This window comes from Bufo bufo, chromosome 11 (genome assembly GCF_905171765.1).
Source record: "Bufo bufo chromosome 11, aBufBuf1.1, whole genome shotgun sequence".
NCBI lineage: Eukaryota > Metazoa > Chordata > Amphibia > Anura > Bufonidae > Bufo > Bufo bufo.
The window spans coordinates 89,285,927-89,357,513 of record NC_053399.1 but is presented as its reverse complement, the minus strand read 5'-3'; the positions used below and the strand labels follow the sequence as shown (position 1 = coordinate 89,357,513).

The following is a 71,587-nucleotide window of genomic DNA, read 5'->3' as shown; positions in this document are numbered from 1 at the left end:
TAAAATGCATTGAATGCTTCAACAACACGGCGCCGCAGTGCACAGGACCAACAAAGGATTGTGATGTCGGCCTCTGTATGTCCGGGCTTATCTCATTCGGTATGTTGTCACCCATAGCTCCAGGATTTTGATATTCATGAGTAAGGCCTCATTGCACACTGCCATATTTTCTGACCGGTGCATGTCCTACATCTGAGACCTGCTCCTATCTCGAGAACAGACCCCCTGTCTCAAGCCACTGGGAACAAAGAGGCAGACACACTTGTACAGCTCTCTAAATTCTCTTCTATGGGACTTTCAAAAATATGCATGCTTACATAGTGATCTGACTTTCCTTATGTGGACATGTCCGTCCCAGTAATACATGTGAGGCCTGTGTGTCCAGGATGCTGCTTCCTTTACCAGTGCTCATTTTCAGACTGATTTAAGGGATCTTCTCTAACCTGTACTGAATTTTGATCTGCCATGTACAACACCCTTCTCCTCCTCCTCTCTGCTGCTATCTCTAACACTGAGAGACAGGAGGGGGAGAGCAGAGAGAGCCGTCAGGAGCAGAGCTCTGATGGATTTATGGCAGATTCGGCAGCACTAGAAACTCTGTGAAGGACTTACACGCTCTCTGATCTGCCATGTGCAACTTCTTCCCCCTCCCTGCTGCTATCTCTAACACTTAGGCCTCTTTCGCACGGGCGTTGCGGGAAAAGGTGCGGGAACATGCACGATTTTTCCGCACGAGTGCAAAACATTGTAATGCGTTTTGCACTCGCGTGAGAAAAATCGGCATGTTTGGTACCCAAACCCGAACTTCTTCACAGAAGTTCGGGTTTGGGTTAGGTGCTGGGTAGATTGTATTATTTTCCCTTATAACATGGTTATAAGGGAAAATAATAGCATTCTGAATACAGAATGCATAGTACAATAGCGCTGGAGGGGTTAATTTTTTTAAATTAAACTCGCCTTAATCCACTTGCTCGTGCAGCCGGCATCTCGTCTGTCTCCTTTTTTGCTGTGTGCAGGAAAAGGACCTGTGGTGACTTCACTCCGGTCATCACATGGTCCATCACCATGGTAAAAGATCATGTGACGGACCATGTGATGACCGGAGTGACGTCACCACAGGTCCTTTTCCTGCACACAGCAAAAAAGAAGACAGAAGAGATGCCGGCTGCGCGAACAAGTGTATTAAGGTGAGTTTAATTATTATTAATTTTTTTTTAACCCCTCCAGCGCCATTGTACTATGCATTCTGTATTCAGAATGCTATTATTTTCCCTTATAACCATGTTATAAGGGAAAATAATAATATTCGGGTCCCCATCACGATCGTTTCCTAGCAACCGTGCGTGAAAATCGCACCGCATCTGCACTTGCTTGCGATTTTCACGCAACCCTATTCATTTCTATGGGGCCTGCGTTACGTGAAAAACGCACAAAGAGGAGCATACTGCGATTTTCACGCAACGCACAAGTGATGCGTGAAAATCACCGCTGATGTGAACAGCCCCATAGAAATGAATGGGTCAGGATTCAGTGCGGGTGCAATGCGTTCACCTCCCGCATCGCATCCGCCGCGGAATACTCGCCCGTGTGAAAGGGGCCTTAGAGACGGGAGGGGGAGAGTATGGTGGAGACTCCGAGATCAGAAACAAATATGGCCGCCCGTAGTTTAAGATTCTATAATGCCTGTCGTCCCGAGAGGAGCTGTCAACTATTTCTTCTGAATCCTCAATAGCATGCCCTCTCATACTCCCAATGATGAGGGTGATTGTCCCGGCATACACCCCTGTTAAAGTTTAACCTATCCCGATAATAATCTGGTAAAGTTACATCACAATGTTATTAGATGATAGTCATGCCGACGAGAGGCTATAACAATGCTCTTAACTCCTTCATTGCAGGAATTCCAGGTCGCCAACAATGGGTACTGCCTAGTAAAGGGCTAATCCCCCTAAATGGTTATAAGAAAGTACTGACTGATATGTACAGACCATGCCCCCCACATTACCATCAAAAGGAGCCAGTAGAGTGTCCCCATAAATAATAATGCAATATGGTGCAAGAAAAAAAAAGTGTAATCCTAAAAATTCTGGCTATCTGTAGCCTCCACTAGGGGGAGCTCACTACAGATCCCACTGAAGCAGTATCAATACATATGTAGTGTGCTCCCCCTAGTGGCAGCTGTAAGCATCCTCACCTGGCAGGTGTCCCATAGGAGAACCTTACCCTCTGCCTGATACCAGAGAAGAATGGATTGCTTTGAATGTTTTATATAGATTACTTCATGATGTGTGTTGTTGTCTCGTGCAGGAGATTACACCCTATTTGGCCGATCATGCGCACCCAGCGAGTCCACGTGTGGAATATCCGGGAGTGTCACCTCTACGGGACGGGCTATGCTGTCCACGTCCTGCTGTAAAACCAATGGCTGTACGCCGGATCCGCTGAAATGTACGGATATCTCATTTTCTTTCATTATTTTCAGATATGATTAAAAAAAGAAAAATATTACGATCTGTGTACGCAGCTCCTGTGCAGACCTATATGTTTCCATGGTTACAGACTACAAACAACCCCTGTGTAGTCTGGCCCATTGCCTACATTTTCCCCACCCATGTGGCATGACCATGCCCATGCCTCCATTACCGTACGGGCGACCGCTGATTGTGGAGCATCCCTTGACTCCATTTTGCTTCTAGTGCCGCCCCTCATCGCGCTGAAGAACGGCGTGACCTGCCAGACGTGCGCTTCAACTCAAGACCAGTGTCCTATTGAATGCACGGGAGACGAGAAGAACTGCGCCAGCGTGGAGCTAACCTCGTGTAAGTCTTTGCGTAGCTAAAAAATCTCACGTCGCTGCGTGGAAACCATCGGCAAGCAGGCCAGGTGCTGTTGACAGATCTTACCAGGCGTTGGTTCTTATTATGGCCTTCAGGAAATAAAAGTCTTCCCGCTAACATGATCCGCAGGCCATTCACAATAACATTCTGCACCCGCGGTGCTAAATAGAGACGTAAGAAAGCGAGAAGATCCGTCAACAGCAGATTGCTGATGGTTTCCATTAGACAAAGCAGGGGATTTAGAAGGTTAGAAGCTTTATTATGACCAAGATGATCCTTTTAAGCTGCTTTTTATTACTTTATATCTACGTTGGCTAAATGTGGAGCCTCCCTTTAAGACGTTGCTTTTAGTGGGGAGCAAAGTATATTATTATATTACTTCATCTCTTGTACTTTGGGACCATTCAGAGATGTCTCTGCCCCCGTCTGAGGACAGTCACCGCTTGTAAGACCAAGGTCCACAGCGAGATCTGCGAGATACCAGAGGGGAAGAGAGTGCGCCGAGCACAGGAGATGGATTGTGTGTGACATCATCACATTAGTCCCATTTTTGTCGATATCATATATTTCAATAAAAAAATATCATTTTAATTTTTCTTCCAGTGAGACCCGGTCTTGGTGCTAAACTCCGAGGCTGTGCGACGGATTCAGTCTGCGCTTTTGGAAACCATACATTTGACGTAGCCGGCATGGTGATGAATCTGGGCATTGTCTGCAGCAGCGCCTCCGCTGTTGTCCTCCAGTACTGCTCCCTCTTTCCGACCTTGGGATTTGCCATATTCATGACAAAACTTTTCCTCTAAGAAGCACGTCCACATTCTGCGCGGGAACCAATCGCTGGGAATATGATCATTGTCCTGTGCCCAGATTAACCCTTTCATATTGGGGGACCTATAAGATACCTAGCACCGAGTAAATGGTGTTGGCCCCTATTAAGACAATGGAAGATTCTGAGCACTGTTGGTCACTCAGATGCTCCAGGAATGGACCATCTTCTTCCGGGTGTGCACACTGATAAGATGCACCTTTTTTTTGGATGAAATTTTAGCATTATATGTGCCCATTTTACTGATTTGTTACCCACTTCCTACGCTATCCTATATTACTGAAATTCATTTTAATAAAGATTTTGTTAGAAAAAAACACAATATTCTAATTTACTTGCCTAGGTACTACTAGGTAGTAGTATTAAAGGGGATGTCTGTTGTGCAGAACCCCTATTGTGCGAGTCAGGGTCTAGCTGATTGTGAGGGGTATCATTGAGGGGGTGATGAATATGGAAATAAAGAGGGAGGGCAGCTCTTCATAGAGAAGGGTCCTGAACAATGGGCCCCTCCATTACCATGTCCCCTGTATTGCCCCAGTAGTTACCATATAACGTCGCCCTGTATTGCCCCGGTAGTTATAACGTTACCCTGTATTGCCCCGGTAGTTACCGTATAACGTCGCCTTGTATTGCCCCGGTAGTTATAACGTTACCCTGTATTGCCCTGGTAGTTATAACGTTACCCTGTATTGCCCCGGTAGTTACCGTATAACGTTACCCTGTATTGCCCCAGTAGTTACCGTATAACGTCGCCTTGTATTGCCCCGGTAGTTACCGTATAACGTCGCCTTGTATTGCCCCAATTAGTTATAACGTCGCCCTGTATTGCCCTGGTAGTTATAACGTCGCCCTGTATTGCCCCGGTAGGGTAGTTATAACGTCACCCTGTATTGCCCCGGTAGTTATAACGTCGCCCTGTATTGCCCTGGTAGTTATAATGTCACCCTGTATTGCCCCGGTAGTTATAACGTCACCCTGTATTGCCCCGGTAGTTATAATGTCGCCCTGTTTTGCCCCGGTAGTTATAATGTCGCCCTGTTTTGCCCCGGTAGTTATAACGTCGCCCTGTATTGCCCCGGTAGTTATAACGTCGCCCTGTTTTGCCCCAGTAGTTATAACGTCGCCCTGTTTTGCCCCGGTATTTATAACGTCGCCCTGTTTTGCCCCGGTAGTTATAACGTCGCCCTGTATTGCCCCGGTAGTTATAATGTCGCCCTGTTTTGCCCCGGTAGTTATAACGTCGCCCTGTATTGCCCCGGTAGTTATAATGTCACCCTGTATTGCCCCGGTAGTTATAAAGTCGCCCTGTTTTGCCCCGGTAGTTATAATGTCGCCCTGTTTTGCCCCGGTAGTTATAACGTCGCCCTGTATTGCCCCGGTAGTTATAATGTCACCCTGTATTGCCCCGGTAGTTATAATGTCGCCCTGTTTTGCCCCGGTAGTTATAATGTCGCCCTGTATTGCCCCGGTAGTTATAACGTCGCCCTGTATTGCCCCGGTAGTTATAATGTCGCCCTGTTTTGCCTCGGTAGTTAGAAAGTCGCCCTGTTTTGCCCCGGTAGTTATAACGTCGCCCTGTATTGCCCCGGTAGTTATAACGTCGCCCTGTTTTGCCCCGGTAGTTATAACGTCGCCCTGTATTGCCCCGGTAGTTATAACGTCGCCCTGTTTTGCCCCGGTAGTTATAACGTCGCCCTGTTTTGCCCCGGTAGGTATAATGTCGCCCTGTTTTGCCCCGGTAGTTATAACGTCGCCCTGTATTGCCCCGGTAGTTATAATGTCGCCCTGTTTTGCCCTGGTAGTTATAACGTCGTCCTGTATTGCCCCGGTAGTTATAATGTCGCCCTGTTTTGCCCCGGTAGTTATAACGTCGCCCTGTATTGCCCCGGTAGTTATAACGTCACCCTGTATTGCCCCGGTAGTTATAATGTCGCCCTGTATTGCCCCGGTACTTTAACGTCGCCCTGTATTGCCCCAGTAGTTATAACGCCGCCCTGTATTGCCCCAGTAGTTATAACGTTGCCCTGTATTCCCCCAGTAGTTATAACGTCGCCCTGTTTTGCCCCGGTAGTTATAACGTCGCCCTGTATTGCCCCGGTAGTTATAACGTCGCCCTGTTTTGCCCCGGTAGTTATAACGTCGCCCTGTTTTGCCCCGGTAGGTATAATGTCGCCCTGTTTTGCCCCGGTAGTTATAACGTCGCCCTGTATTGCCCCGGTAGTTATAATGTCGCCCTGTTTTGCCCTGGTAGTTATAACGTCGTCCTGTATTGCCCCGGTAGTTATAATGTCGCCCTGTTTTGCCCCGGTAGTTATAACGTCGCCCTGTATTGCCCCGGTAGTTATAATGTCGCCCTGTTTTGCCCTGGTAGTTATAACGTCGTCCTGTATTGCCCCGGTAGTTATAATGTCGGCCTGTTTTGCCCCGGTAGTTATAACGTCGCCCTGTATTGCCCCGGTAGTTATAACATCGCCCTGTTTTTTGCCTCGGTAGCTATAACATCGCCCTGTATTGCCCCGGTAGTTATAACGTCACCCTGTATTGCCCCAGTAGTTATAATGTCGCCCTGTATTGCCCCGGTACTTTAACGTCGCCCTGTATTGCCCCAGTAGTTATAACGCCGCCCTGTATTGCCCCAGTAGTTATAACGTTGCACTGTATTCCCCCAGTAGTTATAACGCCGCCCTGTATTGCCCCAGTAGTTATAACGTTGCCCTGTATTCCCCCAGTAGTTATAACGCCGCCTTGTATTGCCCCAGTATTTATAATGTCGCCCCGTATTGCCCCAGTAGTTATAACGCCGCCCTGTATTGCCCCATTAGTTATAAATCCGCCCTGTATTACCCCGGTAGTTATAACGACGCCTTGTATTGCCCCAGGATTTATAACGCCGCCTTGTATTGCCCCAGGATTTATATGGCCGCCCCGTATTGCCCCGCGAGCCGCCGCATGGCATCACAATGATGTCATCACTTCGTGACCGCCTGTACTGCGTCATAAGCTTCCGGCCTGTGACCGGTGAGAGTGAACGGCGGGGCCCGTAACCATAGGTTCCCTTGGTCCACCGCACTGTTCAGCGGTTGTATTTGCGGTAGGACACTACTTTCAGGGCCCAGGGCAACACATCAGGGGCCTGTGCCCGGATTTTTAGGCCTAGCAATGTTCAGGGTTGTCCATCAGGCAGTCCGGGCCGTGTACTCATAAGGGGGTCGTTTACTAACCAGAAATACGATTATATTAGGCGTATTAATGGCGCAGATTGTGGCACAAAGATCCTTTGTGCCGCAATCTGCGACTTTTCTTCGCTCATGCTAGGTTTAAAAAGTGGGAGTGGCGGGGAAGGGGACAGGCTGGCAGGCCCATGTCATTTACCGTTTTCTACGCCTAAATGTAAAACAGCTTACATTTAAACCGGCACTGGATACGCCGAAGTTATGTAGAAACCAGCGCCTCTACATAACTCCTACGGATCCACCGCCAGCTATAGGGGATATTAGGACCAGCGCCTAAAACGCCAGTCTTAGTAAATGACCCCCATAATAACCCATAGGCTTAGAGCTCCAGGCTATAAGGCTGGATACCTGCAGCCGCCACAAGGGGGAGCTCACTACACACCCTTATACTCAATGCTTGCTGCATAAATCCCTAGGCAGGGCGCTCCCTCTAGTGGCGGCTCCAGGTAATACGTGTGATATCCTGTGGAGACAGATGTGGAGTCATTACCCCCGTTTCCTTCAGAGTTGCTAATGTTCGGTACATGATCCCAATGGCGGCCACAGTGGATGTAAGCTTATCACAGAACAGCTCCATGAGGCCCCGGCCTGCGCCGAGCCTTGTGAGGAGACGAGGAGCGGGACACTGCAGCATCTGCATGTGAGGGGAAAGATGGCGGCCGGACTCTGAGGAACCTGGGAGTATGAAATGTGTGCGCACCATATACTGTCTGAGGGGCTGGTGCAGTGTATAGGGGCTTATAGTGTGGGGCAGTGTATGAGGGGCTTATAGTGTGGGGGCAGTGTATGAGGGGCTTATAGTGTGGGGGGCAGTATATGAGGGGCTTATACTGTGGGGGGCAGTGTATGAGGGGCTTATACTGTGGGGGGCAGTGTATGAGGGGCTTATACTGTGGGGGGCAGTATATGAGGGGCTTATACTGTGGGGGGCAGTGTATGAGGGGCTTATACTGTGGGGGCGCAGTGTATGAGGGGCTTATACTGTGGGGGGCAGTATATGAGGGGCTTATACTGTGGGGGGCAGTGTATGAGGGGCTTATACTGTGGGGGGGAGTGTATGAGGGGCTTATACTGTGGGGGGGGGGGGGGCAGTGTATGAGGGGCTTATACTGTGGGGGGCAGTGTATGAGGGGCTTATACTGTGGGGGGCAGTGTATGGGGGGCTTATACTGTGGGGTGCAGTGTATGAGGGGCTTATACTGTGGGGGGCAGTGTATGAGGGGCTTATACTGTGGGGCGCAGTGTATGAGGGGCTTATACTGTGGGGGCGCAGTGTATGAGGGGCTTATACTGTGGGGGAGCAGTGTATGAGGGGCTTATACTGTGGGGGGTCAGTGTATGAGGGGCTTATACTGTGGGGGGCAGTGTATGAGGGGCTTATACTGTGGGGGTTCTTTGTATGAGGGGCTTATACTGTGGCGGGCAGTGTATGAGGGGCTTATACTGTGGGGGCGCAGTGTATGAGGGGCTTATACTGTGGGGGGGAGTGTATGAGGGGCTTATACTGTGGGGGGCAGTGTATGAGGGGCTTATACTGTGGGGGGCAGTGTATGAGGGGCTTATACTGTGGGGGCGCAGTGTATGAGGGGCTTATACTGTGGGGGGGAGTGTATGAGGGGCTTATACTGTGGGGGGCAGTGTATGAGGGGCTTATACTGTGGGGGGCAGTGTATGAGGGGCTTATACTGTGGGGGGCAGTGTATGAGGGGCTTATACTGTGGGGGGCAGTGTATGAGGGGCTTATACTGTGGGGGGCAGTGTATGAGGGGCTTATACTGTGGGGGGGGGAGTGTATGAGGGGCTTATACTGTGGGGGCGCAGTGTATGAGGGGCTTATACTGTGGGGGAGCAGTGTATGAGGGGCTTATACTGTGGGGGGTCAGTGTATGAGGGGCTTATACTGTGGGGGAGCAGTGTATGAGGGGCTTATACTGTGGGGGGTCAGTGTATGAGGGGCTTATACTGTGGGGGGCAGTGTATGAGGGGCTTATACTGTGGGGGTTCTTTGTATGAGGGGCTTATACTGTGGGGGGCAGTGTATGAGGGGCTTATACTGTGGGGGCGCAGTGTATGAGGGGCTTATACTGTGGGGGCGCAGTGTATGAGGGGCTTATAGTGTGGGGCGCAGTGTATGAGGGGCTTATACTGTGGGGGGTCAGTGTATGAGGGGCTTTGTCACGGATGGTGTACAGGAAACAAGATGATACAAATAACAAATGATGACTCACTGGATCCACAACTAAGGAACATAAAGGGAGACCCCTGCAATCGACCTGCCGCTCTCCCTTAATGCTCAGCCTATGCGACCACTCTAAAGGTGAATGGGCGCATATCCACGTACCTCGGCTATCTTAACCTGAAGGCCCTACAATAGTGAGGGGACACGACCACCGGCTCCCTACACAGACACGGAGGGAGTCAGGGTCACCTGGATCCAGACAACAGAAAATCATAAATACAAAACAGCACTTATCTGAAGACGACTGTGAACTGAGAACTGGGAGCTGGGAGCTGGGAGCTGAAGTCAGCATGCACACTCATTCCAGGAAGTAGTATCAGCCACACCCAACTACCTTATGGGGGAGAATATAAAGGGAGGTAATGAGTCTGACTGCATGACAGCTGAGATAGCCTAACGAGGTGAGGAACAGAAACCAAAACAAAGAAACTCAAGGGGGAGGATCTGAACGGCTCCTGTCAGAGCTTCTCAGCTGTCTGCTTGTGACAGTACCCCTCCCTCTAGGAGTGGACTCCGGACACTCAGGGCCCACCTTCTCAGGATGGGACCTATGGAAAGCCCTGATGAGGCGAGAGGCCTTAATGTCCGTCACTGGGAGCCACATCCTCTCCTCAGGACCATAACCCTCCCAATGAACGAGGTACTGGAGGGAACCGCGGACAAGACGAGAATCCACAATCCTAGAGACCTGAAATTCAAGATTCCCATCAACCATAATCGGAGGAGGAGGCAAAGGAGAAGGTACAATAGGTTGAACATAAGGTTTCAATAAGGACTTATGGAAAACATTATGGATCTTCCAAGTCTGAGGAAGATCAAGACGGTAGGCAACAGGATTGATGACAGACAGGATCTTGTAAGGCCCAATAAACCTAGGACCCAACTTCCAGGAGGGAACCTTCAATTTGATATTCTTGGTAGACAGCCACACCAAATCACCAACATTCAGGTCCGGACCAGGCATACGTCTCTTATCCGCCACACGCTTATATCTCTCACTCATATTCTTTAGATTATCCTGAATATTTTGCCAAATTGATGACAAAGACGAGGAGAATCTGTCCTCATCAGGCAAACCAGAAGAGCCCTCTCCAGAGAACGTCCCAAACTGCGGATGAAACCCATATGCACCAAAAAATGGTGACTTATCAGAGGACTCCTGACGACGGTTATTTAAAGCAAACTCAGCAAGGGACAAAAACGAACACCAATCCTCCTGATTCTCCGCCACAAAACAGCGCAGATATGTCTCCAGATTCTGATTGACACGCTCTGTCTGGCCATTCGACTGCGGATGGAAAGCAGAAGAGAATGACAAGCGAACCCCCAAGCGAGAACAGAAAGCCTTCCAGAATCTGGAAACAAACTGCGTGCCCCTATCAGAGACTATGTCAGAAGGAATCCCATGCAATTTGACAATGTGGTCAACAAATGCCTGCGCCAGCGTCTTAGCATTGGGCAAACCGGGAAAAGGGATAAAGTGCACCATTTTGCTAAAACGGTCCACCACCACCAGAATCACAGACTTCCCCGAGGAACGAGGCAAGTCCGTTATGAAGTCCATGGACAGATGTGTCCAAGGACGGGAAGGAATGGGCAAAGGAAGGAGAGGACCTGATGGCCGTGAGTGAGGGACCTTGGCACGAGCGCAAGTCTCGCAAGCTGCCACAAAACCCTCAACTGACTTACGAAGCGCAGGCCACCAGAATCTCCGAGCAATGAGATCCAGTGTGGCTCTTGTCCCCGGGTGCCCAGCAAGGACCGTATCATGGTGTTCTTTAAAAATCTTGTGTCTCAAAGCGAGAGGCACAAACAACCTCCCAGGAGGACAAAGATCAGGAGCTTCTGACTGGGCTGCCTGCACCTCTGCCTCCAATTCAGGAAAAAGAGCAGAGACCACCACACCTTCAGCTAAAATGGGACCCGGGTCTTCAAAATTCCCACCTCCCGGGAAACAACGTGACAGGGCATCTGCCTTCACATTCTTAACCCCAGGGCGGAACGTAACAACAAAATTAAACCTTGAAAAGAACAAAGACCATCTGGCCTGTCTCGGGTTCAGACGCTTGGCTGACTCCAAGTAGGCCAGATTTTTATGGTCAGTAAACACGGTAATAGGGTGTCTGGCTCCCTCTAGCCAATGGCGCCATTCCTCAAAAGCCAACTTGATGGCCAACAATTCCCTATCTCCCACATCATAATTTCTCTCTGCGGAGGAGAGCTTCTTTGAGAAAAAGGCACACGGTTGCCATTTGGCAGGAGAGGAACCCTGAGACAAGACCGCCCCCACCCCCACCTCAGAAGCATCAACCTCAACTATGAAGGGTAAGGAAACATCAGGTTGTACTAGGATGGGAGCGGAAGCAAAACTCTCCTTGATATCAGAAAAGGCCTTACGCGCCTCTACCGACCAGGAAGAAAAATCTACCCCCTTTCTGGTCATATCCGTGAGTGGTTTAACAACAGAGGAATAATTCAAAATAAATTTCCTGTAATAATTAGCAAAGCCCAAAAAACGCATCAGCGCCTTCTGATTCTCAGGAAGCTCCCACTCAAGCACAGCGCGGACCTTCTCGGGGTCCATGCGAAAACCAGAAGCGGAGACAAGAAACCCCAGAAATTGGATCTCTGGAACCGCAAACACACATTTTTCCAGTTTCGCGTATAATTTATTCTCCCGCAGGATGAGTAAGACCTGACATAAGTGTTCCTTATGAGTTTTGAAATCAGGAGAAAAAATCAAAATGTCATCCAAATACACTAATACAAATTTTCCCATTAAATGATAAAAAATGCTGTTGACGAAATGCTGAAAAACGGCTGGGGCATTCATCAAACCAAAAGGCATAACTAAATTCTCAAAATGGCCCTCAGGGGTATTGAAAGCCGTCTTCCATTCGTCTCCTTCTCTGACCCTAACCAGGTTGTATGCCCCTCTTAGGTCTAATTTGGAAAAGACTTTCGCCCCAACAACCTGGTTAAACAAATCTGGGATTAAAGGAAGCGGATACGGATCACGAATAGTGATACTGTTCAGCTCCCTGAAATCCAGACAAGGTCTTAAAGAACCATCTTTTTTCTTAACAAAGAAAAAACCAGCGGCAACAGGTGACTTTGAGGGTCGTATGTGTCCTTTTCTCAGACTCTCAGAGATATAAGCACGCATCGCGACCCTCTCAGGTTGGGAAAGATTGTATAAACGAGATTTAGGCAGCTTGGCACCTGGGATGAGATCAATAGGGCAATCATACTCCCTGTGCGGAGGCAAATCCTGAACTCCACTCTCAGAGAAAACATCCAAAAATTCAGAGAGGAAAGGTGGTACAGTTTTAGTAGAAACCTCAGAAATAGATGTTATGAGGCAATTCTCTCTGCAAAAGTCACTCCAACCATTTATTTGCCTCGCTGGCCAATCAATGGTGGGGTTATGTTTAGAGAGCCAGGGTAGCCCCAACACTAGAGGAGTAGGCAAACCGCTAAGGACGAAACATGACACATCCTCAACATGAGTATCATTCACAATTAAACGGATATTGTGAACTATGCCCTTTAATGATTTCTGAGAAAGTGGAGCTGAATCAATAGAAAAAACAGGAATATTTTTTCGCAAAGTGCAAACCTGGAAACCATGAGTTATTGCAAATTGGTTATCAATGAGGTTGACAGCTGCTCCACTATCCACAAAAATCTCACAAAAAATGCTCTTGCTCTCTAGCGCCACCCTAGCAGGCAGGACAAAACGGGAACTACAAGCAAAAGACAATTCTTCAATTTCCGCCTCAACCCTGCCAATAGTAACAGACGGAATATTCTTAAAAGATTTCCTCCTTTTTGTCTCTTTATTACTTCCAGAAAACTGCCTGAATCTCCTAGAGGGACAAACATTTGCCAGATGATTTATACCTCCACAACAAAAGCAAACCCTCCCCTGCGGGCTGAATCCTCTATTGTCAGAGGCAATCAACCCCAGCTGCATGGGCTCCTGCTCAGAAGGGGCTGACAGCGACTGAGACCCCTGTGCACAGAATGACACCGGTGCACTGTCCCGGGACTGAGCATGACAAGAAGGAGAAATCTCTCCTCTTTCTCTAAGACGCCTGTCAATACGAACAGCCTGAGACATAGCAGAATTCAAGGAGGTAGGTCTTTCATGAAAGGCAAATGCATCTTTCAATCCCTCAGAAAGACCATAGCAAAATTGACTTCGGAGTGCAGCATCATTCCAACCCGTATCTGCTGCCCATCTCCGAAATTCTGAGCAGTATATCTCTGCGGATTGTTTACCCTGGCATAACAGACGTAGTCTAGACTCAGCCAGAGCAATACGATCCGGATCATCATATATCTGACCCAGGGCTAAAAAGAATTCATCCACTGAACGGAGGGGTTGTGCCCCCTCCGGCAGGGAAAAGGCCCAGGACTGAGCATTACCCCTGAGCAGCGATATAATGATCCCCACCCTCCGTTCTTCATCACCGGAAGAATGGGGAAGAAGGCGAAAATGGAGTTTGCAAGCCTCTCTAAAACGTACAAAATTCTCACTACCCCCGGAAAACGTATCCGGGAGCGAAATCTTAGGCTCAGCACAAACTCCATGAACGCAAGCTGAACCGGTCACTTGAAACTGAGAAAAAGTCTTACGGAGATCAGCTACCTCCAATGAAAGACCCTGGAAGCGTTCAGCCAAAAGTGAAACCGGATCCATGCTTGAGACGGTTTTGGTGGCTGATAATGTCACGGATGGTGTACAGGAAACAAGATGATACAAATAACAAATGATGACTCACTGGATCCACAACTAAGGAACATAAAGGGAGACCCCTGCAATCGACCTGCCGCTCTCCCTTAATGCTCAGCCTATGCGACCACTCTAAAGGTGAATGGGCGCATATCCACGTACCTCGGCTATCTTAACCTGAAGGCCCTACAATAGTGAGGGGACACGACCACCGGCTCCCTACACAGACACGGAGGGAGTCAGGGTCACCTGGATCCAGACAACAGAAAATCATAAATACAAAACAGCACTTATCTGAAGACGACTGTGAACTGAGAACTGGGAGCTGGGAGCTGGGAGCTGAAGTCAGCATGCACACTCATTCCAGGAAGTAGTATCAGCCACACCCAACTACCTTATGGGGGAGAATATAAAGGGAGGTAATGAGTCTGACTGCATGACAGCTGAGATAGCCTAACGAGGTGAGGAACAGAAACCAAAACAAAGAAACTCAAGGGGGAGGATCTGAACGGCTCCTGTCAGAGCTTCTCAGCTGTCTGCTTGTGACAGGCTTATACTGTGGGGGGCAGTGTATAAGGGGCTTATACTGTGGGGGCGCAGTGTATGAGGGGCTTATACTGTGGGGGGCAGTGTATGAGGGGCTTATACTGTGGGGGGCAGTGTATGGGGGGCTTATACTGTGGGGTGCAGTGTATGAGGGGCTTATACTGTGGGGGAGCAGTGTATGAGGGGCTTATACTGTGGGGGGCAGTGTATGAGGGGCTTATACTGTGGGGGCAGTGTATGAGGGGCTTATACTGTGGGGGCGCAGTGTATGAGGGGCTTATACTGTGGGGGAGCAGTGTATGAGGGGCTTATACTGTGGGGGTCAGTGTATGAGGGGCTTATACTGTGGGGGAGCAGTGTATGAGGGGCTTATACTGTGGGGGGCAGTGTATGAGGGGCTTATACTGTGGGGGCAGTGTATGAGGGGCTTATACTGTGGGGGGCAGTGTATGAGGGGCTTATAGTGTGGGGGGCAGTGTATGAGGGGCTTATACTGTGGGGGCGCAGTGTATGAGGGGCTTATACTGTGGGGGTTCTTTGTATGAGGGGCTTATACTGTGGGGGGCAGTGTATGAGGGGCTTATACTGTGGGGGCGCAGTGTATGAGGGGCTTATACTGTGGGGGGTCAGTGTATGAGGGGCTTATACTGTGGGGGTCAGTGTATGAGGGGCTTATACTGTGGGGGCGCAGTGTATGAGGGGCTTATACTGTGGGGGGTCAGTGTATGAGGGGCTTATACTGTGGGGGTCAGTGTATGAGGGGCTTATACTGTGGGGGCGCAGTGTATGAGGGGCTTATACTGTGGGGGGCAGTGTATGAGGGGCTTATACTGTGGGGGGCAGTGTATGAGGGGCTTATACTGTGGGGGCGCAGTGTATGAGGGGCTTATACTGTGGGGGTGCAGTGTATGAGGGGCTTATACTGTGGGGCGCAGTGTATGAGGGGCTTATACTGTGGGGTCAGTGTATGAGGGGCTTATACTGTGGGGGCGCAGTGTATGAGGGGCTTATACTGTGGGGGCGCAGTGTATGAGGGGCTTATACTGTGGGGGTCAGTGTATGAGGGGCTTATACTGTGGGGGTGCAGTGTATAAGGGGCTTATACTGTGGGGGGCAGTGTATGAGGGGCTTATACTGTGGGGGTCAGTGTATGAGGGGCTTATACTGTGGGGGCGCAGTGTATGAGGGGCTTATACTGTGGGGGTGCAGTGTATGAGGGGCTTATACTGTGGGGGTCAGTGTATGAGGGGCTTATACTGTGGGGGCGCAGTGTATGAGGGGCTTATACTGTGGGGGTGCAGTGTATGAGGGGCTTATACTGTGGGGTGCAGTGTATGAGGGGCTTATACTGTGGGGGTGCAGTGTATGAGGGGCTTATACTGTGGGGGTGCAGTGTATGAGGGGCTTATACTGTGGGGGCAGTGTATGAGGGGCTTATACTGTGGGGGGCAGTGTATGAGGGGCTTATACTGTGGGGGGAGTGTATGAGGGGCTTATACTGTGGGGGTGCGGTGTATGAGGGGCTTATACTGTGGGGGGCAGTGTATGAGGGGCTTCTACTGTGGGGGCGCAGTGTATGAGGGGCTTATACTGTGGGGGTGCAGTATATGAGGGGCTTATACTGTGGGGGTGCAGTGTATGAGGGGCTTATACTGTGGGTGCGCAGTGTATGAGGGGCTTTTACTGTGGGGGCGCAGTATATGAGGGGCTTATACTGTGGGGGCGCAGTGAATGAGGGGCTTATACTGTGGGGGCGCAGTGTATGAGGGGCTTATACTGTGGGGTGCAGTGTATGAGGGGCTTATACTGTGGGGGTGCAGTATATGAGGGGCTTATACTGTGGGGGTGCAGTGTATGAGGGGCTTATACTGTGGGTGCGCAGTGTATGAGTGGCTTATACTGTGGGGGTGCAGTGTATGAGGGGCTTATACTGTGGGTGCGCAGTGTATGAGGGGCTTATACTGTGGGGGCGCAGTATATGAGGGGCTTATACTGTGGGGGCGCAGTGAATGAGGGGCTTATACTGTGGGGGCGCAGTGAATGAGGGGCTCATACTGTGGGGGCGCAGTGAATGAGGGGCTTATACTGTGGGGGCGCAGTGAATGAGGGGCTCATACTGTGGGGGCGCAGTAAATGAGGGGCTTATACTGTGGGGGCGCAGTGTATGAGGGGCTCATGCTCTGGAGACGGCTGCACCCGCTCTCTACCTGCGTGCCTTTCTCTTTGCACCTGCGGCCATAATGGGAACATATTTACCAATGCTGCTGATCAGTGTGAATAACAGAGGAGCACAAGGTTTATGAAAGATACCTTTAATAAATGAGGGAAGATTGCTGGGTCAGAGGTCACCCCGCTGGAGTGGACAGCCAGGGTTGATAAAGATGGCGGCCATACTGTCCTCTTGGTCATTAAGTGCGGTGACATCTATATATCTTCTGCCCGGCACAGCTGCTGCAGCGCTGAGCGATAACTGCCCTTGGTGTCACTCTGAAAGAGAAGTGTGTGACATCACAGCTTAGAGGGGGTGTGTCCTCTCCTGTAATAATGAGATATCGCGCAGCAGATATGTCAGGGGGTCTGTTCTGCTGGTCAGAAGGGTGGACCGGCCGATACAAGAAGATCTAACCGAACTCAAACCTGCAGCATAAACTTCCCTCTTGCAGTACCACTTTTCACCACTACTTCGCTCTATAGATAAAAGTGCAACAGCGCCCCCTCCTGGTCCAATAATGGAAATAATAGTAAAAATACATATATAAGAAAGGCCTGAGAACTTTCCATGGTAAATAAAATATTAAAAGCTTTCAATAGGGGGATTGCTCTGCTTGAAACGGCGCCACTCTTATCCGTGGGCTATGTCCAGTATTACATCCAGTTGATGGCAATACCAGACATAGCCTAGGCCCTTTAAGTTTATGTTAGTAGTCTTTCTCATGTTTGGCAGGCGAATAGTGTATGTTATAGGGGAAGTTATTTCCCACCTGCCCCTTGGCTCAAACTAGCGTACTACAGGGTACCTCCCCCCTCCCCACACATACAGAAACTAGTGTTTTTATTTTTTTAACTTTATTAAAAGTGGACTCTCCCTTTAAGATTACCTGAATGGATGAATAGAGGGATTTCCCGTATTTCCTTCTATAGGCCACTCGGATACTCAGTAAATCGACCTCACTGCGAGATACCAGGATACGTATAAGAGTGCTTTCATTAGTCCCCAGGCCCTGCAGGGGGAGATCAGCGACGTTATCTACAGCTTGTTAAAATATCGTCTAGAAACAGAAGACATTTAGATAGAGAAAGCCTGTGAGTCCTGCTACCCCATCACTTATAGAGAAAGCCTGTGAGTCCTGCTACCCCATCACTCATAGAGAACGCCTGTGAGTCCTGCTACCCCATCACTCCTAGAGAAAGCCTGGGAGTCCTGCTACCCCATCGCTCCTAGAGAAAGCCTGTGAGTACTCCTTCCCCACCTACTCCTAGAGAAAACCTGTGAGTCCTGCTTCCCCACCACTCATAGAGAAAGCCTGTGAGTCCTGCTACCCCATCACTCATATAGAAAGCTTGTGAGTCCTGCGTTCCCACCACTCATAGAGAACGCCTGTGAGTCCTGCTTCCCCACCTACTCCTAGAGAAAGCCTGTGAGTCCTGCTACCCCATCACTCATATAGAAAGCCTGTGAGTCCTGCTACCCCATCACTCATAGAGAACGCCTGTGAGTCCTGCTTCCCCACCTACTCCTAGAGAAAGCCTGTGAGTCCTGCTACCCCATCACTTATAGAGAAAGCCTGTGAGTACTCCTTCCCTACCTACTCCTAGAGAAAACCTGTGAGTCCTGCTTCCCCACCACTCATAGAGAAAGCCTGTGAGTCCTGCTACCCCATCACTCATATAGAAAGCTTGTGAGTCCTGCGTTCCCACCACTCATAGAGAAAGCCTGCGAGTCCTGCGTTCCCACCACTCATAGAGAAAGCCTGTGAGTCCTGCTACCCCATCACTCATAGAGAAAGCCTGGGAGTCCTGCTACCCCATCACTCATAGAGAAAGCCTGGGAGTCCTGCTACCCCATCACTCATAGAGAAGGCCTGGGAGTCCTGCTACCCCATCACTCATAGAGAAAGCCTGGGAGTCCTGCTACCCCATCACTCATAGAGAAAGCCTGGGAGTCCTGCTACCCCATCACTCATAGAGAAAGCCTGGGAGTCCTGCTACCCCATCACTCATAGAGAAAGCCTGGGAGTCCTGCTATCCCACCACTCATAGAGAACGCCCGTGAGACCTGCTACCCCATCACTCATAGAGAAAGCCTGTGAGTCCTGCTACCCCATCACTCATAGAGAACGCCTGTGAGTCCTGCTTCCCCACCACTCATACAGAAAGCCTGTGAGTCCTGCTACCCCCACCTACTCCTAGAGAAAGCCTGAGTCCTCCTTCCCCACCTACTCCTAGAGAAAGCCTCTGAGTCCTGCTACCCCATCACTCATAGAGAAAGCCTGTGAGTCCTGCTACCCCACCACTCAGAGAAAGCCTGTGGGTCCTCCTTCCCCACCACTCATAGAGAAAGCCTGTGAGTCCTCCTTCCCCACCACTCATAGAGAAAGCCTGTGAGTCCTCCTTCCCCACCACTCATAGAGAAAGCCTATGAGTCTTGCTACCCCATCACTTATAGAGAAAGCCTGTGAGTCCTGCTACCCCATCACTTATAGAGAAAGCCTGTGAGTCCTGTTACCCCATCACTTATAGAGAAAGCCTGTGAGTCCTGCTACCCCATCACTTATAGAGAAAGCCTGTGAGTCCTGCTACCCCACCACTCATAGAGAAAGCCTGTGAGTACTCCTTCCCCACCTACTCCTAGAGAAAGCCTGTGAGTTCTGCTACCCCATCACTCATAGAGAAATTCTGTGAGTCCTGCTTCCCCACCACTCATATAGAAAGCCTGGGAGTCCTACGTTCCCCATCACTCATAGAGAAAGCCTGGGAGTCCTGCGTTCCCCACCACTCATAGAGAAAGCCTGCGAGTCCTGCGTTCCCCATCATTTATAGAGAAAACCTGTGAGTCCTGCTTCCCCACCACTCATAGAGAAAGCCTGTGAGTCCTGCTACCCCACCACTCATAGAGAAAGCCTGTGAGTCCTGCGTTCCCCATCACTCATAGAGAAAGCCTGTGAGTCCTGCTACCCCACCACTCATAGAGAAAGCCTGCGAGTCCTGCTACCCCATCACTTATAGAGAAAGCCTGTGAGTCCTGCTACCCCACCACTCATAGAGAAAGCCTGCGAGTCCTGTGTTCCCCATCATTTATAGAGAAAGCCTGGGAGTCCTGCAACCCCATCACTCATAGAGAAAGCCTGTGAGTCCTGCTACCCCACCACTCATAGAGAAAGCCTGGGAGTCCTGCTACCCCATCACTCATAGAGAAAGCCTGTGAGTCCTGCGTTCCCCATCACTCATAGAGAAAGCCTGTGAGTCCTGCTACCCCACCACTCATAGAGAAAGCCTGCGAGTCCTGCTACCCCATCACTTATAGAGAAAGCCTGTGAGTCCTGCTACCCCATCACTCATAGAGAAAGCCTGTGAGTCCTGCTACCCCATCACTCATAGAGAAAGCCTGGGAGTCCTGCTACCCCACCACTCATAGAGAAAGCCTGGGAGTCCTGCGTTCCCCACCACTCATAGAGAAAGCCTGGGAGTCCTGCGTTCCCCACCACTCATAGAGAAAGCCTGGGAGTCCTGCATTCCCCACCACTACCACTCATAGAGAAAGCCTGGGAGTCCTGCGTTCCCCACCACTCATAGAGAAAGCCTGGGAGTCCTGCGTTCCCCACCACTCATAGAGAAAGCCTGGGAGTCCTGCGTTCCCCAGCCTGGGAGTCTTTACCTTCATTGCATTGTACAGTCTGTCTGCAAAGTAGAGTGGAGTGTCCTTAATGACGGCCACTAGGAGGAGAAGATACATGAGCTGTTATATACACACTTGTATAGGAAGGAGCCGTCCCATAGAAGTCATTACATCACCTCTGCGATGTCAATGTCAAGCAGGTAAACAATGAAGGGAAGGCTGCGCTCGCACAGCGCACGACCTTCTCTTCAAACAGCTGATCGTCAGGGGGGTTGTTAGATGTCAGACCCCCGCCGATCTGGTATTGATGACCTATCCTAGGTCATCAATATTAAGATCCTGGAAAACTTTAACAATTGATGACCGATCTCTAGGACAGGTCATCAGTATCAGATGGGGGGTGGTGCTGTTTAGTGGAGCTTTGTAGTTTCGGTACCTGAGCTGCTCCGAAGGTGCCAGGTGTCGGACCCCCAGTGATCCGATATTATCTACCCATCCTGAGGATAGGTCATCAATTGTTAAATCCTGGAGATTCCTTTTAATTATACTACAATTGTAGCAGCTCTTCTGAAACTTTGTAATACATTGTTTCCATTCCTGATACCTTTGCTTGCTTTCAGTAAATAGAAAATATTGACTCCAATACCCTGTAACAAACCCTCAGCTGTGTAGAGGAATAAGCCAGGGAACATATTCAGCCCCTGAATGGAACAATTAAATGTTCCCTTCCACTGACTTCAAGCAGTGATCTTGAAAATGCTTTGAAATTTGTAACCCTGAACGGAAACTTTATTTGTCCATTTTTTAGATATAAAACTCATACAGCTCATACTTCTCACAGCTGAGGGTTTGCTGCCATTGTTTCCCATGCTCTGTTAGGGGTGGTCTAAACATGGCGGACTTGCTTCAGGTTTCATAGTGTATTACAGTGGCGGCAGAGTGGATGGGAATTTACAAAAATCTGCAGCGGAGACTGTACAGCATGTTAATTTATACTACGGATTTCATCCTAGGGGGGCAACAGAAATTCCAAAAGGTGGACAGAGTCCGAAGGACTGCTACTGAAATGTGAGTAATGGCATCTACTATAATTCTCAGCTTGGTATTGATTTTGATATACAGTACAGACCAAAAGTTTGGACACACCTTCTCATTCAAAGAGCTTTCTTTATTTTCATGACTATGAAGGCATCAAAACTATGAATTAACACATGTGGAATTATATACATAACAAACAAGTGTGAAACAACTGAAAATATGTCATATTCTAGGTTCTTCAAAGTAGCCACCTTTTGCTTTGATTACTGCTTTGCACACTCTTGGCATTCTCTTGATGAGCTTCAAGAGGTAGTCCCCTGAAATGGTCTTCCAACAGTCTTGAAGGAGTTCCCGGAGATGCTTAGCACTTGTTGGCCCTTTTGCCTTCACTCTGCGGTCCAGCTCACCCCAAACCATCTCGATTGGGTTCAGGTCCGGTGACTGTGGAGGCCAGGTCATCTGGCGCAGCACCCCATCACTCTCCTTCATGGTCAAATAGCCCTTACTTTCAAAGTTTTCCCAATTTTTCGGCTGACTGACTGACCTTCATTTCTTAAAGTAATGATAGCACCTCGTTTTTCTTTACTTAGCTGCTTTTTTCTTGCCATAATACAAATTCTAACAGTCTATTCAGTAGGACTATCAGCTGTGTATCCACCTGACTTCTCCTCAACGCCACTGATGGTCCCAACCCCATTTATAAGGCAAGAAAACCCACTTATTAAACCTGACAGGGCACACCTGTGAAGTGAAAACCATTTCAGGGGACTACCTCTTGAAGCTCATCAAGAGAATGCCAAGAGTGTGCAAAGCAGTAATCAAAGCAAAAGGTGGCTACTTTGAAGAACCTAGAATATGACATATTTTCAGTTGTTTCACACTTGTTTGTTATGTATATAATTCCACATGTGTTAATTCATAGTTTTGATGCCTTCAGTGTGAATCTACAATTTTCATAGTCATGAAAATAAAGAAAACTCTTTGAATGAGAAGGCTGTGGCTACATTTTTTTATATTCAGTGATACAACATTGGGAACGGAGATGTGGGCAAAGCCCTGCGCGGTAATCTACCTCTGAATGCGGCACTTACCTAACGTCAGGAGTCCTTTCTGGAAGTCGCCTTTAAAATTCTTCTTAACGCGTTCCTCTATGTCCACGGACGTTGATGTCTTGAAGTGATCAAACACTAAGAGAAGAAATGAGGGATGAACAGCGGGGGAACGAGCATTGATCCAAATCAATCAGCTCAATGAAGTCCTGGTGATGGGAGAGGATCCCACCAGGCTTTACTATACTCCCAGGACAGTGGCAGTAGTTCTCGCCGCTCTCGGTTTTAATGGTGAGTCTCCCCTGGCCATGTCCAGTTGACACCCTGCTCCAGTGACTGCCTCTTCTCTCTGCTGGGCTTTGAGGTTGTTAGGGTCACTGGACCTACTTTATGACATTGAGCCTGACAGCCTGTTTAAAGGGGACTCAGACCTGTCTAGCGCACTTGCTTCTTATTCCTTGTGATTCTGATCTTGGTCCTGACCTTGGCCTACTTCTTGGATATATCGCTTCTCTCCCATACTGGCCATGTCCAGTTGACACCCTGCTCCAGTGACTGGCTCTTCTCTCTCCTGGGCTTTGAGGTTGTTAGGGTCACTGGACCTACTTTATGACGTTGAGCCTGACAGCCTGTTTAAAGGGGACTCAGACCTGTCTAGCGCACTTGCTTCTTATTCCTTGTGATTCTGATCTTGGTCCTGACCTTGGCCTACTTCTTGGATATATCGCTTCTCTCCCATAATGGAATTGCAAAAATCAGACATTTAAGCTCCACCTATGAGAACATCCCAATCTGGCTGTAAAGGGATTTGCATAAATCAATGCCCCTTTTGTGTTCCAGTTCCTGGGATACACACCGACAGTTCGGGGCTATGTTCTTGCCCTTTGGATTCTTTTTCTGGTACCTGTGGTTCTTCTCCTGGCTCTGATTCTCAGGTCTGTCCCTGACTACCCTGCCATCTGGTTGCATTCCTACCTCTCTATACCCTTGTCTCTATTCCTGACTGTGCTACTACTCCATGTGCACGACCTGGCTATCTGCCATACCCCCTTGTGTGGGTTAAAGGTAAAGATCAGGGGATCCCTTAGACTCCGCACCCCAGTGTAGCCAATGACAAGCAGACTGTGGCACATGTGACAGTAACAACAGTATTTCTGCCCATAGCTGAATTACCTCTCCTCAGGTGTCCGTGGGTCCGTTCTGTCAGAATCGTGATCCACTGGGCACTGTTGGCCGTGTTCTTCGGCCCCAGATCACTCAGAATCTGTCGTCACAAATATCAGAGGCAGAAAATACGTTATTGAAGGCTGCTTGAAATTATACCGCAGAGGTGCTACAAATATAACTTGTCGTTTTATGAAAAGTTTGAGGCTAATTAAAGGTGGAATTCCCCTTTAAAAAAAGTCTATGCCTATTTATTTACAGCTGTACCAGAGTTTACCACTAGAGGGAGCAATGTAACCATATAAAAGGCATACAACCTTTGAATCCTGCTCAATCAGGTCATAGTCAATTATCCCAGAATCCTTTTCTCTCTTGCCCTGGAATGAAAGGTATAAATCACTAGCGTTATCCTGATATACCGTAGAGAGTGAAAGGCTGCCCTGCGTGTCTTTACCTTGGCCAGCGCTAGGAGAAGAGCGGTGTATGGCTCTTTGGTGTCCGATGCGATGTCCTTCTCCAGATCCACTTTATATTCTGTGTTGGAGACAAAATAAGAGTCCTCATTGGCTGATGTCAGTGCCTACAACAATGGAGACCTCAGTGTATGTAGACCCTCCTCCATCAAGCTCTGCGCCAGAGGCTACAGTCTACACAAACCCCATTCTCCTCACAACCATGGCCCCCCAATGTCTGCTCTTGAGGGCTGAAATATGACATTTATATTGCAATGCTGTTTAATGTAAAGTTCCCCTTTAAAGTGATTTTCGCTCAGAAAAAAAATTATCGTTTAAATCAGGTTTTTATTATAAATACATTTTTTACACAGTTTTGTTGCTATCCACATAACAAAAAACTTGAAATATTCCAATATATTTACACTGGCCACCAGAGCAGACACAATAGGCTGTCAGTTTCTGCAGTTATCAGCTGTGCTGTGTAGACAAGGACATAATGAGCAGAGCCATGTCCTATCATTGAGCCATGTGCTATTTAAAGGGGTCGTTCCACCATAACCACTTATCAATGATCCATAGGATAGGTGACAAGTATGTGATCGATGGAGATCCGATCGACTGAGGACAAGAATGGGGGTCCATGCGTCTCCCAAGTGAACAAAGCGATGGTCACATGTGTTGCCGCTCTTCATGTCTTCAGCTTAGAAATGAATGGAACACAGGGCTGAACTGGGGACCTCAGTGGCTGGACCTCAGATAATGGGTGAGTGGGACAACCCCTTTAATGGTTAGATCATGCAGGACAGTAACACTATAGACATAGATAAGGTTCTGTATGCAGCCCCCCTGCCGCTTCCTGGCTTTTGGGGCTGTACTCCCATCATTGTAGACTGTATATTATACTAGGACGTTTCGCTCACTCCCTTTCATTGCAGCTGCCGTAAAACAAGCTTGCCCCCGCTGTACCGACAATGCAGGAAGGAAGTGTGAACCAATATGTCCGCATCGGGGGAAGAAATCAATCTCTTCTGCAGACTAACATCAGATACAGGATACATTGTCTTAGAGGGCATCCTCAAGGCTCTAGTAGAGTGGTGTAGCCTCGTGCACTTACCCTGCCGGTAACATGTCTGGATCTCTCTGAGCTGATCACCGGATCTAGTGGACAGGATTTCTGTCAGGGTTTCTTCATCGGTACCTAAACCCTGCATTAGAAGATAGAAATACTACTTGTGACATCCCTCTGGAAGAAGAGGACCCTCTGCATCGTGTGTGTGAGCAGAATTCTCCCGTCACAGTCCCAGGAACATTTCATAGCAATAAGCAGTGGCCATGTTCTCGGCCCATAAATTAGGTATTTGGTGGAGCGAAGGGTGGGCCAGAGTCCCTCAGAGCATCAGAACCATTATGCTCTGCAATTAGAGCCTCTTCCCCCTCCCCTTGATTGACCGGAGTAGGCATCTCACCAGGTCCTGTGACCTAGCACCGCAGAGATGTTTACTGCGCATGTGCCAATGATGTTGTCCTCTACCTGAACATAGCCAAGCGCCTTCTCCTCCGGGTGGAGTTGGTATAGTCCTCGCATGTGCAGTTAACATCTGTGCTGCTGGGGAAGCACAGCCTGATGCGCTGCGCATGCGCTGACAGTGTAGACTATAGTGCAGAAGAGAGATTACAGGGAGCCAAGGGGAGCTGAGGAGCTCTGGTGCTCGAGGGGCTTAGGCCCACTCCTCGGTACACAGAAAGCCTAATATTAATTTTTCTCAGGAACGGTGCAGTGGAGGAACACAAATAATCGTTTTACTCAGCCGAATCAACCCTATCATGCATTGTCTCTGGTTTAGCAGGGTTGATCCTGCTCACAGATGCTCTTTAAAGGAGTTTTCCGACAAAAAGTATTTGTCTTTATTCGCAGGATAGGTTATAAATATCGGTTGGCAGAGGGTCCAACTGTAGGACCTCCAGTGATCCAGAGAACAAGAGGTTGCCAAATTCCTTCTGTGTGAATGGTACAATAGGGCGCATGTTGGCCCACCACTTCATCCACTACTAAGCCACTGACAGAATTATGGCACTCCAGAGAGGGGTCTCGGACCCCTTTTTCCACCTTTATTTGACTCCCCTGTAATCCAGCATTCATCACCTATCCTTTGAATACTTTTCTTGGGACAACCCCTTTAACTTCCACCAACCATGAAGACTTTCAGCTTTTTTGGTCCTAAAAGAAAGCGTATCTCTCATTCTCATAAGCTGTTGTCAGACCTCATCCTTCATAACTGATCATCTTACCTTCATTGCTGATTTTAGTTCTTGGGCATCAAATGCAGCCGGTGTCTTCAGAAGCCCAACCATAAGCTTCTCCAGGTCTCCTGAGAAAGCTTTCTTGATGTCCTCCACCAAGTCCTACAAGGAAGAATATGTGCATCTGTTCGGCAGCTATTATCCTGAGGACCTTTTCTTCAGCCATGATGCTCGGCGCTTATGTTACTGGCTTAGGAATCATAATGTTTGTATTTGTATCTAGCTCTGGCCCCTGGAGCAGACAACCCATTTAACTACTTCTCCTAATGCGAAATGTGTCCCTCTATCTGCACCAAGTCAGCCAGCCTACCATTTATCTTCTGTGTGGTCATCACCCCATTGCCCATGCCTCTATTGTCAGCTTATCTTCTCGAGAACAAAAGGATCGTGCATGTTGACATCCGACCCCTATTTTCCTCAACATCTGGTGTCAAGGAGGGTTGGTGGACCCCCATACACATGAGATGGTCAGCTGGTTCCACTGAAATTACTATCTTGGGTTGACATACATCAAGCTTAACCAGTAGAGATTGTCCGAAGTGGATAACCCCTTTAATTTTTAGTGATTTGGCAAAAATGAAAGAGCGTCTAGCCCCCCACTTGTGTGCAGAAGCTGAAACATAGTATGTTTGGACAGTTCTCCTTACCTTCTGATCTTCTGCCTTGTACAGGCGAACCACTTCTTGTCTTTGGTCGTTGTTAAGACCTGTCACGGTGTCGATGATGGTTTGCACGTTACCTGTCAATGAACATGATGAGAATGACTGGCATACATATGGAGAGGTAGTAAAGATGCAGGACACTACGCCACCACTGTCGGGGTACGTCCACTGACAAAAATTCCCAAGAAAATCTGTAGCATGAGTTATAGATGCCACAGATTTCAGACTATGCCGTTGCAAATCCACACCGCAGGTGCACAGTTTTTTTTATTTTATGAGAACCACTTTGCTGGTACTGATGGTCACCGGTATGGGTGTACTGTGCCCGACACTATCATGGAGAAACCCAAATGTTCTTGTCACCGACAGCAAAACAAGCCGTACCTTTATCCACCAGCGTTTCACTAATCTTCTCCACATCAGTTTCAGGTTCAAAGTTCTTCAGAGGTTTGATGGTGCCTAGTGTACCCCAAGCAGAAACCTGGTGGAAGTGTCAGAGGAGGAATGCGTTAGTTCCTAGGCCCAACGATCTTACGTGTATGGAGTTGTCCTGACTCTACCCAGTGGCAGATAATAGGGGAGAGAAGCATCAGACATGTTGCCTTTCAGTATGCCCAATCTTTTGTTTGGCCAACCGTGCGTGTTACCCTCACCAGCTATTGACAATAAAAAGCAGTGTCTACTGGAAAATACAGAATAATGCAGACAAAGCATAGTCTATGGGATCTTTTAAAGGCATAGTCATTTTTGGATGCAGTTCCTTTATTGCCTTTACAGTATTTTCCAGGGGTTAAATATCCTCAGGATAGGTCACCAATACCGGATGAGTGGAGGTCTGATTCCCAGTACCCCGCCGATCAGCTGTTTGAAGGCTGTGTCAAACGGATGAGCGCTGCAGCTTCTACATTGCATACTAAACACAGCGCCAGCCATTGTATAGTGGATGTTCTTGGTATTGCAGCTCAGTCTCATTCACTTGAATGTGACTAATGGACGGGATGCCACAGGCTTAAAGAGGCCACAACTCCTCGGCCCTTCAAACAGCCGATCAGTGGGGTGTTGAGTCAGAACCCAAATTTGTGACCTATCCTAAGGATAGCTATTCAAGATTTAGGAACTTTGAGGCCTAATTCCCCTAAAAATTGCACCTCATGGACTTCTCATGGAGTCCTGGCAACCTTGTAGTTTTGTCCTCGTAATCATGAACCAGAGAGCTTAGGATGAGCAGTGCTTTGGACAAGAATTGCTGTCTGCAGTGGGGGAAGAATGCCCAGTATTATTTACTGTAGAAAACTGGTAAAACAGGTGGAACAAGACAGACAAGAAGCAGACAATAACCCTCTGCTCCAGAGGGAGAGCGGTCAGTACATGCTGGTCTACCTGAGAATTCCCCCGCTGAATGAGAAATAGTATAGAATGTGTAACAGGACTGCTCATGTGCCTCCACAAACCCTTCTTTATACACATGAGGTGGAACCTCCCATGTATGACGCAGATTTTAGTATAGTATGTGTAACAGGACTGCTCGTGTGCCTCCATGAACCCTTCTTCATACACATAAGGTGGAACATCCCATGTTTGATGCAGATTTTAGTATAGTATGTGTAACAGGACTGCTCGTGTGCCTCCACAAACCCTTCTTCATACATATGAGGTGGAACCTCCATGTATGACACAGATTTTAGTATAGTATGTGTAACAGGACTGCTCGTGTGCCTCCATGAACCCTTCTTCATACACATGAGGTAGAACCTCTTGTGTATGATACAGATTTTATTATAGTATGTGTAACAGGACTGCTTGTGTGCCTCCAGGAACCCTTCTTCATACATATGAGGTGGAACCTCCCGCATATGATGCAGATTTTAGTACAGTATGTGTAACGGGACTGCTCGTGTGCCTCCACGAACCCTTCTTCATACATATCAGGTGGACCCTCCAGTATATGACGCAGATTTTAGTAGCGTATGTGTAACAGGACTGCTCGTGTGCCTCCATGAACCCTTCTTCATACATGTGAGGTGGATTCTGCTGCTGCTGCTTTCTCTGCTGCCGTCTTTCAACAAAACAAGCGCGGTTTGTCATGTGGGTGTTGTTGCACCATTGGTAAATGTCACGGACAAAGCAGTCTTATTTATAGGTCTTTCCTCTCTTGGAGAGGCACTCACGCTTGTTGGTTTCACACCTACAAGAAACAGTTCCTACAATTTCAGTAACTCAACAGTTCTTAATTTTTGTACACCCAGGATCAGGTTCACCTCTCATCTGATGGGTTGAGATGACACCGGCCAAGGCCAGTCCAAAAGCTATAAGAAATTTGTCTCTTTAAGAGCAAAGCCTGGCACCGTCTGGAATTGACAGCCTCTAATTTATAACGTGGTCCTTAGAGAGAAGGAGTTACTCTTTACTCTAGACCGGGTTGGCAAAATATTTCGAAAGCGCTCCACTACTGGTGAGTTCATCCTTCACTCTTGACCCAGTTGGTTTCTCCACATCATTCCTCCCTGAGTTTCCTTCAGACAACTGCCAAGCCTGGATCCATCCAACCTAATTTTTGTGCAGCTAGCTTGGGCATCACCTCTCTACAGCCTTCCCGCAGCCTGCCGAGACTCTACTGTGGTGGTCGTCCCGGCATAGAACTTCTTCTTACCATGTCAGATCATGTGTACCACACTACGCCAGCCAGATAGCAACACTTTAGCGTCAAACATCCCTATTGAAGTAACCAACTGGTTTTCCGCCAATGGTCCCTGAGAGTAACATGGCCTCCTATGAGATGGGAATCATGAATGATTTATCAACATGAGATGGGTGCCCAATGCTGCCCAGGTCTACCCCGAGGGTAAAAATACCACCCGTTACACACCGTATCTGAACTCAAGCTGGAACACATCTCAAGCATGCTAACATCTGTTTTCTATTGCCTGATACCCAGATCTTTCCACTGCTGTCTTCTGGAGATCTTCTGATGAAGTCTCAAGGAGAAGCAGGGTTACATCAAGGAAACCCTGGTCTAATAAGGCAAAGCATGTGCTGCAACATATCTTAGATACAAGGCAGATATGTCCTGGTTATACCTAAAAGAAACCCCCACCATTGGAAAGTGCCACATTCAGAGGTCGGCAATGTGGATGACTACCTGACGCTCAACAAGATTGACAACCCAGTTGACGAATCCATTTTCTTATAGACCTGCTGTTACCAAATGAGCACAAAAGACTGGAAATGTCAAATCCAACAATTTATCAAAACCTTGACAAAAGCGTTTAGAAAGATCAGGCATGTTGACATGATACAGCCTGATCCTTCGTTCCCCTGAAATCTGCCATCTGGGGAAAGTCTGGACGCCTTTATACATGTTAGATGTTTGGCTGGTTCCACCAAAAGCCCAAGTAGATATCTCTGACCAGGTACATGCCTTCAATTGGTTATTCAAATGCCACCAGGCTGTAGAGTGGAGCACAAAGGCAGAAAAGGAACCTGGTGCCCAAATCCATCTCCAACAAGTGCCATTATAAGATAAGCACTTGGTGGAGGCTCCTTCACCTTCCATGACCCTTTGATGTGGAGTAGAGTACCCCTATGATGGGAACCTCCCATGACTCTTAGAAGTTGAGTAGAGTTCCCCCTATGACGGGAACCTCCCATGACCCTTAGATGTGAAGTAGAGTGCCCCTATGATGGGAATCTCCCATGACCTTTAGATGTGGAGTAGAGTTCTCCAATGATGGGAACCTCCCATGACCCTTAGATGTGGAGTAGAGGTCCCCTATGATGGGAACCTCCCATGACCCTTAGATGTGGAGTAATACCCCCATGATGGGAAACTTCCATGACAATTACATGTGTAGAGTGCGCTTATGATGGGAACCACCCATGACCCTTAGATGTGGAGTAGAGTGCCCCTATGATGAGAACTAAAGAGAAGGACTCCATTGTACATGTTAGTAGGACAGGACTCACCTTATCTGCCAGGTGCAGAGAGCTCAAGATTTCTTGAGTCATCGTCATTGCTCAAGGATCCCTCTGAAATATATATACAGACAGATGGTTGGAGAAGTTAGTCTAGGTCCCTGCAGGTTTCGAGCAGAAGAGCCGTCCTGGATGTGACTTTTATTGAGAGTGAATAACTGGTTTTGGCTGTTCTTAAACCAGCGCCTGTCCCAGTGCAGGGAGCGAGGGGAGTGGACAACGCGTTACTCAGGAATGGAAAAATGTCAAAGAATGTGGAAGTGACAGAGCAGCTCAGGGGCAGGCCACGTCCAGGACGACACATATACCTGTGCCCGGGGTCACCCCCTCCCCCGGCATTATCTCTTTCACTTCTCCCAAGCTGAGATTTGGGCAGTGCACGTGGAGTGTCCATCAGACCACGGGTGATACGGCCCTGGTTCCTCCCTGTCTATTGATTTATCAGGGTGGAGAAGGAATTTGGCAGCTACTGAGGGTAGAAGGAATGTGGCTCTGGATCACGTGGCTCCAGCCTCGCTCTCCCACCTGGAGAAGACCCCAGTGATATCTCCACCGGTGGTGGAGTGCTGTGGCCAGTCACTCAGGTCTCCTGATACAAATGTGCTGCAATAAAGAACACTTCACCTGCACCGGTGGTGGAGTGCTGCTTGTACTGTACGGCTGGCATTTGCATCGGGTGCCCGAAGTGCATCTACTACTGTAAGAAATCTGCCAGCAGCAGCTTGCTGATTGTTTCCACATGTTTTTTCAGTACAGTACATAGAATAACTTGCTGATTGTCTGTAGTAAATTCTATTTCCATACTGAACAAACATCAGCTTACTGATTGTTTCCACGTGTTTTTTTAATACTATACAGAGAATAGCTTGCTTACTGTATTTAGTAAATTTACTTTCTATACTGCACAGACAGCAGCTTGCTGATTGTTTCTGTGTAGGAGAAATTTAGGCCTCGTGCACACGACTGTATGTGTTTTGTGTATGGCTACCGGATGAGCGCACGCCGCCATTTCTTTTTTAACGCCTGTAGAAATGTACAGCATCTGAAAACGACTGACAATACAGTTACCATACAGAGAGTAGCTTGCTGATTGTTTCCATGTGTATTTTGTATAATGTGCAGATTGTTTGTAGTAAACTCTGTTTCTGTACTGCAGACAGAGAGTAACTTTTGCATTGTTTATATTAGGGTTTCACCGGGTATCGAATTATTGATACCCAATCGATACCGTGACTTGCCTTTTACCAATACTAGGCTGCACTACTGCACAGCCTAGTATCACAGAACATGATGCGGTACCTGAGGGGTTAACTGCCGCTGATTGCAGCTCCCTGTCAGGTGCCGGCTATGTGATTCTGCCTCCTGTGTCTGTGTTAATGGGTTACTTATCTTCATTGGTGGCCGTACATTGGCGATGCAGTGCGCCCAACCCCCCCCCCTATTATAATCATTGGTGGTGCAGCGCCCCCCCCCCCCCTGTATTATAATCATTGGTGGTGCAGCACCCCCCCCCTGTATTATAATCATTGGTGGTGCAGCACCCCCCCCGTATTATAATCATTGGTGGTGCAGCGCCCCCCCCCGTATTATAATCATTGGTGGTGCAGCGCCCCCCCCCCCCATATTATAATCATTGGTGGTGCAGCGCCCCCCCCTGTATTATAATCATTGGTGGTGCAGCGCCCCCCCCTGTATTATAATCATTGGTGGTGCAGCGCCCCCCCCCGTATTATAATCATTGGTGGTGCAGCGCCCCCCCCCGTATTATAATCATTGGTGGTGCAGCGCCCCCCCCCGTATTATAATCATTGGTGGTGCAGCACGCCTAATAGAGCTCTATCAGGGTGAATAGGACAAGGGATGAAGAGATCCCAAGTTCTAGCCCCTAAGGGGGGAAATAGTTATTAAATAAACAGTAAAAAAAAAACACACCAAAATATTAAGTATAAATCACCCAATTTTACATATACAATAAATAAATAAACATATGACATATCGCTACATCCGAAAAATCCAAACTACTAAAATATAAAAAAATATTTCCTATGCGGTGATCGCTGTAACAGAAAAGAAATAAAAACCGCGCGATTCACCATTTTTTGTCACCTTTTTCCCCTCCTAAAAATAGGATGGAACTGTTCTATTATAGGCCGGAGCGTCCATGAAATGCGGGATGCACGCAGCTGGGTTTTTCTTCGCGTGGTATCGAATGTTATCGAGTATCGCAATACTTTTTTATGGTATCAAAATCAAATCAAAATTTTGGTGTAATGACAACCCTGGTTTATATGTAATGAATTCCCTCTCTGTACTGCACAGAGAGCAGCTTGCTGATTGTTTCTACACATTTCTATACTGCACAGAGAGAAGCTTGCTGATTGTTTCTACACATTTCTATACTGCACAGAGAGCAGCTTGCTGGTTGTTTCCACCTTGTTTTTATACTATACAGAGCAACCTGCCAACTGTTTCACTGGTACATTCTGTTACTGCACAATGCTGCCTGGTGATTGTTTACAGGTTGTAAATTCTCTATTGTGTACTGAGAGCAACCCACTGATTGTTTCCACATATGTTATTTTTATTACCATACAGAGAATATATTGCTGATTGTGTATATTAAATTCTGTGTCTATACTGCAGAGAGCAGCTTGCTGATGGTTTCTACACATTCCTATACTGCACAGAGAGCAGCTTGCTGATGGTTTCTACACATTTCTATACTGCAGAGAGCAGCTTGCTGATGGTTTCTACACATTTCTATACTGCACAGAGAGCAGCTTGCTGATGGTTTCTACACATTTCTATACTGCACATACTGCAGCTTGCTGATGGTTTCTACACATTTCTATACTGCACAGAGAGCAGCTTGCTGATGGTTTCTACACATTTCTATACTGCACAGAGAGCAGCTTGCTGATGGTTTCTACACACTTCTATACTGCACAGAGAGAAGCTTGCTGATGGTTTCTACACATTTCTATTCTGCACAGAGAGAAGCTTGCTGATGGTTTCTACACACTTCTATACTGCACAGAGAGCAGCTTGCTGATGGTTTCTACACATTTCTATACTGCACAGAGAGAAGCTTGCTGATGGTTTCTACACATTTCTATACTGCACAGAGAGAAGCTTGCTGATTGTTTCTACACATTTCTATACTGCACAGAGAGCAGCTTGCTGATGGTTTCTACACATTTCTATACTGCACAGAGAGAAGCTTGCTGATGGTTTCTACACATTTCTATACTGCACAGAGAGCAGCTTGCTGATGGTTTCTACACATTCCTATACTGCACAGAGAGCAGCTTGCTGATGGTTTCTACACATTTCTATACTGCACAGAGAGCAGCTTGCTGATGGTTTCTACACATTTCTATACTGCACAGAGAGAAGCTTGCTGATTGTTTCTACACATTTCTATACTGCACAGAGAGCAGCTTGCTGGTTGTTTCCACCTTGTTTTTATACTATACAGAGCAACCTGCCAACTGTTTCACTGGTACATTCTGTTACTGCACAATGCTGCCTGGTGATTGTTTACAGGTTGTAAATTCTCTATTGTGTACTGAGAGCAACCCACTGATTGTTTCCACATATGTTATTTTTATTACCATACAGAGAATATATTGCTGATTGTGTATATTAAATTCTGTGTCTATACTGCAGAGAGCAGCTTGCTGATGGTTTCTACACATTCCTATACTGCACAGAGAGCAGCTTGCTGATGGTTTCTACACATTTCTATACTGCAGAGAGCAGCTTGCTGATGGTTTCTACACATTTCTATACTGCACATACTGCAGCTTGCTGATGGTTTCTACACATTTCTATACTGCACAGAGAGCAGCTTGCTGATGGTTTCTACACATTTCTATACTGCACAGAGAGCAGCTTGCTGATGGTTTCTACACACTTCTATACTGCACAGAGAGAAGCTTGCTGATGGTTTCTACACATTTCTATTCTGCACAGAGAGAAGCTTGCTGATGGTTTCTACACACTTCTATACTGCACAGAGAGCAGCTTGCTGATGGTTTCTACACATTTCTATACTGCACATACTGCAGCTTGCTGATGGTTTCTACACATTTCTATACTGCACAGAGAGCAGCTTGCTGATGGTTTCTACACATTTCTATACTGCACAGAGAGCAGCTTGCTGATGGTTTCTACACACTTCTATACTGCACAGAGAGAAGCTTGCTGATGGTTTCTACACACTTCTATACTGCACAGAGAGCAGCTTGCTGATGGTTTCTACACATTTCTATTCTGCACAGAGAGAAGCTTGCTGATGGTTTCTACACATTTCTATACTGCACAGAGAGAAGCTTGCTGATGGTCTCTACACATTTCTATACTGCACAGAGAGCAGCTTGCTGATGGTTTCTACACATTTCTATACTGCACAGAGAGCAGCTTGCTGATGGTTTCTACACATTTCTATACTGCACAGAGAGAAGCTTGCTGATTGTTTCTACACATTTCTATACTGCACAGAGAGAAGCTTGCTGATTGTTTCTACACATTTCTATACTGCACAGAGAGCAGCTTGCTGGTTGTTTCCACCTTGTTTTTATACTATACAGAGCAACCTGCCAACTGTTTCACTGGTACATTCTGTTACTGCACAATGCTGCCTGGTGATTGTTTACAGGTTGTAAATTCTCTATTGTGTACTGAGAGCAACCCACTGATTGTTTCCACATATGTTATTTTTATTACCATACAGAGAATATATTGCTGATTGTGTATATTAAATTCTGTGTCTATACTGCAGAGAGCAGCTTGCTGATGGTTTCTACACATTTCTATACTGCACAGAGAGCAGCTTGCTGATGGTTTCTACACATTTCTATACTGCACATACTGCAGCTTGCTGATGGTTTCTACACATTTCTATACTGCACAGAGAGCAGCTTGCTGATGGTTTCTACACATTTCTATACTGCACAGAGAGAAGCTTGCTGATGGTTTCTACACATTTCTATACTGCACAGAGAGCAGCTTGCTGATGGTCTCTACACATTTCTATACTGCACAGAGAGCAGCTTGCTGATGGTTTCTACACATTTCTATACTGCACAGAGAGCAGCTTGCTGATGGTCTCTACACATTTCTATACTGCACAGAGAGCAGCTTGCTGATGGTTTCTACACATTTCTATACTGCACAGAGAGCAGCTTGCTGATGGTCTCTACACATTTCTATACTGCACAGAGAGCAGCTTGCTGATGGTTTCTACACATTTCTATACTGCACAGAGAGAAGCTTGCTGATTGTTTCTACACATTTCTATACTGCACAGAGAGCAGCTTGCTGATGGTTTCTACACATTTCTATACTGCACAGAGAGAAGCTTGCTGATTGTTTCTACACATTTCTATACTGCACAGAGAGAAGCTTGCTGATGGTTTCTACACATTTCTATACTGCACAGAGAGCAGCTTGCTGATGGTTTCTACACATTTCTATACTGCAGAGAGCAGCTTGCTGATGGTTTCTACACATTTCTATACTGCACAGAGAGCAGCTTGCTGATGGTATCTACACATTTCTATTCTGCACAGAGAGCAGCTTGCTGATGGTTTCTACACATTTCTATACTGCACAGAGAGCAGCTTGCTGATGGTCTCTACACATTTCTATACTGCACAGAGAGCAGCTTGCTGATGGTTTCTACACATTTCTATACTGCACAGAGAGCAGCTTGCTGATGGTTTCTACACATTTCTATACTGCACAGAGAGCAGCTTACTGATGGTTTCTACGCATTTCTATACTGCACAGAGAGCAGCTTGCTGATGGTTTCTACACATTTCTATACTGCACAGAGAGCAGCTTGCTGATGGTTTCTACACATTTCTATACTGCACAGAGAGCAGCTTGCTGATGGTTTCTACACATTTCTATACTGCACAGAGAGCAGCTTGCTGATGGTTTCTACACATTTCTATACTGCACAGAGAGAAGCTTGCTGGTTGTTTCTACACATTTCTATACTGCACAGAGAGAAGCTTGCTGATGGTTTCTACACACTTCTATACTGCACAGAGAGCAGCCTGCTGATGGTTTCTACACATTTCTATACTGCACAGAGAGCAGCTTGCTGATGGTTTCTACACATTTCTATACTGCACAGAGAGAAGCTTGCTGGTTGTTTCTACACATTTCTATACTGCACAGAGAGCAGCTTGCTGATGGTTTCTACACATTTCTATACTGCACAGAGAGAAGCTTGCTGGTTGTTTCTACACATTTCTATACTGCACAGAGAGCAGCTTGCTGATGGTTTCTACACATTTCTATACTGCACAGAGAGCAGCTTGCTGATGGTTTCTACACACTTCTATACTGCACAGAGAGCAGCTTGCTGATGGTTTCTACACACTTCTATACTGCACAGAGAGCAGCTTGCTGATGGTTTCTACACATTTCTATACTGCACAGAGAGCAGCTTGCTGATGGTTTCTACACATTTCTATTCTGCACAGAGAGCAGCTTGCTGATGGTTTCTACACATTTCTATACTGCACAGAGAGCAGCTTGCTGATGGTTTCTACACATTTCTATACTGCACAGAGAGCAGCTTGCTGATGGTTTCTACACATTTCTATACTGCACAGAGAGCAGCTTGCTGATGGTTTCTACACATTTCTATACTGCACAGAGAGCAGCTTGCTGATGGTTTCTACACATTTCTATACTGCACAGAGAGCAGCTTGCTGATGGTTTCTACACATTTCTATTCTGCACAGAGAGCAGCTTGCTGATGGTTTCTACACATTTCTATACTGCACAGAGAGCAGCTTGCTGATGGTCTCTACACATTTCTATACTGCACAGAGAGCAGCTTGCTGATGGTTTCTACACATTTCTATACTGCACAGAGAGCAGCTTGCTGATGGTTTCTACACACTTCTATACTGCACAGAGAGCAGCTTGCTGATGGTTTCTACACATTTCTATTCTGCACAGAGAGAAGCTTGCTGATGGTTTCTACACATTTCTATACTGCACAGAGAGAAGCTTGCTGATGGTTTCTACACATTTCTATACTGCACAGAGAGAAGCTTGCTGATTGTTTCTACACATTTCTATACTGCACAGAGAGCAGCTTGCTGATGGTTTCTACACATTTCTATACTGCACAGAGAGAAGCTTGCTGATGGTTTCTACACATTTCTATACTGCACAGAGAGCAGCTTGCTGATGGTTTCTACACATTCCTATACTGCACAGAGAGCAGCTTGCTGATGGTTTCTACACATTTCTATACTGCACAGAGAGCAGCTTGCTGATGGTTTCTACACATTTCTATACTGCAGAGAGCAGCTTGCTGATGGTATCTACACATTTCTATTCTGCACAGAGAGCAGCTTGCTGATGGTTTCTACACATTTCTATACTGCACAGAGAGCAGCTTGCTGATGGTATCTACACATTTCTATTCTGCACAGAGAGCAGCTTGCTGATGGTTTCTACACATTTCTATACTGCACAGAGAGCAGCTTGCTGATGGTTTCTACACATTTCTATACTGCACAGAGAGCAGCTTGCTGATGGTTTCTACACATTTCTATACTGCACAGAGAGCAGCTTGCTGATGGTTTCTACACATTTCTATACTGCACAGAGAGAAGCTTGCTGATGGTTTCTACACATTTCTATACTGCACAGAGAGCAGCTTGCTGATGGTTTCTACACACTTCTATACTGCACAGAGAGCAGCTTGCTGATGGTTTCTACACATTTCTATACTGCACAGAGAGCAGCTTGCTGATGGTTTCTACACATTTCTATACTGCACAGAGAGCAGCTTGCTGATGGTTTCTACACATTTCTATACTGCACAGAGAGCAGCTTGCTGATGGTTTCTACACATTTCTATACTGCACAGAGAGCAGCTTGCTGATGGTTTCTACACACTTCTATACTGCACAGAGAGCAGCTTGCTGATGGTTTCTACACACTTCTATACTGCACAGAGAGCAGCTTGCTGATGGTTTCTACACATTTCTATACTGCACAGAGAGCAGCTTGCTGATGGTTTCTACACATTTCTATACTGCACAGAGAGCAGCTTGCTGATGGTTTCTACACATTTCTATACTGCAGAGAGCAGCTTGCTGATGGTTTCTACACATTTCTATTCTGCACAGAGAGCAGCTTGCTGATGGTTTCTACACATTTCTATACTGCACAGAGAGCAGCTTGCTGATGGTTTCTACACATTTCTATACTGCACAGAGAGCAGCTTGCTGGTTGTTTCTACACATTTCTATACTGCACAGAGAGCAGCTTGCTGATGGTATCTACACATTTCTATACTGCACAGAGAGAAGCTTGCTGATGGTTTCTACACATTTCTATACTGCACAGAGAGCAGCTTGCTGATGGTTTCTACACATTTCTATTCTGCACAGAGAGCAGCTTGCTGATGGTTTCTACACATTTCTATTCTGCACAGAGAGCAGCTTACTGATGGTTTCTACACATTTCTATACTGCACAGAGAGCAGCTTGCTGATGGTTTCTACACATTTCTATACTGCACAGAGAGCAGCTTGCTGATGGTTTCTACACATTTCTATACTGCACAGAGAGCAGCTTGCTGATGGTTTCTACACATTTCTATACTGCACAGAGAGCAGCTTGCTGATGGTTTCTACACATTTCTATACTGCACAGAGAGCAGCTTGCTGATGGTTTCTACACATTTCTATACTGCACAGAGAGCAGCTTGCTGATGGTTTCTACACATTTCTATACTGCACAGACAGCAGCTTGCTGATGGTTTCTACACATTTCTATACTGCACAGACAGCAGCTTGCTGATGGTTTCTACACATTCCTATACTGCACAGAGAGCAGCTTGCTGATGGTTTCTACACATTTCTATACTGCACAGACAGCAGCTTGCTGATGGTTTCTACACATTTCTATACTGCACAGAGAGAAGCTTGCTGATGGTTTCTACACATTTCTATACTGCACAGAGAGCAGCTTGCTGATGGTTTCTACACATTTCTATACTGCACAGAGAGCAGCTTGCTGATGGTTTCTACACATTTCTATACTGCACAGAGAGCAGCTTGCTGATGGTTTCTACACATTTCTATACTGCACAGAGAGCAGCTTGCTGGTTGTTTCTACACATTTCTATACTGCACAGAGAGCAGCTTGCTGATGGTTTCTACACATTTCTATACTGCACAGAGAGCAGCTTGCTGATGGTTTCTACACATTTCTATACTGCACAGAGAGCAGCTTGCTGGTTGTTTCTACACATTTCTATACTGCACAGAGAGCAGCTTGCTGATGGTTTCTACACACTTCTATACTGCACAGAGAGCAGCTTGCTGATGGTTTCTACACATTTCTATACTGCACAGAGAGAAGCTTGCTGATGGTTTCTACACATTTCTATACTGCACAGAGAGCAGCTTGCTGATGGTTTCTACACATTTCTATACTGCACAGAGAGCAGCTTGCTGATGGTTTCTACACATTTCTATACTGCACAGAGAGAAGCTTGCTGATGGTTTCTACACATTTCTATACTGCACAGAGAGAAGCTTGCTGATGGTTTCTACACATTTCTATACTGCACAGAGAGCAGCTTGCTGATGGTTTCTACACATTTCTATACTGCACAGAGAGCAGCTTGCTGGTTGTTTCTACACATTTCTATACTGCACAGAGAGCAGCTTGCTGATGGTTTCTACACACTTCTATACTGCACAGAGAGCAGCTTGCTGATGGTTTCTACACATTTCTATACTGCACAGAGAGAAGCTTGCTGATGGTTTCTACACATTTCTATACTGCAGAGAGAGCAGCTTGCTGATGGTTTCTACACATTTCTATACTGCACAGAGAGAAGCTTGCTGATGGTTTCTACACATTTCTATACTGCACAGAGAGCAGCTTGCTGATGGTTTCTACACATTTCTATACTGCACAGAGAGCAGCTTGCTGGTTGTTTCTACACATTTCTATACTGCACAGAGAGCAGCTTGCTGATGGTTTCTACACACTTCTATACTGCACAGAGAGCAGCTTGCTGATGGTTTCTACACATTTCTATACTGCACAGAGAGAAGCTTGCTGATGGTTTCTACACATTCCTATTCTGCACAGAGAGCAGCTTGCTGATTGTTTCTACACATTTCTATACTGCACAGAGAGCAGCTTGCTGATGGTTTCTACACATTCCTATACTGCACAGAGAGCAGCTTGCTGATGGTTTCTACACATTTCTATACTGCACAGAGAGCAGCTTGCTGATGGTTTCTACACATTTCTATACTGCACAGAGAGCAGCTTGCTGATGGTTACTACACATTTCTATACTGCAGAGAGAGCAGCTTGCTGATGGTATCTACACATTTCTATACTGCACATACTGCAGCTTGCTGATGGTTACTACACATTTCTATACTGCAGAGAGAGCAGCTTGCTGATGGTATCTACACATTTCTGTACTGCACAGAGAGCAGCTTGCTGATGGTTTCTACACATTTCTATACTGCACAGAGAGCAGCTTGCTGATGGTTTCTACACATTTCTATACTGCACAGAGAGCAGCTTGCTGATGGTTTCTACACATTTCTATACTGCACAGAGAGCAGCTTGCTGATGGTATCTACACATTTCTATACTGCACAGACAGCAGCTTGCTGATGGTTTCTACACATTTCTATTCTGCACAGACAGCAGCTTGCTGATGGTTTCTACACATTTCTATACTGCACAGAGAGCAGCTTGCTGATGGTTTCTACACATTTCTATACTGCACAGAGAGCAGCTTGCTGATGGTTTCTACACATTTCTATACTGCACAGAGAGCAGCTTGCTGATGGTTTCTACACATTTCTATACTGCACAGAGAGCAGCTTGCTGATGGTTTCTACACATTTCTATACTGCACAGAGAGAAGCTTGCTGATGGTTTCTACACACTTCTATACTGCACAGAGAGCAGCTTGCTGATGGTTTCTACACATTTCTATACTGCACAGAGAGAAGCTTGCTGATGGTTTCTACACATTTCTATACTGCAGAGAGAGCAGCTTGCTGATGGTTTCTACACATTTCTATACTGCACAGAGAGCAGCTTGCTGATGGTTTCTACACATTCCTATTCTGCACAGAGAGCAGCTTGCTGATTGTTTCTACACATTTCTATACTGCACAGAGAGCAGCTTGCTGATGGTTTCTACACATTCCTATACTGCACAGAGAGCAGCTTGCTGATGGTTTCTACACATTTCTATACTGCACAGAGAGAAGCTTGCTGATGGTTTCTACACATTTCTATACTGCACAGAGAGCAGCTTGCTGATGGTTTCTACACATTTCTATACTGCACAGAGAGCAGCTTGCTGATGGTTACTACACATTTCTATACTGCAGAGAGAGCAGCTTGCTGATGGTATCTACACATTTCTGTACTGCACAGAGAGCAGCTTGCTGATGGTTTCTACACATTTCTATACTGCACAGAGAGCAGCTTGCTGATGGTTTCTACACATTTCTATACTGCACAGAGAGCAGCTTGCTGATGGTTTCTACACATTTCTATACTGCACAGAGAGCAGCTTGCTGATTGTTACTACACATTTCTATACTGCACAGAGAGCAGCTTGCTGATGGTATCTACACATTTCTATACTGCACAGACAGCAGCTTGCTGATGGTTTCTACACATTTCTATTCTGCACAGAGAGCAGCTTGCTGATGGTTACTACACATTTCTATACTGCACATACTGCAGCTTGCTGATGGTTACTACACATTTCTATACTGCAGAGAGAGCAGCTTGCTGATGGTATCTACACATTTCTATACTGCACAGACAGCAGCTTGCTGATGGTTTCTACACATTTCTATACTGCACAGAGAGCAGCTTGCTGATGGTTTCTACACATTTCTATACTGCACAGAGAGCAGCTTGCTGATGGTTTCTACACATTTCTATACTGCACAGAGAGAAGCTTGCTGATGGTTTCTACACATTTCTATACTGCACAGAGAGCAGCTTGCTGATGGTTTCTACACATTTCTATACTGCACAGAGAGCAGCTTGCTGATGGTTTCTACACATTTCTATACTGCACAGAGAGCAGCTTGCTGATGGTTTCTACACATTTCTATTCTGCACAGAGAGCAGCTTGCTGATGGTTTCTACACATTTCTATACTGCACAGAGAGCAGCTTGCTGGTTGTTTCTACACATTTCTATACTGCACAGAGAGCAGCTTGCTGATGGTTTCTACACATTTCTATACTGCACAGAGAGCAGCTTGCTGATGGTTTCTACACATTTCTATTCTGCACAGAGAGCAGCTTGCTGATGGTTACTACACATTTCTATACTGCACAGAGAGCAGCTTGCTGATGGTCTCTACACATTTCTATACTGCACAGAGAGCAGCTTGCTGATGGTCTCTACACATTTCTATTCTGCACAGAGAGCAGCTTGCTGATGGTTACTACACATTTCTATACTGCACAGAGAGCAGCTTGCTGATGGTTTCTACACATTTCTATACTGCACAGAGAGCAGCTTGCTGATGGTTTCTACACATTTCTATACTGCACAGAGAGCAGCTTGCTGATGGTTTCTACACATTCCTATACTGCACAGAGAGCAGCTTGCTGGTTGTTTCTACACATTTCTATACTGCACAGAGAGCAGCTTGCTGATGGTTTCTACACATTTCTATACTGCACAGAGAGCAGCTTGCTGATGGTTTCTACACATTTCTATACTGCACAGAGAGCAGCTTGCTGATTGTTTCTACACATTTCTATACTGCAGAGAGCAGCTTGCTGATGGTTTCTACACATTCCTATTCTGCACAGAGAGCAGCTTGCTGATGGTTTCTACACATTTCTATACTGCACAGAGAGCAGCTTGCTGATGGTTTCTACACATTTCTATACTGCACATACTGCAGCTTGCTGATGGTTTCTACACATTTCTATACTGCACAGAGAGCAGCTTGCTGATGGTTACTACACATTTCTATTCTGCACAGAGAGCAGCTTGCTGATGGTTTCTACACATTTCTATACTGCACAGAGAGCAGCTTGCTGATGGTTTCTACACATTTCTATACTGCACATACTGCAGCTTGCTGATGGTTTCTACACACTTCTATACTGCACAGAGAGCAGCTTGCTGATGGTTTCTACACATTTCTATACTGCAGAGAGCAGCTTGCTGATGGTTTCTACACATTTCTATACTGCACAGAGAGCAGCTTGCTGATTGTTTCTACACACTTCTATACTGCACAGAGAGCAGCTTGCATATGTACTTACATGGAGCCGCGCTGTGGTATCGGGTGCTGGCCGCTGGCACAGGGCGGACTTGGTGCCCTCAGTGTCTGCTTACCCTCCCCTTCCTGACGGACAGTGGCCTCTGCCGCCCTGCCATTGTTATTCCTGCTCCTGGGAAATCCCTCCTCTCACCTCACAACATGCAGCACCACACGAGCAGCTTAGGCCCAGTTCACTCCTCGGTTATTGGGAGACAAAACCAGTAGTGAAGCCTCCACAGAGATCAGGTGTAATGGAAAGATCGGCCCCTGTTCTGTTTCTGACCCGCGCCTGATTTTGGCTTCCAATAAGGGTCCATTCACACGTCCTTTGTTCTGGGTCCACGTCCGCTCAGCATTTTTGCGGAACGGGTGCGGACCCATTCATTGCAATGGGGCCGCAAAAGATGCAGACAGCACGCCGCGTGCTCTCCACATCCGTACTTCTGTTCTACAGCCTCGCAAAAGAGATAGAGCTTGTCCTGTTCTTCTCCGCAATCGCAGACAAGAATACGCACTTCTATCATAGGGCCACAAAACAGGGCCGTGTGAATGGACCCGAACTGATGGAAAGAACTGACCAAATTACTGAAGTGTGAACTTCAGTCAGGGACCAACTTCTGGGAACCACTGACCGGGCCGATGAATAGATAGACAGATAGGAGATGTTCTCTGGGGGTCTCGCCCTTGGTTAGGTGATGAGCAGATTTCCAGGGGTCTCGCCGTTGGTTAGTTGAGCTGATTTCCGGGGGTCTTGCCGTTGGTTAGTTGAGCTGATATCCGGGGGTCTTGCCGTTGGTTAGTTGAGCTGTTATCTGGGGGTCTTGCCGTTGGTTAGTTGAGCTGATATCCGGGGGTCTTGCCGTTGGTTAGTTGAGCTGATATCCTGGGGTCTCGCCGTTGGTTAGTTGAGCTGATATCCGGGGGTCTTGCCGTTGGTTAGTTGAGCTGATATCCGGGGGTCTTTCCGTTGGTTAGTTGAGCTGATATCCGGGGGTCTTGCCGTTGGTTAGTTGAGCTGGTATCCGGGGGTCTCGCCGTTGGTTATTTGAGCTGATATCCTGGGGTCTCGCCGTTGGTTATTTGAGCTGATATCCGGGGGTCTTGCCGTTGGTTAGTTGAGCTGATATCCGGGGGTCTTGCCGTTGGTTATTTTAGCTGATATCCTGGGGTCTCGCCGTTGGTTATTTGAGCTGATATCCGGGGGTCTTGCCGTTGGTTAGTTGAGCTGATATCCGGGGGTCTTGCCGTTGGTTAGTTGAGCTGATATCTGGGGGTCGCGCCATTGGTTAGTTGAGCTGATATCCGGGGGTCTTGCCGTTGGTTAGTTAAGCTGATATCCGGGAGTCTTGTCTTTGGTTGGTTGAGCTGATATCCGGGGGTCTTGCCATTGATTAGTTGAGCTGATATCCGGGGGTCTTGCCGCTGGTTAGTTGAGCTGATATCCGGGGGTCTTGTCGTTGGTTCGTTGAGCTGATATCCGGGGGTCTTGCCGTTGGTTAGTTGAGCTGATATCCGGGGGTCTCTCCGTTCGTTAGTTGAGCTGATATCCGGGGGTCTTGCCGTTGGTTAGTTGAGCTGATATCCGGGGGTCTTGTCGTTGGTTCGTTGAGCTGATATCCGGGGGTCTTGCCGTTGGTTAGTTGAGCTGATATCCGGGGGTCTCTCCGTTGGTTAGTTGAGCTGATATCCGGGGTTCTTGTAGTTCGTTTGTTGAGCTGATATCCGGGGGTCTTGCCGTTGGTTAGTTGAGCTGATATCCGGGGGTCTTGCCGTTGGTTAGTTGAGCTGATATCCTGGGGTCTCGCCGTTGGTTAGTTGAGCTGATATCCGGGGGTCTTGCCGTTGGTTAGTTGAGCTGATATCCGGGGGTCTTTCCGTTGGTTAGTTGAGCTGATATCCGGGGGTCTTGCCGTTGGTTAGTTGAGCTGGTATCCGGGGGTCTCGCCGTTGGTTATTTGAGCTGATATCCTGGGGTCTCGCCGTTGGTTATTTGAGCTGATATCCGGGGGTCTTGCCGTTGGTTAGTTGAGCTGATATCCGGGGGTCTTGCCGTTGGTTATTTTAGCTGATATCCTGGGGTCTCGCCGTTGGTTATTTGAGCTGATATCCGGGGGTCTTGCCGTTGGTTAGTTGAGCTGATATCCGGGGGTCTTGCCGTTGGTTAGTTGAGCTGATATCTGGGGGTCGCGCCATTGGTTAGTTGAGCTGATATCCGGGGGTCTTGCCGTTGGTTAGTTAAGCTGATATCCGGGAGTCTTGTCGTTGGTTGGTTGAGCTGATATCCGGGGGTCTTGCCATTGATTAGTTGAGCTGATATCCGGGGGTCTTGCCATTGATTAGTTGAGCTGATATCCGGGGGTCTTGTCGTTGGTTCGTTGAGCTGATATCTGGGGGTCTTGCCGTTGGTTAGTTGAGCTGATATCCGGGGGTCTCTCCGTTCGTTAGTTGAGCTGATATCCGGGGGTCTTGCCGTTGGTTAGTTGAGCTGATATCCGGGGGTCTTGTCGTTGGTTCGTTGAGCTGATATCCGGGGGTCTTGCCGTTGGTTAGTTGAGCTGATATCCGGGGGTCTCTCCGTTGGTTAGTTGAGCTGATATCCGGGGTTCTTGTAGTTCGTTTGTTGAGCTGATATCCGGGGGTCTTGCCGTTGGTTAGTTGAGCTGATATCCGGGGGTCTCTCCGTTGGTTAGTTGAGCTGATATCTGGGGGTCTCGCTATTGGTTAGTTGAGCTGATATCCGGGGGTCTTGCCGTTGGTTAGTTGAGCTGATATCCGGGGGTCTTGCGTTGGTTAGTTGAGCTGATATCCGGGGGTCTTGCCGTTAGTTAGTTGAGCTGATATCCGGGGGTCTTGCCGTTGGTTTTTTGAGCTGATATCCTGGGGTCTCGCCCTTGGTTAGTTGAGCTGATATCTGGGGGTCTCGCTATTGGTTAGTTAAGCTGATATTCGGGGGTCTTGCCGTTGGTTAGTTGAGCTGATATCCGGGGGTCTTGCCGTTGGTTAGTTGAGCTGATATCCGGGGGTCTTGCCGTTGGTTAGTTGAGCTGATATCCGGGGGTCTTGCCGTTGGTTAGTTGAGCTGATATCCGGGGGTCTTGCCGTTGGTTAGTTGAGCTGATATCCGGGGGTCTTGCCGTTGGTTAGTTGAGCTGATATCCGTGGGTCTCACCGTTGGTTATTTGAGCTGATATCCGGGGGTCTTGTTGTTGGTTAGTTGAGCTGATATCTGGTGGTATCGCCGTTGGTTATTTGAGCTGATATCCGGGGGTCTCGCCGTTGGTTATTTGAGCTGATATTCGGGGGTCTCGCCGTTGGTTAGGCGATGAGTTGATCTCCGGGGGTCATGCCCTTGTTTAGGTGATGAGCAGATCTCTGGGGGTCTCGCCCTTGTTTAGGTGATGAGCAGATCTCTGGGGGTCTCGCCCTTGGTTAGGTGATGAGCAGATCCCCGGGGTCTTGCCCCTAGTAAAAAATCAGCAGGGGGTACAGGAGGGTCAGCTCAGTACAGATGTAGTCAGTCATCGGGTAATCTGTGCACATATTTTTGACCGTTCACACTTGACCATAGAAAACTCGTGTCTGGCGGCGGTGTAACGTACCGCACTGCTGATGACGGCGCCCCAGGCTGCACCCGTCACACACATTCCTTGCTACAATGCAGCATATTCAGAGCCGGGATCAGGGCATGGGGCCACCGCATTCCAGCAGCCATGCCTCCGAGGACAAGAACATGGACAGACTGGTTCAGCAGCTCCCTGATAGTAACTGACAGGAGCGTGACCCCAACAGTGCCGACCTACCTGCCTGTTAACCCCTCCTGCCTCTGACTTACTGGATATACACCATGGCACAGGTCTATTTGCAGAATACAGGCTGCTGCAGCCCCTGAACGGCAACCAATGGAAGACTGCATGGTGTTCCTGGGAACACTCCTGAGTTTAAAGGGATTTCCAATTTCATATAGGTCTTGTCTTTCAAAGCCTGTGCTTGCTGTCAGTGAACGGAAACTTGTTTACATCCAGAGGCTGAAAACCCACATTAGATGTCATAGTGATCTTCTTCTACCTTTGGATCCTGTGGAGACAAACCTCTGCAAGCTGCATGCGTCAACCTGAGACTTTGCTACAGTGTATCAGCGCAGGTAAAAATCTCCCAGCTTTGAGTCCACAGTTGTTTTCACACTGGATACATTGAGGGTTATTTCCTAATATTTTCACCCCAGTTTTTGGTGGGAAAAAAGTCAAAAGACCCTGTTTTTTTAACACCCGTTCAACAATAGAAGAAAAAAGAAGAAAAGACGGGCACAACACCACGCAGTACTGCACCATGTGAACGGATGTCAGAAGCTTACCACACAGTTATGAGCTGAGAAGCTGAGGCATACCTCCCGGGTGTGCAGTCCGCCTCGCTTCTTCTTAATGGACATTTACCCTTTTGTAAAGGCCCATGTACCTGGGTCAGGCATCGGGTGAGGTCCGAGCCGAAAAAGCTGTAAGGAGGGGCAACTCCACTGGGGTGTAGTGCACCGCCACTCTAATCCTGTACAGTAATGGTGCCCCCTTAAAGCCACCTTATAATAGACCGTAATGATGCCTCTTAGGGCCCCCACTCACAATAGGATGTTCCTTAAGTGCCCCCTCACAGCAGGTGATCCCTTGATGTCCTCACACAGTATGTGCCCCCACACAGAATGAGTCCCTATGAAGTGCTTCCCATATAGAGTGATGCCCTCTAAGTGCCCCCCACACAGAATCATGTCACTTTAAGTGCCCCCCACACAGCATGATGTCAATTTAAGTGCCCCCACTCAGTATGATGTCAATTTAAGTGTTCCCCCCCCCACACACACAGTATAATGTCACTTTAAGTGCCCCCCCCCATACACAGTATAATGTCACTTTAAGTGCCCCCCATACACAGTATAATGTCACTTTAAGTGCCCCCCCCACAGTATAATGTCACTTTAAGTGCCCCCCCCATACACAGTATAATGTCACTTTAAGTGCCCCCCATACACAGTATAATGTCACTTTAAGTGCCCCCCATACACAGTATAATGTCACTTTAAGTGCCCCCCCCACAGTATAATGTCACTTTAAGTGCCGCCCCAATCACAGTATAATGTCACTTTAAGTGCCCCCGCATACACAGTATAATGTCACTTTAAGTGCCCCCCCCATACACAGTATAATGTCACTTTAAGTGCCCCCCATACACAGTATAATGTCACTTTAAGTGCCCCCCCTCCACACAGTATAATGTCACTTTAAGTGCCCCCCCACTCAGTATAATGTCACTTTAAGTGCCGCCACACAGCATGATGTCACTTTAAGTGCCCCCCCCCCCAATCACAGTATGTCACCTTAAGTGCCCCCCACACAGCATGAAGTTATTTTAGGTGCCCCCCACACAGCATGATGTCACTTTTAGTGCCCCCCTTCCCCCACACAGGGTGGTACCCCTCCCTCATTTCCTCCAGTTCCAATTCTGATCTGTCACACCTTTCACCAACAAACAGAGCAGGGTCCAGTCAGTACCACTGAGGTAGGGAGAAGTGTTCTTACTATATGGGTTCTCACACTCTGGATGTAAGAAGGCATGTTCTCATTCACTGACAGCAAGCAGAGATATATAACTATTATGACTGCATTAAATAAAACAGCAGCAGCAAAGTGGATGAGATTCTAACAGATCTGATCTCCATGCTGCATAAAAATCCAGGTGGAATCTGCATGCAAATGGGCATGTGGTGCATCTGTCAGCAAGATCAACCCTATTAAAGCAGGCATACATCCTGGTAGGGTTGATCATGCTGATAAAAAAAACAATACCCTGATTCTGAATATCTGTGACCCCATTGCTGAGAAAAATGTATTTTTATTCACATGCATAGAGCACTGAGGTCGGCCAGAGCCCTCGGAGCACCAGTTTGTTACACCCCTTTAGCTTCTGTCTCTCCCCCATTCTCCTGGATTGACAAGGATAGTCTTTTAGTTGCTGCTGCTGACACCTGTCACCTCGGGTCTGCTCTGTATCTCCCGGTCTCGGCGCCGATTCCGAATGAGCAAGCGCGGAGACATAGAGCACAGGCACTAAAAGACTAGCCCTGTCAATTTGGGGAGACTGAAACTGAGGGGGTGTAACAGACTGGTGCTCCGAGGACTCTGGCCAGCCCCTCAGTTCTCTAGGTAGGTCATTTGCATATGAATAAATTGCATTTTTCTCAGCAGTAGCGCCATAAGTAGTCAAAATCAGGGTATCATTTTTATCAGCATGATCAACCCTAGCAGGTTAATAGGGTTGGTCATGCTAATAGATGCTCAGTAAATTCTTAGAAAGTCAATTTCCGGGGCAGAGTCATGCAGCAAAAAATAGGTGAGGATAGGTGAGAAAGACTTCCTCGTCTTGGCTGCACTGTTATTATGCCATGTCACCACTAGGGGTCACTGCTTCCTGTACACAGGAGTCCACCTCTAGGGACGCCGCAGTTTTTTGGTGTTTTTCCAAACCCATCATTTCTTCTGTCCCCCTCTCGGCGTAGCCGTACAAGGACTTATTTCCTGTGGAAGGAGATGAATTATTTCGGGGGCATCCTTCTGATGTGCATTGTGTTGCCATATTCCAAGATCCCGTGTTTATCTTTCCATCAATGGCGCTTGTTTTTTTTGCCGGATAAGTTGTAGTTTTCATCTGCACCATTTTGGGCTACATTGATTTTTTTTTTTGTTCCATTTGTTAAGAGGGGGAATGTTAAAAAAAAAAAACAGCAATCCCATGCTCATAACGATTAGCAGCCTAGAAACCGGTGGTATTCACATCCCCCAAAATAGAGGACTGTTCACACAGGGTCCTCTCCATTCACTGCTGTGGCACTTACGAAATCCCACAGCAGTGAGTGGAGTGGACCTTGCAATCACCCAAATAACGCGCTTCATTGTAATAAGACAGTTCACCACCAGATGGCAGCCTAGAGCAGAAGTGTCCCTACCAGGCCATAGGGGACGCAGCGTTCTGTCCACCATGCTGGCTCAGGGCTGGGGCGTAATTTTTTTAGAGCAAATAAAATAAAGAACATTAACTAGGAGGAGAGCAAAGGTCCTGTATGGTCATAAATGCCAGCGATAAGAGGCGCTACATAACATCACACGTAGCCTGGAATTATAGGTTACACAGATAGGGGCATTCTCCTTCCAACGAACAATCAACGCAGTTAGCGATGATTCCCTTAAAGGGAACCTGTCACCTGGATTTTGGGTATAGAGCTGAGGACATGGGTTGCCAGATGGCCGCTAGCACATCCGCAATACCCAGTCCCCATAGCTCTGTGTGCTTTTATTGTGTAAAAAAAACGATTTGATACATATGCAAATTAACATAAAAGAGTCATATCTTACTTGTGTGACCAGAGAAGAGTCATATTTTCAAGCTCTGACTCATCTCAGGTCAATTTGCATATGTATCAAATCGTTTTTTTTTACACAATAAAAGCGCAGAGAGCTATGGGGACTGGGTATTGCTGATGTGCTAGCGGCCATCTAGCAACCCATGTCCTCAGCTCTATACACAAAATCCCGGTGACAGGTTCCCTTTAAAGGGGTACAAGGGGGGGGAGGCGATCTGTCAGGGCCTCATTAGTGACATATAGTCGTCACTTCTTTATCACAAGGAAATTGCAGTCACAGTGACAGATGATGTCATCAGTCTGACTACCACTTCCCTCCATAATCCATAGGAGAAAGGGGTAGTCTGAGATTTTCCGCACAAACCCCTGGGGCCCAATGGTGTCACTATGAAGGCCTGGATAAAGTGTGCCCTGCGAGGACATTTAGATGTAATAGTTTCAGGGGACCTCCGCTCTGCACCCCTCATCCCTAATTAGAAAATGGCAGGAAGATCTGGTCCGCTTGCACCCATGCGGCTTTACATTGTGCACTCCGATAATGACCACTTACAGAAACGGGAAAGGATTCTGGGTAATTACTTCACGTGTTATATATAAGCTCAAGGGAAAATCTATGAGGACGAAGGAGTCAAAATGAAGAGGAGAAACCCTTAAAGCGGTTGTGCAGGATTAGAAAAATATGGCAGCTTTCATCCAGAAGCAGCACCACCCCTGTCCTCAGGTTGCGTGCGGTATTGCAGCCCTACCACATTGACTCCATTGGAGCTGAGCTGCAATACCAGACACCACCCTTGTACAGGGGTAGCGCTGTTTTTGGAAGAAAGCAGCCATATTTTTCTATTCCTGGACAGCCCCTTTAAAATAGAAGCCAAATCTTCTGTAATATCATTAGAAAATCGAATATGTTCTCCGTTCACATTCCACAGAGGCTCTTGCCAATGAATGGTATGCTCATCATGGATAAAGCGTCATCTCTTTGGTCAAAAACTGGTGAGTCTCCATCGACAAAACATCATCCTGCTGCAGTAGCAAGAATCCCCCATGCTGTACACTGCAGCTCTGCTTTTTTCCAGATTGCCAGTTTTTATTAGGGCTCCTGCACACAGCCATAGTTTCTGTTTATATTCAATCTGCGCTTTTTGTGGATCAGATACAAACCCATTCACTTCAATGGGGCCACAAAAGATGCGGACAGCACACCGTGTGTCTGTTCCTCGGCCCTGCAAAAAAAATTTGAATGTCTTATTCTTGTCTGTTTTACAGACAAGGATAGGACATTTTCTACGTAAGTTAAAAAAAATGGCGACATGCGCTCAGCCAGGATCCGTGTTTTGCGGATCTGCAATTTGCAGACCACAAAAGACTTACAACCGTGTGCATGAGCCCTAAAAGCCAAGAAGTACAAGGAACTAAGATGGCACCAAGAAGTGAAGAGCAGCAGGGACCAGGAAATGGAGAGCAGTGGGCACCAAGGAGTGGAGAGAAGGGGGCACCAAGGAGTGGAGAGCAGCGAGCAACAAAGAGTGGAGAGCAGCGGGGACCAGGAAGCGGAGAGCAGCGGGCACCAAGGAGTGGAGAGCAGTGGGCACCAAGGAGTGGAGAGCAGTGGGCACCAAGGAGTGGAGAGCAGTGGGCACCAAGGAGTGGAGAGCAGCGGGGACCAGGAGGCGGAGAGCAGCGGGCACCAAGGAATGGAGTGCAGCGGGCACCAAGGAGTGGAGAGCAGCGGGGATCAGGAAGTGAAGAGCAGCGGGCACCAAGAAGTGGAGAGCAGCGGGGACCAGAAAGCGGAGAGCAGCAGGCACCAAGGAGTGGAGAGCAGTGGGGACCAGGAAGCGGAGAGCAGCAGGCACCAAAGAGTGGAGAGCAGCAGGCACCAGGAAGCGGAGAGCAGCGGGCACCAAGGAGTAGAGAGCAGCGGGGACCAGGAAGCGGATAGCAGCGGGCACCAAGGAGTGGAGAGCAGCAGGCACCAGGAAGCGGAGAGCAGCGGGCACCAAGGAGTGGAGAGCAGCAGGGACCAGGAAGCGGAGAGGCGCGGGCACCAAGTAGTGGAGAGCAGCAGGGACCAGGAAGCGGAGAGCCGCGGGCACCAAGGAGTGTAAAGCAGAAGGCACTAAGGAGTGGAAAGCAGCAGGGACCAGGAAGTGGAGAGCAGCGGGCACCAAGGAGTGGAGAGCAGCGGGGACCAGGAAGCGGAGAGCAGCGGGCACCAAGTAGTGGAGAGCAGCAAGGACCAGGAAGCGGAGAGCCGCGGGCACCAAGGAGTGTAAAGCAGCAGGCACTAAGGAGTGGAAAGCAGCAGGGACCAGGAAGCGGAGAGCAGCGGGCACCAAGGAGTGGAGAGCAGCGGGGACCAGGAAGCGGAGAGCAGCGGGCACCAGGAAGCGGAGAACAGCGGGCACCAGGAAGCAGAGAGCCGCGGGCACCAAGGAGTGGAGAGCAGCGGGCACCAAGGAGTGGAGAGCAGCGGGGACCAGGAGGCGGAGAGCAGCGGGCACGAAGGAGTGGAGAGCAGCAGGGACCAGGAAGCGGATAGCAGCGGGTACCAAGGAGTGAAGAGCAGCGGGCACCAAGGAGTGGAAAGCAACAGGGACCAGGAAGCGGAGAGCAGTGGGCACCAAGGAGTGGAGAGCAGCGGGGACCAGGAAGCGGATAGCGGATAGCAGCGGGTACCAAGGAGTGAAGAGCAGCGGGCACCAAGAAGTGGAAAGCAGCAGGGACCAGGAAGCGGAGAGCAGCGGGCACCAAAGAGTGGAGAGCAGCAGGCACCAGGAAGCGGAGAGCAGCGGGCACCAAGGAGTGGAGAGCAGCAGGCACCAGGAAGCGGAGAGTAGCGGGCACCAAAGAGTGGAGAGCAGCAGGCACCAGGAAGCGGAGAGCAGCGGGCACCAAGGAGTAGAGAGCAGCGGGGACCAGGAAGCGGATAGCAGCGGGCACCAAGGAGTGGAGAGCAGCAGGCACCAGGAAGCGGAGAGCAGCGGGCACCAAGGAGTGGAGAGCACCAGGGACCAGGAAGCGGAGAGGCGCGGGCACCAAGTAGTGGAGAGCAGCAGGGACCAGGAAGCGGAGAGCCGCGGGCACCAAGGAGTGTAAAGCAGAAGGCACTAAGGAGTGGAAAGCAGCAGGGACCAGGAAGTGGAGAGCAGCGGGCACCAAGGAGTGGAGAGCAGCGGGGACCAGGAAGCGGAGAGCAGCGGGCACCAAGTAGTGGAGAGCAGCAGGGACCAGGAAGCGGAGAGCCGTGGGCACCAAGGAGTGTAAAGCAGCAGGCACTAAGGAGTGGAAAGCAGCAGGGACCAGGAAGTGGAGAGCAGCGGGCACCAAGGAGTGGAGAGCAGCGGGGACCAGGAAGCGGAGAGCAGCGGGCACCAAGTAGTGGAGAGCAGCGGGGACCAGGAAGCGGAGAGCAGCGGGCACCAAGGAGTGGAGAGCAGCAGGGATCAGGAAGCTGAGAGCAGCGGGCACCAAGGAGTGGAGAACAGCAGGGACCAGGAAGCGGAGAGCAGCGGGCACCAAGGAGTGGAAAGCCGCAGGAGCCAGGAAGCGGAGAGCAGCGGGCAACAAGGAGTGGAGAGCAGCGAGCACCAAGAAGTGGAAAGCAGCAGGGACCAGGAAGCGGAGAGCTGCGGGCACCAAGGAGTGGAGAGCAGCAGGGACCAGGAAGCGGAGAGCAGCGGGCACCAAGGAGTGTAGAGCAGCGGGCACCAAGGAGTGGAAAGCAGCAGGGACCAGGAAGCGGAGAGCAGCGGGCCCCAAGGAGGGGAGATCAGCAGGGACCAGAAAGCGGAGAGCAGCGGTTACCAAGAAGTGGAGAGCAGCGGGCACCAAGGAGTGGAGAGCAACGGGGACCAGGAAGCAGATAGCAGCGGGCACATAGGAGTGGAGAGCAGCGGGCACCAAGGAGTGGAAAGCAGCAGGGACCAGGAAGCGGAGAGCCGCGGGCACCAAGTAGTGGAGAGCCGCAGGCACCAAGGAGTGGAGAGCAGCAGGGACCAGGAAGCAGAGAGCCGCGGGCACCAAGGAGTGTAGAGCATCGGGCATCAAGGAGTGGAAAGCAGCAGGGACCAGGAAGAGGAGAGCAGCGGGCACCAAGGAGTGGAGAGCAGCGGGGACCAGGAAGCGGTGAGCAATGGGCACCAAGGAGTGGAGAACAGCAGAGACCAGGAAGCGGAGAGCAGCGGGCACCAAGGAGTGGAGAGCAGCAGGGACCAGGAAGCGGATAGCAGCGGGTACCAAGGAGTGAAGAGCAGCGGGCACCAAGGAGTGGAAAGCAGCAGGGACCAGGAAGCGGAGAGCAGCGGACACCAGGAAGCGGAGAGCCGCTGGCACCAAGGAGTGGAGAGCAGTGGGGACCAGGAAGCGGAGAGCAGCGGGCACCAAGGAGTGGAGAGCAGCGGGCACCAGAAAGCGGAGAGCAGCGGGCACCAAGGATTGGAGAACAGTAGGGACCTGGAAGCGGAGAGCAGCGGGCACCAAGGAGTGGAGAGCAGCAGGGACCAGGAAGCGGATAGCAGCGGGCACCAAGGAGTGAAGAGCAGCGGGCACCAAGGAGTGGAGAGCAGCAGGCACCAAGGAGTGGAGAGCAGCAGGGACCAGGAAGCAGAGAGCCGCGGGCACCAAGGAGTGGAGAACAGCAGGCACCAGGAAGCGGAGAGCAGCGGGCACCAAGGAGTGGAGAGCAGCAGGGACCAGGAAGCGTAGAGCCGCGGGCACCAAGTAGTGTAGAGCAGCGGGCACTAAGGAGTGGAGAGCAGCAGGGACCAGGAAGCGGAGAGCAGCGGTTACCAAGGAGTAGAGAGCAGCAGGGACCAGGAAGCGGAGAGCAGTGGTTACCAAGGAGTGGAGAGCAGCGGGCACCAAGGAGTGGAGAGCAGCGGGCACCAAGGAGTGGAGAACAGCAGGGACCAAGGAGTGGAGAGCAGCGGGGACCAGGAAGCGGATAGCAGTGGGCACATAGTGAAGAGCAGCGGGCACCAAGGAGTGGAAAGCAGCAGGGACCAGGAAGTGGAGAGCAGCAAGGACCAGGAAGCGTAGAGCAGCGGACACCAGGAAGCGGAGAGCCACGGGCACCAAGGAGTGGAGAGCAGTGGGGACCAGGAAACGGAGAGCAGCGGGCACCAAGGAGTGAAGAACAGTAGGGACCAGGAAGCGGTGAGCAATGGGCACCAAGGAGTGGAGAACAGCAGAGACCAGGAAGCGGCGAGCAGCGGGCACCAAGGAGTGGAGAGCAGCAGGGACCAGGAAGCGGATAGCAGCGGGTACCAAGGAGTGAAGAGCAGCGGGCACCAAGGAGTGGAAAGCAGCAGGGACCAGGAAGCGGAGAGCAGCGGGCACCAAGGAGTGGAGAGCAGCGGGCACCAAGGAGTGGAAAGCAGCAGGGACCAGGAAGCAGAGAGCAGCGGGCACTAAGGAGTGTAGAGCAGCGGGCATCAAGGAGTGGAAAGCAGCAGGGACCAGGAAGTGGAGAGCAGCGGGGACCAGGAAGCGTAGAGCAGCGGACACCAGGAAGCGGAGAGCCACGGGCACCAAGGAGTGGAGAGCAGTGGGGACCAGGAAACGGAGAGCAGCGGGCACCAAGGAGTGAAGAACAGCAGGGACCAGGAAGCGGTGAGCCATGGGCACCAAGGAGTGGAGAACAGCAGAGACCAGGAAGCGGAGAGCAGCGGGCACCAAGGAGTGGAGAGCAGCAGGGACCAGGAAGCGGATAGCAGCGGGTACCAAGGAGTGAAGAGCAGCGGGCACCAAGGAGTGGAAAGCAGCAGGGACCAGGAAGCCGAGAGCAGCGGGCACCAAGGAGTGGAGAGCAGCGGGGACCAGGAAGCGGATAGCAGTGGGCACATAGTGAAGAGCAGCGGGCACCAAGGAGTGGAAAGCAGCAGGGACCAGGAAGCGGAGAGCAGCGGGCACTAAGGAGTGTAGAGCAGCGGGCATCAAGGGGGCATCAAGGAGTGGAAAGCAGCAGGGACCAGGAAGTGGAGAGCAGCGGGGACCAGGAAGCGGAGAGCCACGGGCACCAAGGAGTGGAGAGCAGTGGGGACCAGGAAACGGAGAGCAGCGGGCACCAAGTAGTGGAGAGCAGCAGGGACCAGGAAGCGGAGAGCCGTGGGCACCAAGGAGTGTAAAGCAGCAGGCACTAAGGAGTGGAAAGCAGCAGGGACCAGGAAGTGGAGAGCAGCGGGCACCAAGGAGTGGAGAGCAGCGGGGACCAGGAAGCGGAGAGCAGCGGGCACCAAGTAGTGGAGAGCAGCGGGGACCAGGAAGCGGAGAGCAGCGGGCACCAAGGAGTGGAGAGCAGCAGGGATCAGGAAGCTGAGAGCAGCGGGCACCAAGGAGTGGAGAACAGCAGGGACCAGGAAGCGGAGAGCAGCGGGCACCAAGGAGTGGAAAGCCGCAGGAGCCAGGAAGCGGAGAGCAGCGGGCAACAAGGAGTGGAGAGCAGCGAGCACCAAGAAGTGGAAAGCAGCAGGGACCAGGAAGCGGAGAGCTGCGGGCACCAAGGAGTGGAGAGCAGCAGGGACCAGGAAGCGGAGAGCAGCGGGCACCAAGGAGTGTAGAGCAGCGGGCACCAAGGAGTGGAAAGCAGCAGGGACCAGGAAGCGGAGAGCAGCGGGCCCCAAGGAGGGGAGATCAGCAGGGACCAGAAAGCGGAGAGCAGCGGTTACCAAGAAGTGGAGAGCAGCGGGCACCAAGGAGTGGAGAGCAACGGGGACCAGGAAGCAGATAGCAGCGGGCACATAGGAGTGGAGAGCAGCGGGCACCAAGGAGTGGAAAGCAGCAGGGACCAGGAAGCGGAGAGCCGCGGGCACCAAGTAGTGGAGAGCCGCAGGCACCAAGGAGTGGAGAGCAGCAGGGACCAGGAAGCAGAGAGCCGCGGGCACCAAGGAGTGTAGAGCATCGGGCATCAAGGAGTGGAAAGCAGCAGGGACCAGGAAGAGGAGAGCAGCGGGCACCAAGGAGTGGAGAGCAGCGGGGACCAGGAAGCGGTGAGCAATGGGCACCAAGGAGTGGAGAACAGCAGAGACCAGGAAGCGGAGAGCAGCGGGCACCAAGGAGTGGAGAGCAGCAGGGACCAGGAAGCGGATAGCAGCGGGTACCAAGGAGTGAAGAGCAGCGGGCACCAAGGAGTGGAAAGCAGCAGGGACCAGGAAGCGGAGAGCAGCGGACACCAGGAAGCGGAGAGCCGCTGGCACCAAGGAGTGGAGAGCAGTGGGGACCAGGAAGCGGAGAGCAGCGGGCACCAAGGAGTGGAGAGCAGCGGGCACCAGAAAGCGGAGAGCAGCGGGCACCAAGGATTAGAGAACAGTAGGGACCTGGAAGCGGAGAGCAGCGGGCACCAAGGAGTGGAGAGCAGCAGGGACCAGGAAGCGGATAGCAGCGGGCACCAAGGAGTGAAGAGCAGCGGGCACCAAGGAGTGGAGAGCAGCAGGCACCAAGGAGTGGAGAGCAGCAGGGACCAGGAAGCAGAGAGCCGCGGGCACCAAGGAGTGGAGAACAGCAGGCACCAGGAAGCGGAGAGCAGCGGGCACCAAGGAGTGGAGAGCAGCAGGGACCAGGAAGCGTAGAGCCGCGGGCACCAAGTAGTGTAGAGCAGCGGGCACTAAGGAGTGGAGAGCAGCAGGGACCAGGAAGCGGAGAGCAGCGGTTACCAAGGAGTAGAGAGCAGCAGGGACCAGGAAGCGGAGAGCAGTGGTTACCAAGGAGTGGAGAGCAGCGGGCACCAAGGAGTGGAGAACAGCAGGGACCAGGAAGTGGAGAGCAGCGGGCACCAAGGAGTGGAGAGCAGCGGGGACCAGGAAGCGGATAGCAGTGGGCACATAGTGAAGAGCAGCGGGCACCAAGGAGTGGAAAGCAGCAGGGACCAGGAAGTGGAGAGCAGCAAGGACCAGGAAGCGTAGAGCAGCGGACACCAGGAAGCGGAGAGCCACGGGCACCAAGGAGTGGAGAGCAGTGGGGACCAGGAAACGGAGAGCAGCGGGCACCAAGGAGTGAAGAACAGTAGGGACCAGGAAGCGGTGAGCAATGGGCACCAAGGAGTGGAGAACAGCAGAGACCAGGAAGCGGCGAGCAGCGGGCACCAAGGAGTGGAGAGCAGCAGGGACCAGGAAGCGGATAGCAGCGGGTACCAAGGAGTGAAGAGCAGCGGGCACCAAGGAGTGGAAAGCAGCAGGGACCAGGAAGCGGAGAGCAGCGGGCACCAAGGAGTGGAGAGCAGCGGGCACCAAGGAGTGGAAAGCAGCAGGGACCAGGAAGCAGAGAGCAGCGGGCACCAAGGAGTGTAGAGCAGCGGGCATCAAGGAGTGGAAAGCAGCAGGGACCAGGAAGTGGAGAGCAGCGGGGACCAGGAAGCGTAGAGCAGCGGACACCAGGAAGCGGAGAGCCACGGGCACCAAGGAGTGGAGAGCAGTGGGGACCAGGAAACGGAGAGCAGCGGGCACCAAGGAGTGAAGAACAGCAGGGACCAGGAAGCGGTGAGCCATGGGCACCAAGGAGTGGAGAACAGCAGAGACCAGGAAGCGGAGAGCAGCGGGCACCAAGGAGTGGAGAGCAGCAGGGACCAGGAAGCGGATAGCAGCGGGTACCAAGGAGTGAAGAGCAGCGGGCACCAAGGAGTGGAAAGCAGCAGGGACCAGGAAGCCGAGAGCAGCGGGCACCAAGGAGTGGAGAGCAGCGGGGACCAGGAAGCGGATAGCAGTGGGCACATAGTGAAGAGCAGCGGGCACCAAGGAGTGGAAAGCAGCAGGGACCAGGAAGCGGAGAGCAGCGGGCACTAAGGAGTGTAGAGCAGCGGGCATCAAGGGGGCATCAAGGAGTGGAAAGCAGCAGGGACCAGGAAGTGGAGAGCAGCGGGGACCAGGAAGCGGAGAGCCACGGGCACCAAGGAGTGGAGAGCAGTGGGGACCAGGAAACGGAGAGCAGCGGGCACCAAGGAGTGAAGAACAGCAGGGACCAGGAAGCGGTGAGCAATGGGCACCAAGGAGTGGAGAACAGCAGAGACCAGGAAGCGGAGAGCAGCGGGCACCAAGGAGTGGAGAGCAGCAGGGACCAGGAAGCGGATAGCAGCGGGTACCAAGGAGTGAAGAGCAGCGGGCACCAAGGAGTGGAAAGCAGCAGGGACAAGGAAGCGGAGAGCAGCGGGCACCAAGGAGTGGCGGGCAGCGGGGACCAGGAAGCGGAGAGAAACGGACACCAAGGAGTGGAGAGCAGCAGGAAGCGGAGAGCAGCGGGCACCAAGGAGTGGAGAGCATCAGGGACCAGGAAGCGGAGAGCAGCGGGCACCAAGGAGTGGAGAGCAGCAGGGACAAAAAAGCGGAGAGCAGCGGGCACTAAGGAATGGAGAACAGCAAGGACCAGAAAGCGGAGAGCAGTGGGAACCAAGGAGAGGAGAGCAGCGGGGACCAGGAAGCGGAGAGCCGCGGGCAACAAGGAGTGTAGAGCAGCGGGCACCAAGGAGTGGAGAGCAGCGGGGACCAGAAAGCGGAGAGCAGTGGGAACCAAGGAGAGGAGAGCAGCGGGGACCAGGAAGCGGAGAGCCGCGGGCAACAAGGCGTGTAGAGCAGCGGGCACCAAGGAGTGGAGAGCAGAGGGGACCAGGAAGCGGAGAGCAACGGACACCAAGGAGTGGAGAGCAGCAGGAAGCGGAGAACCGCGGGCACCAAGGAGTGTAGAGCAGCGGGCATCAGGAAGTGGAGAGCAGCGGGCACCAAGGAGCGGAGAGCAGCGGGGACCATAAAAAATGTCTTATCTATCTTGATGACTGAGTACCAGGTCAAGCTGGTTACCTGACACCAGGAACACATATTTCTGGCTTGTTGTTCTTCAGATGGCCTCTCGGGTCCCTGGTTTGGGATGACAGGTAAAGCTGAAGGTGTGGACGAGCTGCAATACCACATACAACCTGTTGACCAGAGTGGGCTGTTTCTGATGGGGGGAGCTCCTTTTTTTTCTAATCCTTGACAACCCCTTTAATTGTGGACGTTCTAGCCAAGCAATTAACTGATGTGATTAAGCATTATTATCCTCCTGTCACATAATGGCACAGCACCGTACAGTGCAGCTACCTGCAGACGTAGAACACAGCGTGTACGCAGCATCTATGTATCAGGTCACCAGATGATAGCAGATTGTGGGGAGGACATGATCAAGTCATCACATGTCTGTCAGTGGCTGCACCTACCTCTGTCAGTACACACAGTCCAACGCCTATCGGGGCTTCCAAGCGTCTCCTTAAAGGGGTTGTGCAGGATTAGGAAAACATGGCTGCTTTCTTCCAGAAACAGCGCCACCCCTGCCCGTAGGTTGTGTCTGGTATTGCAGAAGAGCGAGCCGTGAACAGGTGTGATGCTGATTTTGGAAGAAAGCAGCCATGTTTTATCCAAACCCCTTATTTCTAGCACAGTTGGAATTATTTGAACTGTCCAGTCATTTTCCTTGGAGATAAGTGGCGCCAGATATGTGTGGCAGCCACTTATCCCCCACTGAAACAACAGGCTGATGTCAGCAGAACAGTTGCATGCTGGACAGGTGGGAGGTCCATTTACAGGGCAGATTATCAGGTCAACAAACAATGAATCTGTATAGGGATGAATGATCACAATAGGGATCATTCATCCCTGTACAGAAGGGATGATTGCTGCATGCAAACAGTTCATTCCCACTCATTGCCCTGTTTATTGTCCCATGTCAATGGGTCCCTAGGCAGGTTGGTCCCAGTGCTGATTTTCCAGATATGCATGGAAACCAATTAAGGGAACACTCCAGGAATAACGGAGTGATGTTCCTAGTATAGGACCTGAGCACAACATAGGACAGGGGTCAGAAACCCTCTGCAATCCAGCTGGTATAAAACTACCACTCCCAGCATGCTCCTTTCATTTCTATAGGCATTCAGAGAACAGCCGAGCAAGTGTGCATGCTGGGAATTGTAGTTTCACAACAGCTGGCATGCCGAAGCTTGCTGAGTCCTGACGTAGGGATTTAGAAAACACTAAGACAGAAGTCATACGTCGCCCCCACAGGCCTGCGCCAGGCGTTACACAGAGGATCGGGTTTTCCTAAAGTGTCCCCTCTCCGGACATGTCTGGTTTAGTGACTACTCGCACCCGCCATGTAGTAACAAGTCTGGAGCATCCAGTCATATGACTCTGTGTTCTGCTGTTCCTCTATTATTCCTGCTAGAAGTTATAAATGAATTACTAGCAGTTTGCAGTGAATGTACCAGTTGGAGGGGTGTCCCTGCACAGTCTAAGGGTCCATTCACACGTCCGCAAGGGTTTTGCGGTCCGCAAATTGCGGATCCGCAAAACACAGACTCTGGCCTTGTGCGTTCCGCATTTTGTGGCCGGCACTTTAATGGAAATGCCTTTTCTTGTCCGTGTCTGTGGACAAGAATAGGACATGTTCTATTTTTTGCGGAATGTAAGTGCGGATACGGACAGCACACGGTGTGCTGTCCGTATCTTTTCCGTACCCATTGAAAATTAATGAGTCCGTTCCGCAACGGTGAATGGACGCTTAGGCCTCTTTCACACGACCGTATGGCTTTTTCTGTGTTTTGCGGTCCGTTTTTCACGGATCCGTTGTTCTGTTTTTTGTTTCCGTTTCTGTTCCGTTTTTCCGTATGGCATATACAGTAATTACATATAAAAAATTGGGCTGGACATAAAATTTTCAATAGATGGTTCCACAAGAACGGAACGGATACGGAAGACATATGGATGCATTTCCGTATGTGTTCGGTTTTTTTTTTGCGGACCCGTTGACTTGAATAGAGCCACGGATTGTGATTTGCGGGCAATAATAGGACATGTTCTATCTTTTAACGGAACGGAAACGGAATGCATACGGAGTACATTCCGTTTTTTTTGCGGGACCATTGAAAGGAATGGTTCCGTATACGGAATGCAAAAAACCGCCTGTAAACGGAAAAAAAAAACGTTGTGTGAAAGAGGCCTAAGGCTACTTTCACACTAGTGGCAGGATGGATCCGACAGGCTGTTCACCCTGTCGGATCCGTCCTGCCGCTATTTCGCCGTGCCGCCGCTTCGTCCCCATTGACTATAATGGGGACGGGGGGGCGGAGCTCCGGCGCAGCACGGCGAGAGGCCGCCGGACTAAAAGTCCTGCATGTCCGACTTTTTAGTCTGGCGGCCTCTCACCACCATAGTCAATGGGGACGGAGCGGCAGTCCGGCGAAATAGCAGCAGGACGGATTCGACAGGGTGAACAGCCCGTCTGATCCGTCCAGCCACTAGTGTGAATGTAGCCTAACACTAGCCAATCAGTGCTACCAGTGTCGCACCATGCAGGGCCATCCCCCCAACTGATAACACCCATCTGGACCTTTACTGCAGACTCCTGGCAGATCATTGGTAATTATTAGCAGGAATAATAGAGGAATGGCATAACTTAGAGTCATACGAATAGATGCTCCTGGGGAATGCAAGTAGTCATTACAATAGACATGTCAGGAGAGGTGACAGGTCCCCTTTAAGAGTGTTCAATTGTGTTTTATGGTGGCAGGAAAGTGGGGACACATGCAGGCGAAAAAGTGGGTGGTGGTGGGGGTGTCTTCATAATGATGTCCTCTGGTGGGTCCGTCCTAGCGGTAACAGCAGCCTGATGTATTTACTCTCCTCTCACCTAATTATACCGTTCCTTCTAATGGCAGGCGACACACCGCAACATGTACTGCAATTACCGCCTTGTAATTATAGCCTTCCTAAAAATCCAGGACACCGCTCAGAGCCCGATGTGCTGTCGAGTGCCTCGCGTATCTTACCGCTCGTTTCAGAATGGGTTAAAAAAAAACTACCTTTCCAGTGCTGGCCACGCCCCTTGGTGCAACTAAGCCCTCATTTGCATAACAAATCAAAGCCTTTTTGGGGTTAGTATCGTGTTAATCAGCCGGATCAATCAGGCAGTATGTCTGGTTTAACAGGTTGATCCTGCTGACAGGCGCTGTGCACTAGCTCTGTGTTGACACAGGGAATGGCACGTTCTGGATCACCGGGGGTCCTAACGCTCACATCTCCGGTGATCATACAGTTATCACTTATCGGGGACCCCCTTTAAAGTAAAGCCGGCCACAGTTTACGGGGAGCTCCCAACTCTTCACGACAGATGAAGATCGGCGAGAGAAGGTGAAAACGTACAAAGCACTCAAAAAGTTATGTTTTCAGCCTTGTGCTAAAATCAAAAACTTCATGTTTTCCCCGTCAGTCTGCACTCAGCACCCCATAATGTGAAACGGAAACAGAGTTTTAGAAATGTTTGCGAAGTTATAGAAAAGAAGAAAACGAAAAGTGCGCATGGACATAAGGACTCAGACCCTTGGTTGTGACACTTGACATTTCTCTCTGCGGAGCTCCCGTTTCTCACGATCATCTTTGAGATGTTCTTCACCTTGATTGGAGTCTCCGGAGGTAAATTCAGTCGATTGGACGTTATTTGGAAAGACTGTACGAGGTCTCACGGCTGACAGTGCATATCAGAGCAAAGACCAGGCCGTGAGGAGGAGAGAACTGCCTGTAGAGCTCAGAGACTGGATTGTGCGGAGACAAAAACATGTCTGCTGCAGCGAAAGTTCCCCAGAGCACAGAGGCCTCCATAATTCTTAAAGGGGTATTCCCATCTCAGACAATGGGGGCATATCGATAGGATCCCACCGCTGGGACCCACACCTACAACGAGAACGAAGCCGGGAGTGCTGTGGCTGGAGGACCCCGGATTACCACCAAGCGCTGCTCCCATAGAAGTGAATGGGAGTGCTCCGAGCATGCGCGGCCTACGCTCCCATTCATTTCTATGGGGCAGACGGCAATAGCTGAGCCAGCGCTTGGCTATTTTCGGCGGCCCCATAGAAATGAATGGAGGGCGGCTGCGCATGGTGGTGGCAGAATCATGCTGTGGGGATGGGGAGACTGGTCGGGGTGGAGGGAAAGTTGAATGGAGCAGAGTTCAGAGATATTCTTAATGAAAACCTGATCCAGAGTGCGGTTGACCTCAGACGGGGAAGAAGGTTCACCTTCCAGTAAGACAATGACCTTAAGCCGCAGCCAAGACAACACAGGAGCAGGTTAGGGACAATCGGAGCCCTGACCTGAACCCTGTCGTTCAGTAAACAAAAAAAGGAGTTGTAGAATGTAATCAGAATTCGGGTAGGAAGAAGGGATAAGAGGGGTAGAGGATTGCAAAGCGCCAGGGGAATACTCTAAGCGATGGGGAATCAGACACTAAGGCTGCGCCCTACGTATTCAATTCAACCCAAACGGGTGAACTGGGAATATAGCAAGAAAATACTTTTAAAAATGTGGGGGTGCCAAAGAAATGCCAATCCTAGGTGTGCTAGTGAGTGAAGAATTAGAAAGTAAAAGATAAAAAAAACGACATACTTCTGAGTGAGGTAGACACTGGGTTTGAAACGGTATATTAACCCCTTAGGCTACTTTCACACTAGCGTTGTAAGAATCCGGCAAACTTTATGCAAACGGATATCTTTTTTTCCCCCAGATCTGTTAGATGGATCCGGTGATATACTGGATCCGCCTCATCCGGTTCGACATTGAATAACGGATCCGGTATTTAAATTTTTTCCAAAATCAAAAGAAAAACTAGCTCCTCCTATATCCTGGCGCAGACGGGAAAACCGGATCCAGCGACGCGGCAAATTTCCAGAACACTTGGTACCGGATTCGGCTTTAATACATCTCTATGGAAATTAATGATCCGGCAAGTGCGGTATTGTTCTGGGATTTTGTCCGGAAAAAATACCGTACAAGGGACGGAACGGAAGACATCCTGAACAGATTGCTTTCCATTCAGAATGCATTAGGACAAAACTGATGCGTTTTTTTTTTCTGGTATTGATCCCCTTTACCGGATTCTAATACCAGAAAAGAATAACGCTAGTGTGAAAGTAGTCTAACTTTACCAGGGAGGGGAGTACGAGATAAACTCAACACACTCGTACCCTCACCGAGATCGCCTGACAGATGTAATGGATTCCTTATCCCAGAGTGGTAAATCAGGGACCTCCCAGGATGTGGCATCAGAAGGTTGCTTTAGTCCAATGAAAATGAGATTTACGCGTTTCGGGGAAGTAAATAAATCCCCTTCCTCAGGAGCATTACAATACCCCTCTGGTATAAGGAATCCATTACATCTGTCAAGCGATCTCGGTGAGGGTACGAGTGTGTTGAGTTTATCTCGTACTCCCTGGTAAAGTAAGGGGTTAATATACCGTTTCAAACCCAGTATCTACCTCACTCAGAAGTATGTCGTTTTTTTTTATCTTTTACTTTCTAATTCTTCACTCACTAGCACACCTAGGATTGGCATTTCTTCATACGCACTCTGTGTATATTCATTTTTTTTTCCAGTTTTCTCTTGCTCTGAACCCTATCGAACGTCGGTGGAGAAATGGCTGTCCACCGACGAGCCCATCCAACCTGACAGAGCTGAGGAGGATCTGCAGAGAAGATGGGGTACTGAGTGCCAATTAATAGGAAAAACTTTATATTTTTTTTATTTTAGCACAAGGAGCAACATAAAATGTAAGAAGAAAACGTGACTTTCCATCTGTGCGGTATATATTTTGCCGGATCCTTTTGTTCTCCCAGTAGATAAGCTGTTTGGGGGGACAGTTGTCGGCTGATTGATGGTCAGAGGACCGCCGCTCCTCCTGTGTCTGGTAGGGGGCGCTTTTCCTCCTTGCTCCTGGCCTGTCAGAACTAATAATTTCCTGACGGCGGCTAATCTCCAGTAAGTCCCTGGTTTCGTGTTACCTCCCTGAGCTCTGCTCCCCTGTCACCTCCTACTGAGCCTGCATTTCTGGACTCTGAACAATATCTAATCAAATATTGCTTCAGTGATTCAGCTACCAGATACCGCCGCCATTCTCCTGCAGGTCCGCCCTTAAAGGGGCGCGTCACGCTAAAACATGTTTTATCGCAGATGGTTTTCTGGATACAATTTATTAAGCCCCTCCGTGTATTCCGCCGCCTGTCCCGACTCTCTATAACTTCCTCATTGTTTGGACCTTCAGCTCAGCAGACCGTCTCTCTTAACTCTCTCAGTCAGACCATCAGTGCGGCCAGAGAGGGAAGGGGAGGAGCGACACAAGCGGACACCATCACACTGATAACCTTCTTCTGTGGGCATCTGCATCGAGACCTGTCAAGAGAACAATCCATTGGTCATACTGTTATTCTAATTCTACTGATCTACTATTATACTAACAGATAAGAGATGTAACATAGCAGTGGGATCCCTGTCTGTATAGGATTTTTAACTCTGTGCTGACTGAACTTTTCGTTTATGTATTTGTACGGTTTGGACACCAACAGTGATCTGTGCCGTCTTCTATCGGTCAGAGGCCTGGTACGTTTCTCTGCAGACGTCCCAGTTGTCTGCTGTAATTCCTTCTCGCTAAAGGCCTGTTAGAAACTAGCTGTTCTTGGTTAATCCCTTGGCAGCGCGTGCCCGGAACGATGCCAGCTTTGTGGTTGATGGTGGTATCGTTTTATTGCATTTCTCACAGTATGCGTGCTTGTCAGTACCAGGTGTGTACGCCATCTTGGAAGCCATCGACCACCTGCAAGTTAAAGGGACAGCACCCATCACTCAGTCTACGCTCCCACTTCTGGGACCTCCACCCAACCGGCCACACATGCCGCTCTCTGCTGACGTGAATAAAGAGCAGCGTCAGGTGGTGGACCCCCATCAATGCTGTCTACTGGGGTCCCTGATACTAAGAGTTAAGCTAGCCCCTCAGACTGCCATTAAAGGACACTTGTGGCATACCCACCTCTGTAGATGACTAGTATAGGGGTCCCCTGACTGGTCTGGGTACTGGGGTGATCGGAGGACGTCCATCTCCATCTCACAAATCTTGGAAAACCCCTTTAAGAAATCTAATCCGCACATGAAGTCCACTGCCGTTTCCTTGGCAGAAACCTCTCAAACGTCTTGCTCTGAAGGAGGCCTCACGCACACGGCTGAGTCCGTATTTCATCCCACAAACCGCGGATCCTCAAAATACAGAGACCTTCCGTGTGCACTCCGCATTTATCTCACTTGTCGGATAGGACGTCGGACATGCTCCGTCATTTGCGGAATGGACAGCACACATAGAAATGAAGGGGTCCCCGTGCAACCCCCTAAAAATGAGAAAGATGCGAAATACGGTCGTGTGCGTGAGGCCTCATAGTGTAGTGTTAAAAATCTGATGGCGTATTTCATCCGTCTTTCTTTTGCCGATTATTTATGAAAAGTCGCCCAGCCGTTGATGAATTAGACTCAGCGTGTTGCTATTAGGCCTCATGTACACAGCCGGTCCGTTCATTGGGGACCGCAAGTTCCGTGCGGTTGCCGCAGAGGGATCCAGACCCGTTCAACTTGATCCATCCGCACTGTAACAAAATAGAACATGTTCTCCTTTTTATGCGTTGCGGAGGCACAGAGAGAAACCCCGCGGAAACACTCCACAGCGCTTCCATGCCTCCGTTCCGCACCACGGTGCACGTACATTGTGGACCCACTGTTTGCGGGCCGGTGTGCATGAAGCCTTAGTCTGACCTCTGGTGGTTGTTTAACAGTATGACAGGTTGGTAGTCACTAAGACTGGTCTCATTTACTTGTGCATAAAAATGAGTCGGTCACATTTACTACTGAAATTGCGCCTGTTTTGATGGCTTTTGCGCCTCGTTCACCTATTTAGATTTTTTTTTTTGACTAATTCAGAAGTTTTCTTTCAGACCTATTTATGTAGGTGCACGTGAATTTGTCGCAAATACTACTACTTCACCCCACGGCTGGAGTACTTTTCTTTGTCTGAGTGAGAGTGAGTCAAACTACAATTCCCACCATGCCCTGCTGTAGGCTGGCAGCTGTAGACAGGCTGGGCATGCTGGGAGTTGTAGTTTTGCCACAGCTGGAGAGTGGTGAAGTGCGACTTTTTCTGTGACTTGTTCCATGTGCAAATAAATCAGACCAGTCTTAGTGAATAAGAACCTGTCATACTGGAAAACGACCACCAGAGGTCAGTCTAATAACAAGACTGAGCCTTAGGCCTATTGCACACGACCGTTTTTTTTCCCCGTTTACTGGCCGTTTTTTGTGTTCCGTATACGGTCCGTATACGGAACCATTCATTTCAATGGTTCCGCAAAAAAAACGGAATGTACTCCATATGCATTCCGTTTCCGTATTTCTGTTTTTCCGTTCCGTTTTAACATAGAACATGTCCTATTATTGCCCGCAAATCACAGTCCGTGGCTCCATTCAAGTCAATGGGTCCGCAAAAAAAACGGAACACATACGGAAATGCATCCGTATGTCTTCCGTTTCCGTTCCGTTTTTTGCTGAACCATCTATTGAAAATGTTATGCCCAGCCCAATTTTATCTATGTAAGTACTGTATACTGTATATGCCATACGGAAAAACGGAATGGAAAAACGGAACAGAAACGGAAGCACAACGGAAACAAAAAACGGAACAACGGATCCGTGAAAAATGGACCGCAAAACACTGAAAAAGCCATACGGTCGTGTGCAATAGGCCTTAGGCTACATGCACACCACCGTGTGCCCCCCGTGGCTGTATTGCGGCACGCATACAGCGGGTCCACAATACACTGACTCCGGTTGTGTGCATTCTGCATCACGGTTCGCGGACCCATTCACTTGAACGGGTCCACAATCATGGAGATGCGGAACAGAGGCAGGGATCGGAACTAGTGTTGAGCGAACTTGTGTTTTAAGTTCGGCGTCTAAAGTTCGGGTTATCGAAGAATCGCGCTATGGATTCCGCTACCACGGACCATAACGGAATTTAGAATCCATAACGCGATACTTCGATAACCCGAACTTTAGACGCCGAACTTAAAACACAAGCTCGCTCAACACTAATCGGAACCCTTCCGTTGTATTTCTAGCCATGCACTACTTTTTTGCGGTGCGGACCGTCGGATGCGGATCGCGGACCCCATTCAAATGAATGGGTCCGCGATCCTTATGCAGTCCGTGCCCGTGCATTGCGGAGGGCAGCACGGGCACGGAGCCCTAACGTTCGTGTGCATGTAGCCTTATTCATTAACGGCTGGGCGACTTATAATAAATTCTCTGCAAAAGACAGAGGGATGAAATACGCCGTCTAATTTCATTACCGAAAACAGGCGAGCTTGAGACGGTGCGCCCCTGGGATTTTTAAGGCAGAAAAAAAGTCACATTTCAGCACTGAAAACGGACAAAGAAAAGTCCACCGATCCTGGGGAGGTTTTGCACCAGGGCTGTGGAGTCGGTAGATAAATGGTCCAACTCCGACTCCTCAGTTTTTGGTACTTCCGACTCCGACTCCTCAGTTTTTGGTACTTCCGACTCCGACTCCTCAGTTTTTGGTACTTCCGACTCTGACTCCTCCGTTTTTGGTACTTCCGACTCCGACTCCTCCGTTTTTGGTACTTCCGACTCCTAAATGTATTTTATACATTCCTTGAAGGAAAGAAAGGCAACATACATGTCATTAGCACAGAACTACTGGCTCGGAGCCGCTGCCTTCTCCGTTGTGTGCTGATCTTCTGCTGAAGATAGGGCAGTGGGGGGATCCAGGACGGGGCATTGATTGTAAAACCTGATTTCCCTAGTAGAATCCCATAGTCCTGTTTAAAGTTTAAGCTAACAATCTGAGTTTACAAGTTTTTATAGCCTTAGCTGAATGACAGCAGTTTTTCTGATGGTTTACAGCTTCAGTCTTGAGCTATTGACTATCCATTCCCTTCACTTATACAAGTGTCTCTAGTCCTGCAAACAACATATTTACCTAATCAGTTATCGGTGAGAGGCGAGGTTAACCCTGTAACAGCGGAACACAACACAATGGAAAGTATAAGTATTGCCGCTCCTTAACTGTGCGTTGCGTGCCATATAGTGAAGCAAATGAAAAGCTTCTTCATGGTCA

At 49.2% G+C, this 71,587-nt stretch overlaps 2 protein-coding genes across 4 annotated transcripts in view; one reads left to right on the top strand and one right to left on the bottom strand.

Annotated features, from left to right (window-relative positions):
* LOC120982001 (phospholipase A2 inhibitor and Ly6/PLAUR domain-containing protein-like) overlaps positions 1-3,959 on the top strand; it is a 16,205-nt gene extending 12,246 nt beyond the window's left edge. Inside the window, exons 2-5 of the mRNA XM_040411845.1 lie at positions 1-99; positions 2,308-2,448; positions 2,697-2,819; positions 3,441-3,959. The exon at positions 1-99 is cut by the window's left edge and continues 9 nt beyond it. Of these exons, the coding sequence (XP_040267779.1) occupies positions 1-99; positions 2,308-2,448; positions 2,697-2,819; positions 3,441-3,640 (563 nt within the window). The 3' untranslated portion in view covers positions 3,641-3,959. The remainder of the gene's footprint in view (positions 100-2,307; positions 2,449-2,696; positions 2,820-3,440) is intronic.
* A 12,755-nt stretch (positions 3,960-16,714) lies between these two features.
* LOC120981921 (annexin A2-like) lies at positions 16,715-44,351 on the bottom strand. 3 transcript variants are annotated; one of them, XM_040411716.1, is made up of 13 exons: positions 44,230-44,351; positions 30,888-30,950; positions 27,309-27,405; positions 26,910-27,001; positions 26,251-26,364; positions 25,076-25,166; positions 23,961-24,040; positions 23,824-23,883; positions 23,516-23,606; positions 22,385-22,480; positions 20,295-20,353; positions 17,518-17,640; positions 16,715-16,906 (listed from the first exon to the last, which is right to left on the bottom strand). In XM_040411716.1, exons 2-13 carry the CDS (start codon positions 30,933-30,935, stop codon positions 16,844-16,846), a joined length of 1,014 nt encoding a protein of 337 aa, XP_040267650.1. In that variant the 5' UTR covers positions 30,936-30,950; positions 44,230-44,351; the 3' UTR covers positions 16,715-16,843. The 3 variants fall into 3 exon arrangements, with proteins under 3 accessions (XP_040267650.1, XP_040267651.1, XP_040267649.1); XM_040411717.1 differs by lacking the exon at positions 44,230-44,351 and adding an exon at positions 31,205-31,288; XM_040411715.1 differs by lacking the exon at positions 44,230-44,351 and having other exon boundaries at positions 30,888-31,185.
* Between the last annotated feature and the right edge of the window lie 27,236 nt (positions 44,352-71,587).

What these genes read in the sequence shown, in the direction of transcription:
- LOC120981921 (XM_040411716.1), bottom strand. Translation starts at nt 30,935, where the DNA reads ATGACGATGACTCAAGAAATCTTGAGCTCTCTGCACCTGGCAGATAAG. An exon ending in TTCTCCTAGCGCTGGCCAAG is followed by an intron (nt 23,884 to 23,960) that starts GTAAAGACACGC and finishes CTTTCATTCCAG; the next exon opens with GGCAAGAGAGAAAAGGATTC. An exon ending in CCCTCTATTCATCCATTCAG is followed by an intron (nt 16,907 to 17,517) that starts GTAATCTTAAAG and finishes CTTCTCTTTCAG; the next exon opens with AGTGACACCAAGGGCAGTTA.